At 34.1% G+C, this 69829-nt stretch overlaps 8 protein-coding genes and 1 long non-coding RNA gene across 15 annotated transcripts in view; 5 read left to right on the forward strand and 4 right to left on the reverse strand.

Moving 5' to 3' along the window:
- LOC145632315 (two-component response regulator ARR17-like) overlaps nucleotides 1-1620 on the forward strand; it is a 2738-nt gene extending 1118 nt beyond the window's left edge. Inside the window, exons 4-5 of the mRNA XM_081684660.1 lie at nucleotides 702-772; nucleotides 945-1620. Coding sequence (XP_081540786.1) covers nucleotides 702-772; nucleotides 945-1338 — 465 coding nt within the window. The 3' untranslated portion in view covers nucleotides 1339-1620. The remainder of the gene's footprint in view (nucleotides 1-701; nucleotides 773-944) is intronic.
- A 1329-nt stretch (nucleotides 1621-2949) lies between these two features.
- Nucleotides 2950-5176, reverse strand: LOC145631086 (acetylajmalan esterase 2-like). The gene is made up of 5 exons (XM_081683185.1): nucleotides 4906-5176; nucleotides 4044-4259; nucleotides 3792-3937; nucleotides 3356-3629; nucleotides 2950-3232 (listed from the first exon to the last, which is right to left on the reverse strand). The coding sequence occupies exons 1-5, from the start codon at nucleotides 5174-5176 to the stop codon at nucleotides 3009-3011; spliced, it is 1131 nt and encodes a 376-aa protein (XP_081539311.1). The 3' UTR covers nucleotides 2950-3008.
- Nucleotides 5177-8251: 3075 nt separating this feature from the next.
- LOC145632314 (uncharacterized) lies at nucleotides 8252-20739 on the forward strand. Of its 4 annotated transcripts, none has more exons than XM_081684658.1 (8): nucleotides 8252-8435; nucleotides 9459-9562; nucleotides 9977-10082; nucleotides 12257-12439; nucleotides 12719-13171; nucleotides 13391-13477; nucleotides 13560-13634; nucleotides 20237-20739. In XM_081684658.1, exons 2-7 carry the CDS (start codon nucleotides 9515-9517, stop codon nucleotides 13619-13621), a joined length of 939 nt encoding a protein of 312 aa, XP_081540784.1. In that variant the 5' UTR covers nucleotides 8252-8435; nucleotides 9459-9514; the 3' UTR covers nucleotides 13622-13634; nucleotides 20237-20739. The 4 variants fall into 4 exon arrangements, with proteins under 4 accessions (XP_081540784.1, XP_081540785.1, XP_081540781.1 ...); XM_081684659.1 differs by having other exon boundaries at nucleotides 13560-13613; nucleotides 20232-20739; XM_081684655.1 differs by having other exon boundaries at nucleotides 8255-8435; nucleotides 20232-20739.
- A 701-nt stretch (nucleotides 20740-21440) lies between these two features.
- On the reverse strand, nucleotides 21441-27523 carry LOC145632313 (cystathionine beta-lyase, chloroplastic-like). Its single transcript, XM_081684654.1, has 13 exons — nucleotides 27333-27523; nucleotides 27078-27231; nucleotides 26696-26808; nucleotides 25806-25876; nucleotides 25590-25681; nucleotides 25223-25310; nucleotides 25034-25145; nucleotides 24746-24842; nucleotides 24555-24636; nucleotides 23397-23514; nucleotides 22333-22440; nucleotides 22100-22202; nucleotides 21441-21729 (listed from the first exon to the last, which is right to left on the reverse strand). The coding sequence occupies exons 1-13, from the start codon at nucleotides 27393-27395 to the stop codon at nucleotides 21554-21556; spliced, it is 1377 nt and encodes a 458-aa protein (XP_081540780.1). The 5' UTR covers nucleotides 27396-27523; the 3' UTR covers nucleotides 21441-21553.
- A 1525-nt stretch (nucleotides 27524-29048) lies between these two features.
- Nucleotides 29049-37700, reverse strand: LOC145632316 (pyruvate kinase 1, cytosolic-like). 2 transcript variants are annotated; one of them, XM_081684662.1, is made up of 17 exons: nucleotides 37630-37700; nucleotides 37219-37292; nucleotides 35501-35597; nucleotides 35305-35402; nucleotides 35053-35208; nucleotides 34449-34526; nucleotides 34232-34363; nucleotides 33689-33769; nucleotides 33247-33315; nucleotides 33020-33109; nucleotides 31557-31701; nucleotides 31380-31468; nucleotides 30873-30968; nucleotides 30605-30672; nucleotides 30362-30461; nucleotides 30173-30229; nucleotides 29049-29581 (listed from the first exon to the last, which is right to left on the reverse strand). In XM_081684662.1, exons 2-17 carry the CDS (start codon nucleotides 37285-37287, stop codon nucleotides 29429-29431), a joined length of 1578 nt encoding a protein of 525 aa, XP_081540788.1. In that variant the 5' UTR covers nucleotides 37288-37292; nucleotides 37630-37700; the 3' UTR covers nucleotides 29049-29428. The 2 variants fall into 2 exon arrangements, with proteins under 2 accessions (XP_081540788.1, XP_081540787.1); XM_081684661.1 differs by lacking the exon at nucleotides 37630-37700 and having other exon boundaries at nucleotides 37219-37607.
- Nucleotides 37701-39842: 2142 nt separating this feature from the next.
- On the reverse strand, nucleotides 39843-48309 carry LOC145631087 (condensin-1 complex subunit CAP-D2-like). Its single transcript, XM_081683186.1, has 18 exons — nucleotides 48147-48309; nucleotides 47692-48059; nucleotides 47080-47240; nucleotides 45814-47002; nucleotides 45499-45690; nucleotides 44468-45118; nucleotides 44157-44333; nucleotides 43846-43913; nucleotides 43536-43758; nucleotides 43364-43463; nucleotides 43108-43223; nucleotides 42969-43026; nucleotides 42484-42635; nucleotides 42202-42403; nucleotides 40791-40850; nucleotides 40599-40685; nucleotides 40382-40478; nucleotides 39843-40055 (listed from the first exon to the last, which is right to left on the reverse strand). Exons 1-18 carry the CDS (start codon nucleotides 48277-48279, stop codon nucleotides 40052-40054), a joined length of 4038 nt encoding a protein of 1345 aa, XP_081539312.1. The 5' UTR covers nucleotides 48280-48309; the 3' UTR covers nucleotides 39843-40051.
- An 8435-nt stretch (nucleotides 48310-56744) lies between these two features.
- On the forward strand, nucleotides 56745-59232 carry LOC145631088 (uncharacterized). Its single transcript, XR_014112337.1, has 2 exons — nucleotides 56745-57158; nucleotides 58440-59232. It is a non-coding gene; the product is annotated as an uncharacterized LOC145631088 (long non-coding RNA).
- Nucleotides 59233-61567: 2335 nt separating this feature from the next.
- On the forward strand, nucleotides 61568-64150 carry LOC145631089 (uncharacterized). 3 transcript variants are annotated; one of them, XR_014112338.1, is made up of 3 exons: nucleotides 61568-62862; nucleotides 62965-63043; nucleotides 63420-64150. XR_014112338.1 is itself a non-coding variant. In XM_081683187.1 (2 exons), exon 1 carries the CDS (start codon nucleotides 61820-61822, stop codon nucleotides 62840-62842), a length of 1023 nt encoding a protein of 340 aa, XP_081539313.1. In that variant the 5' UTR covers nucleotides 61568-61819; the 3' UTR covers nucleotides 62843-62862; nucleotides 62965-63297. The 3 variants fall into 3 exon arrangements, 2 of the variants coding, with proteins under 2 accessions (XP_081539313.1, XP_081539314.1); XM_081683187.1 differs by lacking the exon at nucleotides 63420-64150 and having other exon boundaries at nucleotides 62965-63297; XM_081683188.1 differs by lacking the exon at nucleotides 63420-64150 and having other exon boundaries at nucleotides 62970-63297.
- A 1248-nt stretch (nucleotides 64151-65398) lies between these two features.
- On the forward strand, nucleotides 65399-67329 carry LOC145631091 (uncharacterized protein At5g39865-like). The gene has a single exon (XM_081683189.1). It carries the CDS (start codon nucleotides 65757-65759, stop codon nucleotides 67038-67040), a length of 1284 nt encoding a protein of 427 aa, XP_081539315.1. The 5' UTR covers nucleotides 65399-65756; the 3' UTR covers nucleotides 67041-67329.
- The last annotated feature ends 2500 nt before the right edge of the window (nucleotides 67330-69829 follow it).

Below are 69829 nucleotides of genomic sequence, written 5' to 3' on the forward strand. Positions count from 1 at the left end.
TTTGCATCCACACAAAATTTGATTTTGGATATTTTAAAATGTTTTTTTTTTTTTTTTTTTGGGTTAGAATTATTCAGTCCACTTCTCTAACGTTGTCCTGCTGTTTTTGAATTGGTGGTGCTGCTAATAATGAATTTCCTTGGATTTTGTAATTCCAAAAAAAAAATTGATCAAGAAAAAATAAAAAAGAAAGAAAATTTTGGGGGGTAGAATTGAAGGGTTGAATTTTGGAAATTATAAAATCAACTAAATAAGGTACAGTAAATTAGTACTCTATGATGGATTTCTTTTGTTCTTGTGGGTGAAAATTTATGCAGCTGATTTGCTAATTACAGTAGCTTTTTTAACTTTTGAAGAAAATGAGGTAATATGGATGTACTCACATTACTATGACTAATAACATAATGAAGATTTTTATGACCAATTTACACTCATTCATTTTTATATGTGTTTTTTTATGACCACTTACCAAATGGACTGTAAAGGTGTAAATAAAAGGAATTGGCTGAACTGTTGGTTTAATGTTTTTTGTATGAATTATTAATGACATAACGAATCATAGCTAAGTGATAACTCTAATGAGCGAGTATTGCAAAATGCCGCGTTGGTGAATTGTGTAGTACATTATGGTTTAAATGAAATTTTCAAATGAGCTCGGGTGTATGGTCCAGAAATCTGACATTCAGTGTTCATTTCTGCAGGAATCCTCTTCACTGAGAAACATACCTGTAGTTATAATGTCATCTGAGAATGTTCCTTCTAGAATTACCAGGTAAAAACCAACAAATGACATAAAGTTGTAAGAACATTGCCTAGTTTTGACATTCCATTAAAGGAAATTGTGCTGTTACTCTTTGTTTGGAAATTGTTGCGACAATGTCACTATATTTACTCTGTTGGAAATAGAAATATTGACCAAATAGGAATTATATCTAATGTATCAGATGTTTAGAGGAAGGAGCGGAAGAATTTTTCCTTAAACCAGTGCGATTGTCGGATGTAAATAGGCTTAAACCCCATATGTTAAGAGCCAAATATGGGCAACAACAGCAAGACATGCTTGAAGTTGAAGCCTGTCAAATACCCGAGATAAAATCTATTCATCAACCACACCACGAACAACGAACACAAGATCCGCAACCACAGCCACAATCACAACTGCAACAAGGGCAAGAAACAGAACAAAAAACTGAAGAACAACAACAACAACAATCACAGCAACAAGTACATCAACAACAGAACAATAATAGCAAGAGAAAGTCCATTGAACTGATGGAAGATGGACTTTCACAAGATAGAACAAGACCTAGATTCAGTGGTCTGACTACTGTGATCTGATTAGTAAAACTTTCCCTTTATTTTTTTCTTGGGTAGTTTAATCAAATTAGATCTTGGTTAATTTTTTTACATTTACCCCGTAATTTTTTTTTTTTTTATAATCGCCTTTTCGTTTCTTTTTCCTTATATACCCTTAGAGGGTTTGTAGAGATGATAAGGAAGATGTATATTATGAAGGGTTGGGGGGACAGAAAGAGAGTTTTAATTAATTAATCTCATGGTTAAACCTGTATACATCATCTTACACTGAACATAAATGTAATTTTCCAATTTTGTTTTACATATTAATAGAAGAATTATTGACAGGATTAACAGGGTTATAACAGTTAATTCACACTTAATCCAAGAATTTGTTGTTATCTATAGGAGACAATTAGCATAAACCCACCTGGATTAATGTTATTATATAGTGCTAATATGAATACTTATTTTATAATTTAGAGTGCAGATTTCTGACACTTTTTATGAGTTGGATAGAAGTCATGTTTTAGGTTGTCAAAAACTATGTTAAACAAAATCAAATCTTCTAATATTTTCACAACCTGGAAATTGCAAACTTTGCTCCTAAAGTTATGGTTATATGAAAATCATGCCATGTTTGTGGCAAAGCACAATTTTAACATCTGAAAATCACATAAATTAATTTTTTTATAAGAATATTCTCATGTTACTTGCTGATGCCCTTGTCCTTTTTCCACCTAATTGAGATTTTGCTATGATCTACAACTAATGAACTTCTGTATTTAGTCAATGTTGCAATTTTGAACTTTTCATACTTCCAGAGGGCATATTTAGAGTTATAGACACCCTAATTATACAGTGTAGCCGGTTGGATATACTCGTAATAGTTTACGTGGTGTAACCAACCGGATAATATTGATTTCAAAAATATTTTATATTTCAAGGGTTGTGACAAGGTTGCATTGCTGACGTGGTGTCAATTGTTATTTTGAAAATCCCGGAATATGGACTAAGACGTTCAAATAGGTATCTTTGTAGGATTGGTTTGCAGACTTTAGTGGCCAATAACAAAACTAATCAAATCCAATTTGTGAAGTAAATTGGTCATTGGGCTTGAGTGTATAGTAATTCAAGAATAATATCAGATTTTGTTATTTCTTTAACCCTCTCATTTTGACCTTGCCACCTTGTTTGAAATATTATTGGCTGTTACAATTATTTATAGAGTAATTACTTTTATGATACAAAACATTAAGATTAGTACAATTTGCAGTTCTTTAACATCTGTTATTTATAGTCAATGAAACAATGAGAGCAACAAGCTATTTTAATTTTCAGCAAATGCATTACTTGTATATGTCAAATCTTCATGTTACTCTGAATTTTGAGATCAATTTCTACAAAATTTTAAATAAGACCGGATTAACTGTATATGTTTTGCAAAATCACATTAGTTAGATAATTAAGACTCCATAATAACTTAATGCTTTAATTTCAAATATAAGAGGAAAATGTTAAAGGATTTGCTTTAAACTTCAATAGTAGTTTAACACCTATAAATAATCCAAAAGCTATTTTAAAGTAATTTAATCATACTTAACAAACAATATTTGATAAAGAACGTACAACAAGAAAAAGTGTTACTTAAGAAAAATTAAAAGCATTATACATCCTACACGACACAACTCTGTTTCCTTGGTATGAAATAATTAAGTCCTTGCTTTGGTGATGCTAGGAACAATATTGTGGTTCAATAACCAGTTTGCCATAACACTGTAAGCATGTTGAGTCATATGAATTCCGTCCCAACTTACACTCTTGTCGGGCTGCTCACACACGGGAACTCCTGTTCCACACATTCGAGTTCCATCGTAGTTGTACACATTATTACCCATCCCACAACAAGCCCTTTGCGTTTCATGCCTATCGAATCCTGTAAAAACATCGACAATAATGATTTATTTAGTAATTTGTACATACTTGGTATATTTCTTGATTGAAATTAAAACATTTAACAAACACTACGACGAATAATGAATCAAATCTATATACTAACCAAGAGAGACGGCGTTTTGAAGGAGTTCTCTAAGGGCCGTGAAGTAGTCTCCATAGATGATTGTGACCGTCGGATTTTCCCTTTGAAGTTCTCTAATAGTTTGTTGTAGGAAATTGTTTTGGTACGTGGCAAACTCGTTCATTTCTCTTAGACAATGGAGTTCATCATACATACTTGCGTTGTTTGTTTGATAAGTTGTAAGATATATTGGCAAGCATCCGATTGGGAAATTTCCAGGAATCACTACTCGTGTGGCACCCAAACTAATTAATTGCTGCATAATTAAACGATACATGTTCGTTAGTATATACGTACTCTATAAATTGTAACATATTGTTTATATATGAAAAACAAACGAGTTCTTCATTAAAATCATGTAATTAATACAGTAACCCTTAGCTAAAAAAAAAAAAAAAAAAAAAACACGACGACTCACCTCCACGGCTCTTCTAATAGTCCGAATAACATCGGGCACCATCCCTTGTACTTCTTTCATACTTTTCCCTCCGAAGAAAGCATAATTGAAGTCATTGCCACCAGATTCGACGATAAAGAGTGCATTGGCAAATTTACGCTTGCAATCTACAAACATAAATTACACAAGTTAGTGTACAAGTTTAATCAATAACACTTAACAAGAAATGTTTGATACATTAAATAGGTAGAAGTTATGTTTTAGATAACTTACCTGATGGATTGTGACATATAGAACGAATATGAGACCTAAACCATGATAGTTGCACGGGTAATAAAGAACTACGGGTGGTCCGTGACTGGATTCTTCTTGCAGCTAATTCGTATGTGCTAAGCGCTGTTGAGCCAGCAACCGCGAAGTTCACTCCATGATTGAAATTTCCATTCCGGTTAAGGTATGCGTCAAGGTATGGCAAATTGAAGTGTTCAGCTGAAATTTAAGAAGAAAACGTACATGAAGAACAGGTTAGTGTATACGTTATTTTTTCAATGGATCGATAAAATTAATTCTATTGAAACATTTTAGATACTCCTAATTTCATTCTCTCATAAAATATTCATTTCAGCTCGATCTATTCAGTCTAGTTCAAGTAACTGTTAATTTATAGTCTATATATAGTAGTCCGTATATAGATATAACAAAATAATGTTATACACCATTATTTTGATAATTAAACTTTTAGGTTATAGAAAGATTTTTTTTGTAAAATTATTAAACTCAAGAGTCAAGATGAACATAAAAATAAGAAGAAAAAAAAAATATAAACCCTAAATAATACTTTCGCCTAAGAAAAACTTCAAATAACAACTTTTTTTCTTTACTTTTAGATTTAGCACGTTAATGTTTGTATTATTGCTCTACATATACTCTACGACCTCTATATTTCCATATAGTCAAATCTTGTTAAAATTTCTTAACGATTATTTTTTGAAAATATCAATTTTTAAGTGTAAAAAGTACTCCGTATATTTATAAGTGTGATGTAATATGAGATATTCGTACTAGTAATATTAGAATTCTAACAATTAATAACCTCAAAATAACAAATAAAAGAATTATTAGACGAAGTGCATACCAAAAAAATCGACCATAAGACGTCCATTAGAGCAACGTCCAGTAGGACGTCCAAGGAAGAAGTTTTGTCCATAAGGAAATCTACCGCAGCCTAAACGTGCTCCAATTGGATTTTCGCGTATTAGATTACCAGTATCAGAGATCGAGTCTCCAAATTGATAGATAGCATCAACTCGGGGACGAATTTGATCATGGCGTGCATGGATTATTGGTAAGGCAATAGTAAAGAGAAAGGCAAGAACTAAGAAAATAGGTTTTGTATTGTAAGCCATTGCGATGATGGATGAAACTAACAACTTTAATTGAGTTATTTTGTCATGAATTACCAATATTTATAGCAATGTAAGTATCCTTAATCATGTATGTACGTGTACTAATTGGATTAGGATATTTAGAGTTATGGAATTATTACTGTTACGTATGCAACAAGAAGTAGTATTTTAGGAAACTCCTTAAATTTTGGAGACTCAAGTTATTAATCTAATTTAATTTAAGACAAGTTATTAGTATAAAGATTGTAATATAATTATCGTTTTGTTAGATATAGTACAATAGATTTTTTTTTTAAAAAAAATATTTGTTTAACTATTTAAGTGAATAAATGTATTGGATAACTAAATTACTCTTAACTTGTGTGTCACTCTTGGACTCATTGTTACAATATTTGAATTTTCTTTTCCTCTGTATATTGTTGTAGATAATCAATAATTAAATTTTATTTTCTTTCAAAAAAAATAATTAAATTTTATTTATTTTTTTAATTTCATATTTTTGCTAATTTTTTTTAAGGATTCCCCTTGCCCTTTTCAACCTGTATGATGTTAAACACTAAACAATCATGATTTATTGTTCTATCAACTCATTGGGTTTGGACTTTAGAGTTATGTAATCAAAATAATGAGCTTTTCTTTTCCATGGGCTTGACTTACTTTGTATTTTGGGCCGTGTAATACCACCACTGGTGTTGCTTGGCTATTTGCCTATTATATTACTGACAGCTATTTGGTGGGCACTACTGAGAGCTATTAGTTGGGCCACAATGCTAAAGAAGACTTTTTACCTAGACATGAGTCAAATGGCTAAAGAATGCTCCTTATAGAGACATGGGTCACATGGAAAAATATAACCCAAATTAATGACCTAATTTAGAGTCTGTTTTGATTTTATAAACGGAGCTGAACTGAACTGATTAGAGCTAAATTGAACTGAACTAAAATTAAGCTGAAGAGAACATGTTCTTATGCCAAACTATAGTTGAAATTGTGAAGTTGTAGGACACACCCCTAAGGCCCTCACACTCAAAATGATCCTGCCTAAACATTAATATTTTTGTTGACACCCCTAAGGCCCTCACACTCAAAATGATCCTGCCTAAACATTAATATTTTTGTTGTAGAGAGTAGGGGTGATGGGATTTCCAACTATCCACTATAAAGTTGCCGCCTTAGAAAAAAAAAATGGGATTGAAGAAAGAAAATAACCCCAAAGATTAGATTACTCCAAAAAAAATCCAAAGTTGGGATTATTAAAAAAAATCCAGGCAAAGTTGAGATTATTAAAACCAATTTTTCCATTATACTTGTATTATTAGTCACATTGATAACCAATTTATTATTATTATATTCCTATCCATTTTGCTTAACTACATTCATCTATGTCATATCCTAGAAATTAGGCACGTAGATTATGAAGTTATCCATGAATAACTGTGCATCAAATTTTGTATGTTGTTCTACACTTCTACATATTATCATCACATGCAAGCATATTATAGTTGATACAGTATCGCCTATATTCTTGATTCATTGCATTATTAAACTTTATAAGTGAAACTATTTGAGAGAATGAAATTATTTTTTATAATAACTTCATAACCGTAATCCAAGCAAGCAATCAATTAAAGTGTTAAAAACTTTCACAAAAAGAGAACAAACCCAGCAACACATGGATGGGAGAAAACATCTCATAAAAAAGGAGAAAAACAGGTTTTTTTTTAAAGTAAAAAAGTAATAGAAATTGAGGCTCACCATCCTGATAATGCTGGATGGTAGCTCTTGAAGGAATCCAACTATAGAGTTTTATTGAGAGTCGGGTTGGAATATTCTTTTTGTTAATCACTAATATTTGATTCATGAGCACCCTGATTGATATGTATTTTTTTTTTTTTTTGAATTAGTATATTATAAATGAATTAATCAATTATCTAAATTTGATCCAAACATGCATGCATCCTAGGGTTTTTGCCAAAGCTAAGGCGTCGTAATGGATATTAATAGTCGCCTGAGTTTGTTTGGCATCACTGTGGTATTCTGTTTTTTGTTTTTTAAAATCATATGATATATGTCATATAATGAATTAAAAATTAATCAAACTTATTAAAATCATGATAATTTTGAAAACTGACAAAAAAAAAGTGGAAACACCTTTTTCTTGTTTCATGTTTTTGGTTTTCAAAAAAACGGAAAACTAAAAACAAAAAACGATGCCAAACACTCCTTCAATTAATGATATTGATATCCGTATCTCTATCATGTAACATTCAACTATGCCATATCCTACAAATGATACACATTAATTATGAAATTATCCATGGATATCTAAGCATCAAAATCCTTATATTGCTCCGATCCATTATCATCACAAGCAAGAAATCTTCTTCATCAAATGCCGAATCTCAAGATATTAACAGTTGATATAATGTCGTCTATATTCAATTTAGAATATAATAGTCAATATCCATTTCCTTTATGAAACGTCACATAAATCTTCAAATCAAATCCAATTTAGTTCAATGTATTTGCTTTCTTAATTATAGACCCGAATATCTATTAAAACCAAGTAATTCATACCACTATATGTAAAACAAGCTAGAGACAAAATATTTCAAGTAACTTTGAATTCAAATCATACCAAGTCAAACCCACGACATTTCAATTACCTTCAACAATTAGCACAACGTAAGTTTATACGAAAACACCAATAATTCAAGATCGAGACGGATAGAATCCGGCAAAGGTGAATACAAGCCACAAAAAACCTAGCCACAAAACTTGGATGCAACTCATTGAAGATCCCAAGAAAAAAAACCAAAACCAACCAACCAAAAAAAATCCCCTTTCACATCATCATAATTCATTCATTCATTGATTCATTCTATTGAATTTGACTCTCTTCTACCCCCAACTCCAACTCCAAGCAAAAACAAAGCAAAGACTTGACTCCCAAGTGTTATGCCCTCTTACCCCAACCCCAAAAATTAAGGGGTTGGGTCCCACACCACAGACATTTGTGGGCCCCACCAAACCACGCACAATAAAATAAGGCCTTCCACACGTTAGCGCAGCCAAAACCATCAACAACAAAAAGGCAAACACATTCTCTCTCTCTCTCTTCTTTCTCTCTCTTCGCCCATCATCATCCATCATCTTAGCATAATCAGCAGAATCTCTACTTTCTCTCTCTACTTTCTCTCTCCTCAAGTTCCTATCATCTTCGTCTCTTTCCTCGCCACTCAACGCTACCTTCTCTCAGGTTTTCCCTCTTTCTCTCTCCTCTTTTTTTTTTTTGGATTTTTGTTGAATTCTTCCTTCTTTAAATTTCGCCGTTTTTTTCATGATTTTATTGATTTTTTTTTGCATTTGTGTAATTGATCTGGAATTTGTGCGTAGTTTCGGAAATTTATACAAATTTATGTTAATTTTGTGTTTTTATTGATGATATGATGAAATTGATGATGATGATGATGATGATGATGGATTTTTGATGATTTGGATATGAAACCCTAGAGTAGAGTCTAATTTGTGAATTTGTGTGATTTTTGAGGTTTAAGAGTGATAATTGAAGGGTGATCATGTTGTTTTTGTGTCAGTACAATTGCCACGGGTTGTCGTTTTCGAGTTCTGATTATGATTTGGACAATTTTGTTTGTTATACGAGAAAGAAATTAATTAATGAAGTTGTACGGATTTGTAATTATTAACTTTTTTTACGCGAAAATTTTGACTATGCATTTAATCACCAAGATTTAGAAATTTTCCGTATTATTTCTTCAATCCACACTCGAGCGTATTTGAAACTAAATTTTAGTTTGTAATTGAAATATATATGAAGAATTTAAGGTAAATTTTTGAATGAAAGCTGAAGATTCAATTGAATTGAATTAGGGAAAGTTTTGTGCTAGATTATGCTGAAATTCAGTTTTCTGAGCAAAAGATCCCTAATGAATGTTTGCTGTCTGATGTGATTTACGCTCTTACGACTAATGATTGTTTTAAGCTGGTTCCATTGATTTGTGTCTCAAGCATGCCGGTGCTTTCTTTTGTGAAGAGCTCCTATGATGTGTGAAGCTATTTTGCATAAGCTTATTGGCACAAGTCTAGAAAATTTACTGTCGATTTCCTCAGATGAAATTGTTGCTTGAGATAAAGTTTTTCTCTTCTGTAATGTCTGATTCCTTTCTGCACTGCATTTTGTTTTTCTTTTGTAATGATATTCAGGGAGCTACAACTGTTATACAAGCTATTTTGTAATGTTTTTCTTTCTGCTTGTTGACAGGAGCTACAACTGTTATGCGAGTGTCTTCTGTCTGGATTTCTTAAAGTCCTCTAATCATGTCAGGTGGGGACGTCAGAGGCCCCTCTGGTGAAGAATTACAATGGGTATGAACGGATGCATTATATTAAGGTTTTTGCTTCATGATCTTGTTTGTTATAATGTTGGACTTTGAGGGATATTGTTTTCAAATATAGGCAAGATCTTTGACTAGGTGTCTTTAGGAGTCATTAGAATTTTCTTTTTTCTATTGCTATATCATCTAATAGTTTTGAATTAACCTGTTTTAGGAAACATATCTGTTTGTGCTTTGTTTACCATTCATCTCGAATTCTTCATAATTATTACTTTTTTTTTTGGAGAGGGTTTTAAACTTCCTGGCTGGAGTAGCTCTGAAATTAATCATTGAGTTTCTCTTTTTCACTCTCCAACACCCCCAGGATGTTATGTTGATTACGATCTCCTTATTGAATACTATAGTGATAGCAATATCTAGGGTTGACCCATTTTCACAATGGCAGGTAAAAAATCTTATAGAGCGATGCATTCTACTGTACATGAGTAAGAAAGAAGCTGTGGCCACGATCACGCGTGAAGCAAATGTGATGCCTACTGTTATCGAAATTTGTAAGTTTATGTAATTATAATACATACCCTTTCAGCCCTTTTCTGTTATATGGTACAAGTAACATGTATGCATGAGAAAGGAGGATCAACATTGCAGGAAGATATAAGCGTGTTTAATAATAGTAGCTATACTTTTTTAGAGGAGAAAGTTGGAATTATATGTTGCAAGTATGAAACACTACTTAATATGAGCCCCCATAAATCTGAATACTACTTCAAAGGGGATGCATAGAGTATATAAATATGCTTTATTTAGCAAAGTTTTAATAATTTTGGTGAAACTCTCATTAACTTGCCATCCAATTACATACGATGCTTCTCTCTCTCTCGTATTCTAGAGATGTAATGAGTACACCTTGCAATTTGCTATTTCCGGAAGGTAATACTTCAGAAAATGGGAGAAATTAGGCTCTTTTCTACCCCTATTTTTCACCTGTTGCTGGGTGTTGTACGCTCAAATGTAAACTATAAACATCACTAGTGAACAGTAGTTGTGTGATCTTTTGTCATTTTAGAGCCAATACTCAAGAGCCTTTTCAATTCATTTGAATTACATCAATTTTGTGGAAGTGTCTTGTCCCTTTTTCTGCAGAAATAATTTGTGCATAGGAATCTTTGGCCTTTACTAAGGATTAAAGTCGGTTAAAGGAAAAGAAAAGCTTGGAATTTGTTGGAGCATTCGATAATAGGTTGTTGTTACAGCTATATAGGTGTTTTAAGGGGTGGGGATCCTGCTTTGAATGTTGCTTCCTTTTTCACATTTCCTTTCATGTAGGACTTAAAGTTTGGAACCAGGGCTCTTTTTGCTTTGCAAATGTAAATTTTGAGGTGTATCAATTATTATTTCTTATCCTAGGTCAAGATAGTGTCTCTTAGTTCTATCTTTAAGCTGCTTGAAGCAAACTTGTTAAGGGTAGGTAAGTACTGGCAGCGTAGTTTTTTGTCAGTGACTTAAAAAGTGGGTATAAAATTGTGGACGTTGGGGAGTAGAACTTAGAAATTGGGAATACATTTAATAGTTTGCACTCCCTTGTTTGGTGTGTGGTAAGGAAGTGAGAATAACTTGAGAATTGTTATCTCATTTGTTTTGGTTCAAGTATCCTTTATTACACTTGTGATGTTTCTAGCTATATGTGATAATCAAACCGGAACTAGGGGAACACAAACAAGGTTGTGCACTTAAAGAAATTTTTGTAAAAAATTATACCAAAAATAAAAATAGAAGATGAATAAAAAATCCGAAATAATGAAATCTACCTCCCTCATTTATTCATTCACTAGGTGAGCTCCTATACGGTGCAACTGCTAACAAAATTAAGTATAACAATATTCTTAGTTTTATTGCTAGCCTACTTACGGAGAAGTATGGTTCTTTGACATAAACATGATTAATTATTACAATAATTTATGCAAACCTTACATAAAGGAAGCCCCAAAAAACTAATACAAGTTTTCAATTACATGAAATTAATTAAAGCTGCCAGGCATAACACTCTTTTTGTAGAGTATCATTACTTTGCACCCAAGCCACCGGTCCACACCATTGACAGCATTTTGCTTTACACCTAATGTACTCATGCACAATTAAGATCGTTAAAACACCCACTTATTAGAGTAGCAAAACTTAGAAAGTTACTCTGGTAATTTAATAATACCATCACAGAGCTACATTAATTGAATAAAGGAATCAGACACTTCATTAACTCAAAACGGAATAAATTAAATTGAAGAATAAAAGGAATAATTGAATAATACCTTTACATGTCTCTCTCTCTCTTTTTTATTTTTTCATATTACCACAACCAAATATTAGGTCTCAATAGCCAGAAACAATCCACATTATTTCACAGTTTGTGACTGTACCCAATGTTTAAAACCATGGGTGGCATGGTCTTTTTTTTTTTTTTTTTTTTTTTTTTTTTTTTTTTTTTCCTGATTTTCTAAGCTCTGGCACTTTTACCTGGCCACCTGGGTAACGTAATAATTGAATTGAGGCCCATTTATTTTATTTAATTATTTTAATTGTTAATGTTGTGAAATCATAAACGAACACCAACTTTTTGTCATAATAATAGAGATTCCAAATTGCAATCTGGATTCCCTATTCCCACTAAAGATCAGCTGTTTCGTTTTTATGTTTGTTAACTTTACTAGTTATTATATTTTTTTTGTAGTATGGAATCGACTTGAAGCAGAGAATCAAGAATTTTTTGAGGCTTATCATATACGATTGGCATTGAAGGATCAAATACATCGGTTTAATGAACTGTTGAAGCGGCAGGGGGAGCTGATGGGAAAGATCAAATCTTCTGGAGTTGCTCCTATGCCAGCTACAAATGGAGCGCACATGGCACAATGTAAGACTGAAACTAGGGACATTTTTTTATCATGGAAAAAAATATGCCTTGTGTTTTACCAGTTTTACCAGTGTGTGTGTGTGTGTGTGCGCGCGCGCGTGCGTAAATTGATTATACAAAATAAACTGCAGTTTCTGTTATAAGTCTTCTATGATTGCAAAGTTTGAGTTCTATCATTTAAGTTGTCTTAATGGGTGATTACTTGATGTGTTTCTTATGCCTCTTTTATTTGTAGCCCCACTGAGTATTATATTAATATGTTTGTGCATCTCTTAACAGTCCAACAAAATGCTGGCTGCTATGGTACTGTTGATCAGACTGGACCATCTTTAACACCAGAGAGCTTACAACCTCATATTGCTCCAAGTTTACCCAATTCCTTCACTAATGGTGTATCATCCTTGCAAATTCCTTCACCTTTTCCGTCCAGAACAATTGATTATCAGCCTAACTCACTTCATATTCAGAACTCTAGTTCCTTGAGATTGATGCAAGGTTTGAATGGAGGGATTGTTAAATCAGAAAGTAGCTATCCTTCCAATTCCTCAATTTTTTATGAAGCTGATCCACATCTTGGTGAAGCGCATGGCTCCATGGAAGATCCATCTATTGCAGCGTTTGGTGGTTTGGAAGCAAGCTCACAACCGTTAAATGAGACACTGTTGGGCATCAATGGCTCTTTTGAGCAGCTGGGACCCAAATACTATGGTCTTCCCAATTTAGTTTATCCTAGTATGTTTTTACTTTGCCCCTCTTATTGATTACTTCAGGACACTTTTGACTTCCTTGAAATTCTGTAATTGGTCATAATATTTGCCAATTGTGCTTCATTTGATCACCGTATTGTCTTTATTGTACAACTAGGATGAAGTTAAAAAGTTATGTTGTCTGAAATGATGATCTAGGATTTCATTGTTCCCGTCTAATGTTTGACTATGTTGTCTTGGACAGATGGATTAGAAAATTACACAAATTCAGCTCTTATGTCTACAGAGACGGAGAACATCCTTGCTGCCCGAGACACGGGTGAATTAGCAGGTGAGATGCTTTAACTAATGTTCATACTTTGTTAGTTTGCAGATACTTCTGTGGGTCTCTAATATATGCTGTGGGCTAACAGAAGGAAACAAGGGGCCATTGACACAGAACTATCATACTTATGAAGATTTTGGAAGTGAGTGATTTAATTATATTGGTAAGATGTTCCTTGATTATTGACTTAAATTGCAGCAGTCATTTTTCTGTTGAACGACATGTTTGCATTTTCATATACTTTACTCAGTTATTGTATATTTGCAAAATGGAAAGTGAGTGTGTGTATATAAGGCTAAGCACAGGTCAACCTGGCTTCTATGTTGGTTTTTGATGGTTTATGTCGATAGATCAATTGTATGATTATGTGATCAAATAGAGCATACGAAGTATTTTTTTGATAAGGGAGGAATTTTATGAATACATAAATTTAGTACTGATGGAGGACAAGTTTAAACATAGAATTACAAATTTATTTACAAATTAGCCTATTTCCATTGCCTATATGCCCTATAGAATTGTTTTTGAAAACCCAAGCCTTGGCTTTTAAAGATGCAGTCAGCAATATCACTTTATTTCTATAATCTATCTCAAGAGGTAGCAATTTTGTAAAACATTTAGTGCTTTGCCCACAATAACTTCTTGTCTACTTTTCCTTTGCCCCACAAAACCCCACGAATTGAATCAATCCATCTTTTATCGAAGGGTGGGTCCTTGATATGGTTGTTAAAAGCAAACTTCATAGATTATTTGCCAACATATTTTGAAAGAAGACATGTGAGCAAAGCCTTTGTTTCCACAACATATCACTATTAAATAAGAAATTAGTGCCTTAATTATACTCCCTCCATTTTCTTATAGTTTACTCACTTTTGACTTCCTTTTTTGGATGTTTCTTTTTAATTTACACACTTGTATCTTTTTATCTTTGAAATTGGGACACACCACTTTTGCTCTCACAAACAATGTTTTTAAGTGTCACATTAACATTTTATTTTTTTCTGTCTCCTAAATTAAATGTAATTCTTGGTTTTCGTGAAAAGAGTTACTCTGTAATTTTTAATAAAATAAACAAAAATAAATAAATAAAGGGAGTATGTATATCAAAATTTCTAAGGGAAATTCTTAATGGTAAATTGGTAATACTTAATTATTACTTCCTCCGTTTCTATTTAGTTGACGCGTTTAATTTAGGCACATATATTAAGGAGAGGAGAGAGAGTGAAAGAGAATGAAAAAACAAGTGGGGTAGCTTGTAAATGCAAGGTAAAAGATTTACCCCAAAAGGAAACGTGTCAACTAAAAAAAACTTCCTAAAAAGGAATACGTGTCAACTGAAAAGAAATGAAGGTAGTATTTATGTATTTGGTCAGCTAGAAAAATCTTAAAACATCACAAACAGCCCTTTATTTTCAGTTATAAACTAGGCATTACACTAATGATTTTAATGATAAATATGTAAAATAATTAATCAACCATGGTTAATCTATTTATTTATATTTTTTGAAAATCATCCCACCATTGTTGAAAACAACCCCATCCTTTCTATATTTGAACACCATTTTTCTAAAACACCAGCTTAATATAGATAAAAAGCTGTTAGGCATGAGATGGCTATGAGCCTTGGAGTTGCTCTTGGACAAAAAGCAACGATTATGGCGGATTACTCTTGAATTTGCTTAAAATTGGAAATTGTATTGTAATGTAAGTAAAAAATAAAGAAATAAATGCATTTGGTGTTTAAATTTTCTGTGAGTGTTAGGGGGGTGTTAAGGAGTTGAGCCTATACCGATCAAGCTCGACATCTGTGAGCTTAGGCCTAGCTCGAGTTTGATATTTCTAGACGTGAGTTCGACCTGAGTTTTGTTCCTCATATGTTGTTTCTAGTCTCAAATTTTTATTTTAATCAAGTCCTCTCTTTTTCCAACCTGCATAAACTATTAATTGGCCTTTAGAATTGTAAAATACAACTTTTTAGTACACCCACAATCATAACAATTATATCAAAATTTGCATGTTAGGTTGCTTGCAGCCTTGCAGACCTTGTATCATATCAATTCATCAATTAATTAACATAAGTTGTAATTTAATCTTTCCCAAAAATAAAAACGTGAATAAATGCTATTTCTTAGAAGACATTGAGCGGTGGTTAGTTTTAGGAGATACAGGGCCCATCGACCGGTGTTCCTTTCACAGTAGGAGAGTGAAAGTCTCTGAAGGGATATGAAATAGGAAAAAGGCTAGTTTTATGTAGTTGTATTTTGTTTGTTGTAACTTTGTAAATGTTATCGATAATAGAATAACGAATAAGGGCCAATTTGGGAAATGTCTAAATAAAAACAATGATACCCAAAGCTTAATTTTTGATAAAAACTGTATTTTTGGTAACAACTTAGCTTTTAATTAAATTTTAATAAGAGAAATTTTTTTTCGAGCTTGTTACTTATGAGAGGCTAGGCTTATTAACACCTCTTAGTGAGAGACTGAGAGTAGACAATTTTAGTGAATTTTGTTTAAAATTAGGGTGTATATGTTTGAGTGTGAGCATGTGTTTTCTTTCTCGAAGGGAAGGAACAAAAAACAAGTAGGAGTTTGTTGTTTGATGGATTGAATTCAGATTTAAGATTAGGGGTTATCAATCATTTGTTCTTACATTTTTTCAAAGAGAGAGAGAAGTGGGTTTAATTATCATGAAATATATTGTTAAATAAGTATTAATATAAAGTTTCATAATATCTACTTTTCTATAATTTTCACTTATAGTTAATTCTATATACTTCCTACGTTTTTTTTAGTTGCTACACTTTTATTTTCACGGTCTCCTAGACAATTTTTTAAGAGTACAGAGATAGAGAGAAAAAATAAGAGGGACCCATGTGTGTAGGAGAGAGATAGAGAGAAAGATATGTAAAAAATGGAAAGTGTTGCAACTAATTTACAATTTCCAAAATAAGAAAGTGTAGCAACTAAAAAGAAACGGTGGAAGTATTTAAAGTCAAAATAGTACATTGGCATGTGTGTCATGTTTGACTATATCAATTTTTCTAGGACGGAGAGACTATCATTATAGTGGGCAATTCATTTTGCGATTTCTGTAATTTTTCGCCAATATATTACATACTCAGTCTGCAAATAAAAATCCCATTTTACCTGAAAAACTTTTCCCTAAATAAAAGTCCCATTCACCTTTATTTATTTTTTGCTCATTTATCAACCAAATCCCACCATCTTATTTTTCATATTCACTTTAAACCATTCATACCCTATATTTATTTATTTATTTTTTAAAAAAAAAAATCACCTACCTAAAACTGTCTGTTAAAGGCAATTGAAACTTTATTTGGGGCTGAGGTAGTATTACAAATTTAGATTTAATGGCATACATTAATTACCCTTGTGTATTTTCTAAGGCTTAAGTTCTAGGCTTTGCTATGGTCGTATGACTTCTCTTCTCTCAATGGTTGGGATTGCTCCATGAAATTGATATGCCTGAGAAAGAGTGGGACATGGTGTGAGGGGAAAGCTAGAACGATGAAGTTGGTAGGGATTGAATTAATGAAGTTGTAAAAGAGGAGAAAATGGAGGAATTCAGTGAAGAGGAAATTGAGTTAAGAGGTAAAATGATGAAAAATTAGCAATAAAGTTGAGTGAAGAAGTAAATGATATCAGTTAAAGAGGAAGTAAGACAGAATTTAGTGGAATGGAAAGTGTAAGTAATGTCATGTCAGTCTTGAGATGGATTAGGTAGGGTATTTCAGGTTATGTGACCAAATCCAGGTAGCAACATATGTGGTTTAGTGACCAAAACCAGGTAGCAACTTATGCTTAAAAGTTATCAGGTAGTCTTAAACACTTTTTTTTTATAAGGTATCTAATTGGAAATAAGTGTTAATTAAATTGGTTTTTACGTTCTTAAGCACATGTAAGTTGGCGTCTAGATATCTACTTAATGGAAGATATCATTGTCCAGAACTTACTTTGGCTGTATATACTGTCAGCCAGGTTTGATTAACTGTAATTCAATGGTTATGAACCTTAATGTTGTTGCTGCTGCATGTCATATGTAATATGTCGTGTTCTTACACCAATATCCTGATTGTGCATTGTTCCTGGGATTTATTGTTTGGATGTGAGAAGTGTGAGAAGACTTAGAAATTTGTGCACTTTATGGATATTTTAGATCTATGATATCATATGTTTGGATGATGAGTGTAGCCCGTTAGGCTGTTATTTAGTAATTTTTTTATCTACTACCTTGGCAGGGAATTCCCACCAGACACTTATCGCACTATTTTTTTTGGTTGAACTTTTTTAGGCTTGAAGTTTGCTTATTTTGAACACTAGTTAAAACTGAGAAGGCATTTCCTGGTCTTAAACTTATCTAAACTTATTAGCCTTGTGCTAACTTATCTAAACTGATATGCACTGAACTTCACCTATCACTTTTTATTGATTTCCCGAAGAACAAAGCCTGAAGATGGTGTTCTGTGAGTATCTCATGAGGGAACCAGCTTTTATGGTTTACTTGGGGGGGGGGGGGGGGAGGGGGAGTGGGGATGTTGATTTTTTTTTTTAATGATAGTAATCTTCTTATACATTACTAAGGACGTTTTGGGGCTGTACTTGGACTAACATATAGGGTGATGTCCATGATAGTAATCTTCTTATACATTACTAAGGAGGCACGACCTTTGTGATTAATTGGGGCCCAAAATGGCAGTGAATGGTTGCTTACATTATTATTAAATCATGATGCTGCAACTCAAGTGTAGTGAACCTAAAACCAAGGATTCATGTTGGTAGGCTTGAGAGCCCTATATATTTGCTGGCTGGTCTTTTGTTCCCAGTTTTGATTAAATTCTGGGCACACTTTACTCGGTGGATGAGCGGCTTCCCAACTGAACTTTGCCATTGTGATGCTACTACATTATGTATGATGGAATAAGGTTTGACCTTTTAGAAGTTTTTCGTTTTACTTGAGGTTCACAAAGAAGGCATGAACAAATGAGATAGCCAAAAATGAGTGTTTCGCTTAGTGTCGTCATGAGATTTTCTTTTTATTTTTTAAGGGCTTAGGTGATCAGTGATTATCTGTCATTTGTCTGTTCATAATGTTATATATTTTCAATTTCTGGGAAGAGCTTATCTTTTTGGCTGCTCCTTTTATTCTTCTTGATTTTACAAAAGAAGTGCAAAGTGAAATACAGGTCAAGCAGGGTCAGTTGTATGACAACTTAGTTTCTGTGAAGGGTAGGCTTTGTTTGTTGTGTACTGCTCTTGTGATTCACACTATTGGCAGATGGCATGGGAATGCTGCAACCTTAATGGACTAAGCTGATCTTATATGATAAAAGACTGCCAACAATCTCAACATTACTATTTTGTTAATCTTTATAGGAATGCTGCAACCTTAATGGACTAAGCTGATCTTATATGATAAAAGACTGCCAACAATCTCAACATTACTATTTTGTTAATCTTTATAGGATTTGCTTATCTTTGTTTTCAGTACATTTCTCTCTTTTTTTTTGGGTGGGGTGGGGGTGTGCTTACAATTGGCACTGTAAAATTTTCTGTTGGGGAGAGTGCTGAGAAATCACTCAAGTCGATGGCAAGATTCAGAGGATGTGAGAAAGAACAAATTTACGAATGCAAAACAAATAAATAACACACAGATTTAAGTGGTTTACCGATAGTGTGTTGGCTAAGTCCACGAGCAAGGGAGAGGAGCTTTATTGATCTTGAGGAATACCATATTACATAGTGATAATGTCAATTATCACCAGTCTAAGCTATGAATAAACCCTAACTAGACTTATATATAGCTATCCTGAAATTAGGCGAAAAAAGAATTAAACACGCTAATTGCCTCAAACCGCGTGCAACTTCCAAGCTCTTGCTTGACCCGGTCACACCCACTGCTCCGTGAGCTATAGCTCCAATCCGTCGCAACTCCAAATGCTTCCTAAACTAGATTCAAGGCATATTTCAACAAGTAGCAATGGGATATGTAAGGACTAGGGAGTCGGGAAGAAACTAATAGTCAGATGATATGCATGAGATGTGAGCTCTTTGAAAGAAGGGGGGGGGGGGGGGGGGAATCATCAAACAAGTGCATCAATACTGGGATGCATTAATACTTGGTGTGTATCCTATAAACCTAATGGATAATGGGAGGATTGTGGTAATAGAGATTTATGAGAAGTGAGCAAGGTTGCCTGTTACGAAAGATATTTTGTTGTAATGAAGACATTACATTGGGTGTTGTACAACTAGTTAAGATGCAAAATTTTCCTTGAGTCCTCCCTCTGTTTTGGATTGATCGGTACACTAGGTTTGGCACATAGTTTAAAAAAAAAATAGAGAGTGGGGACTGGGGACCAAAGTGAGGATTTTATAATGTAAAGTATAACTGGTTGGAATATATTTAGTCGGTAGGGAGAGAAATAATATAAAAGTAGTGTTAGTGGGGTTAGAGGGAGAGAGGAATAATAAATAAGTAATACTGAGCTTTTACCAATTAAAGAAGAATTGCAATTTAAAAACTGATGAAAAAGAAAATGTTACTAGTTGAAACAATGTGATAGGTTTTTTTTTTTTTTTTTTTTTTTTTTTTTTTTTTTTTTGGGTGTGGGGCGGGGAGCTGGGGGGAAAGGATTTAAGCATTCCAAGTAGTTTAGTTGATTTAAGTGTTAAAGATTCTTCTGTGAATAGGATATATACTGCTATGTATTTAACTTCTTTTTTCTTCTGTGGGCAGGTTAGTTTGTCAGTCAAGGCAACATTTATATGTACATATGATTTAGGGACAGACCGAGTCTTTGCAGAGTTAAATACTTTTTTGCAGAGGTACATAAATTGGTGTGCGTACTCCCAACATTTGTTGTTGCTTCCATGATGAGAAGGGTGGCACTTCAAGTCTAGAAGACAAAGTGTTGTGGAGATGTGTAGCAACTTTTGGTTTAGTGTTTGGTTAGTCGTACAAAGTAAAATTTTAGGAAAAGCTTAATGGGCGAGTAATGAACGTCTTATTGTGACTTATAATCTGGATTTTGTAAGATGAAATTGATAACATAGCCTTTTCTTTTTTTTGTTTGATTGAAAACTGGAACTTTATTCACCATATAGGTTGTGATTTTAGGCTACAGTTCCCTTCATGCTATAATGTTTTATGATTTCAGGGGGAAGAGGAGGCGGTATACAGGATTAGGTTGTTACTGAATTTTTCATTACCCCTTAATTTCTACAGTTCTCAAATCCTAGAATCAGTTTATATTGATGCAAACTCGGATTCTCTGTCTAATTTGTTGTTTGAAGATTCATAAAGCTACAAACAATTTTATTTTATTTATTTATTATTATTTTTTTTCCAAAGGATGCATGAACCATGTCATTTGGATAAAAGGCCTCCTTTATTTGGGAAAAATGTAACTATCACAAAAAGTTTTAGGGAGTACGGAGTAACTTTTTATATCGACCATACAACATTCACTATAGCTTGTAATATTTCTATTCGTTTTTCTAACTAGCAAGGAAGGATATATTATCAGCTCTAAAGTTGATGTCTGTAAACTAAAAAAAAAAAAAAGAATAGTTTGATGTCTGTAATAATCTTCTTAATCTCTCATTCTAGTTCACTCGCTCTTATTGAGATGTGGATTAAATTAATTGAATCAGGGAAGATAGCAACATTTTTCCGCTTGAGGTTTTAGCTTTTCAGAGCCAGAAGTCAGCTGTTGCTTCTGCCTGAAGAGGAGATACAGCAAATATAGGCTTGCTTCCTGCAAGACCTTGCTCCCATGTTGAAAGACCCACCCAGCCGGCTCCAGGCTCCTGCATCCCATCTCTGTCCACTTGAGCTAATAGGAGGAAGTCACTGTTTTCCTAGTATAAGCAATAATCTAGGGATGCAGAAATGGCCCAATGGATTTCACTGCCAGGCCAATTTTAAACTCCAACAAACTGGGACTGAAAAATTAAAATCTTACTTCGTATGACTTCATAATCAATGGAGAAGTTTATAATTAAATTTAAATATTCACAATTAAGATTTTTTTTTTTTTAACAAAAAAATTTGTTTTGCTAAACAGGTCCTGTTTTAAAGGCATGATCCAGATCAGCAATTAAATCATCCACATCCTCGATGCCCACTGAAATGCGGACAAGATCTTCAGTTAAACCTCTGGCTTCACGAACTGCAGCTGGTATGGAGGCATGTGACATGAAGCATGGCAAACTTATAAGTGATTTCACACTCCCTGAAAACCAGAAAACATTCAAAGTTAAGGAACCAACATAAATTAGCTTAATCATTTCCATCTCCTCAAGCATTATTTATTCTCTACTAGGTACAAACCATGGCATATAACTCCCATTGATAGAAAACATAAATCTTTTTTTACACATGGAATTGGATTTTAAAAAAATACAAATAGAAAGGAAGGAAAAAAAAAAGGCTAGTGTAGTGTGGGCAAACAAACAAATGATAGATGAGCTGAAATCTATTGCATATACACAAGTCCTCATTTTCGAACATCTCAACCCAAAGATGCTTAAATACACAGAGGGATTCAAGAAGGTTAAAGCACTTTTAGAATACTTGGTGATTGTAAGAGTGAGAGTATTTACCAAAACTGACAGTAATGCTGAAATACTTGGTTGTCTCCACAATATGTTTTGAGAGAGCAACAGAACCAGTAAGGAAACTAAGCACAGATCCTGCACCTTTGGCCTGCAACAAGTATGCAATCTTTTTATTTGGAGGCAGAAATATAAATTGCCGGCAAGTATTGAGTAGCCAGAAGGAAATATTTAAAAGATATGCACATAATATAGTTTAAGGAGTAATAAGTATAAATTACCTGAGAATAATGCAAAGACCGTCCGGGATGATCAGGAAGTCCAGCATAGTTGACCTTCTTAACTCTTGGATGAGAAGAGAGAAATTCAGCAATCCTCTGTGCATTATCCTGTCGCAAGTATGAAGTAGCGCATATGAGTGTCACGAGGAAAATTAATTTCTTCAAACCAACAATTCAACAAATATGCTGATGATCCACAAGAGCGTGAGTTGAAAGTAAACAGTTTTCATCCAAGAAAAGAGTGTCACAAGTAAACAATTGCATAGGTAGGTTGTCCATCTTTCAGTCCATACACACATACAAGCTGTAAGAGATCCACAAGCAAGCAAAGATATATGCTATTCTCAATGAAAGATGACCATGAGAAGAACATGTTCATAAATCCTCTCCAACTACAAAAATAGGAGATTTAGGTAACAGTGGTTCCACATAAAAGATGATTGGAGAACATAATAAGAAAATGGATCTTATCCAACTACATAATTTCTATTGAGTACCAAGCAATTAGAAGGTAAAGCAATCTTGTGTGCTTAGCAAGTTAGCAGTATTTTTCATTCCATCAAACTGAAATCAAGTGTGGAAGTTTTTCTTATGTTTTCTTCTATCAAACAGCATTGACGTGACCCATTTGTGCAGAGTCTGCAGAGTCACCAAGACTCGCCAAAGATTGGGACAGATCACTTTGTGTTAAAATTCAACTGTGACACATTGCCCATATCCAACATAGTTAAAAATTAATGAAAATTACTTTAACAAAATCCATGATGATAGTGAAATAGAACATATACTAATTCATATCAAGCCAATTTCACAGCAAACAAACCAGGATACTATATCTCCATTAATCAGGTAATAGGAAATTAGATATGTAATGGTTCAGCCATCAAGTCCACATCATTTGTGCACATCCACCTCAAATTTCGACCTAGGAGCATCTACCATGATAACAGAATAGCAATGCTCACAAATACACAATGCTGTCAACTGCATATTCATTTTAAAAAAGGATATAGCTTAATTGCACATGTAACTTTTCTGGCGATAATATAAATATATTGAAGCACCTGTTGCTTTTCAACACGGAGAGCCATGGTCTTGATGCCTCGCAAACAAACCCAACAGTCAAATGGAGCCAATCCAGAGCCTTCAGAATTTTGTAGGAAATACACTTCTTTTGCCAGACTGCTCCAGGAAAAAAAATGACATTTAGCTTAAGCATTTTAATACTGATTACTGAATAACTTATTATAGACAGCTAATTATCCATAAATAAATAAGCATAATGAAGCTACATGGTTTTATAATGTATGTGTCAGAAACCAAGAATTTGAGACATAAAATACATAGGCAGAAGTTCTGCTACAAACTGTAAAAAGGCACCATTACTCAACTTCATTTTTTACTAATAACCCAGAATGTAGCCCCTTGATAAGAGATGCATCAAAAATATGTTAAGGACAAATTTGCTTCTACATGACTACATCCAAGCATCTTCAATAATACTCCCTCGGTTTTTTTATTATTTGCATCATTTTGACTTAAGCACTAATCACATACTCTCTTTGACTTAATTTTTTTACTATTTTAAAATGAATAAATGTTACTATTATGTAATAGTACCTCCGTTTTTTTTTAGTTGACACGTTTTGACTTTAGCACTATTCATTCACTCCCCTTTGACCGTGTTTTGTACTATATACATAATGAAAATTATAATCATGTGGGATCTTGTTAGCTTTGTCACAATTTATATTTTCAAAATATCAAATTTTTATAATTTTTGTTTATTGGTAATCAAAGATAATAATAGTTGAAGTTGTGCATTGGCAAACGTGACTAAAGAAACATGTCAACTAAAAAGAAACGGAGGAAGTATATCATTAGATTAGTAATAATGTCTATTTTCATAATTTTTTATTATTTTTTTTACAATATTTACTAATAGACAATAAAAGATATTAATGGTCAAAATTACGTCTTAGCAAATGTGCTAGTCAAAGTGATGCAAATAATAAAAAATGGAGGAAGTAATAAGATCAAATATGTAAATTGCTCAAATCATTTTTCATCATCTCCCAACTAAAATCTTACAGAACTTTTATAGTGACACTGAGTGGGACACAGGGCACATTAATTGCAAAACCAGAAAGAGAAGCATCTTTAAGGCTTAAACATTGGATTCAGACAAAAGGGGTGGTGTATAGTCTCACAGGTTAAATTACCTTTCCCCTTTCACAGCAAGAACGCCAGCCATAATATCACTGTGCCCAGCTATAAATTTAGTAGCTGAATGCATCACAATATCTGCCATCACCAAGCAAAAGTATATAAAAAAGGTAGAAAAGAAAAAGCTCTAAAAATTCTACCTTATAGACATTATAGGAAAAGTCAGCTATCATCACTTAGAGAGTACCTGCACCAAGTTCCAATGGCTGGGATAAAACCGGAGACATGATGCTGTTATCAACCAGTACAAGAGCACCATGTGCATGAGCTAACTCTGAAATTTTCTAAATTGGAGTAAAGAAAAAAAACGTTCAAATGTTTCTCAATAAAATCTGAAATATGTTCATCACAATTCTATTATCACAGTAATATATAAACCCATAAACCCATCTTTAAGACAAGCATATCTCATCCCCAAACATTTCCATGATTTCTTTCAAAAGGAAAGAGACACTTTTAAAGCCATGTAACTTACACGAATATCACATATTTGTTGTCGAGGATTGGTTGGACTCTCAAGCCAGACAAGCTTTGTCCAAGGTCCAATTGCTGATGCTACTTCCTCTAAATCAGATGTGTTCACTCGTCTGCAAATCTTTAGACCATCAGAATGTCACATAACATTAATACACTAAACATGATAAGAACAGGAAGAATCACTAACTTCACCACAATTCCTGTTTTTGGAAGAACTTGTGATAGTAATCGATCAGATCCACCATATATATCATCTCCAGCAACAATTTCCTGGCCTAGATCAGAATAAAAAGTAAGAGTGTGGATGCATTAACACAAGTAGAATCAACCTATCACCAGGGGCAGAGTAATGAACAAGCTACCAGCAGCACATGTAATCACAAACAAACATTAATATATTGCACAAATGTAGAAAATTAGAGGTCAATACAGTTTGGCTAGTAAATCCTGAGCACAAATTGTTCATAACAATAATAAGCAACAGTGCATACTGTACCAGGATTTCATTGCTGACAAGAAGAATATGAATCTGAAGAGGCAAAAGATAGCAATACCAGTTCCAATAAGACGAGTGACAGCAGCAAGAGCAGCCATTCCACTAGTAAAGCAAAACGCTCGATCAGCCTTATCCAGCTGTGCCAGGAGTCTGCAACATACAAATAGTAAAAAGTGGGGGAAATGAGTATAATTTCACAAAGATTATGGTTTGTACATGAAAACAAAAGATACGAGCCAATGTTAAATGAAATGTTGAACTAGTGAAATATTACCTTTCTAGGACATCACGTGTAGGATTCCCACTCCGTGTATAATCATAAGGACCATTCTCTGTTGCTGATGGCTAGATATGAGAAAATTAAGCATGCAATAATATCAGATTAAGGTAGCAGAAACGGATAATGACAATGGAAAAAGAATTCAGTCATCCAAGTCAGAACTTATAGGATAGTTGAGGTAGTTAATTTCATGTAGCAAGGCACAGCATATTGAAACAAATAAAAGTTACATATACATTTAAACCCAATTTAATACAGTAGAGATGTATATACATGCCCAAAATCACATACTCCAACCATTAATGCTTAGATTCTAATCTATGCATTTTCAGATTCATACTCTGTGATAAGTACACAATTATCAGTGTAATTGGAGCAAGAGCATCTCCATGGCCAATGGGGGGCTAAAATAAGAGATTTAAAAGAGGGATCCCATTGGATGGGTTAGCAAAATTGAGAACTTTTCCAACAACTCATTTTTTAAAAACTTTCAGTTTTAAAATATAAATAAATAAAAAATCTCCGTTGCGCTGATGGATAGAAAGTAATTACGTAGTATATTCAAGACTCATTGATGGGTCTCACCAACAGACATACAAGTCTTTAAAGATTAAATAAAATTAGAGACCTTGACATTGGAGATTAATAAGTACAAGTAGTTACAAGTTACAAAAGGTAATGAAACCCGAAATGAGTCACGCCATTGAAGATGATCTAATATCACATTGCTTATCTACATTTGCAGAATATACTCTCATTCATCCAAAATAATTGTCATCTAATCAAAATCATAGATTATTAACATTACCTACTTTCTTATGCATTGACCAAATCATCCTAAAACATCAAAAAGAATGGATTAATGTGAGTAATTCATAGCTTGCCTGCTTAAAAGTGGCTGTCTGATACAATGGTGTGCTCATCGAACCATAAGGATCAAAACTGCTGTCGAAATTCATCAACATTGTCGCAACACTTGGCTCCTTAACCTCCATTTCTACAGTTTATATTCAAATCCCAATTATAAAATCAAATTGATTACTTAATTAATCAAAGAATCAACAATACCAAAAACCACTCGTCGATAAGTGTTATTAATACTCGGAAAATGCTTAATGTTTCTATTTTGCAGCTAAAATACTAACAATTGATACAAAAATACAACTTATTTCACGAAACGGTATAACTCAGAACAACATTTAGAGATAAAGGGAGTACGAAATTAGCTCAAAAAAAAGGAGGGAATAAAGTATAAAAGTAGCTCACCATTCAAACACTCTGCAACACCATCAACCAAAGCTCCAGTTTTAACATCCATGGATTTATCTTTCATACACTTGAGCTCAAATGTGCGATTTTTGGCGCCGAAAATCGGCGAATTGAATCCGATTCTCACCGGATAAACCCCAAATGCGTATTTCTGAAAAAAAAAAAAAAATCCAATGAAATCAATACAATTAGAGTAAGAATTAATCTAATTAGGGCAAACAAATTGGAAATTGGGGAAGAAAAATAGCATACATGAGAGTCAAAATCAGAGGAAATTGAAGGAGATGAAGGTGGGATAGAAAGAGAAGCCGCCATTTTTGAAGGTGAGGAAAAAATTGTAGGGTTTAAAAGAGGATTAATGAGCTAAATTAAGTAAAAATGTTGAAGAAAATTACAGTTAAAGTTGAACTGCTAGATTTTTTGAGGAGAGAGAAAGAATGTAAGCGAGAAATGCAGTCGGATTCAAAAACACCGCTGATAATTTAATAATATCTGGTTACTATTACAGAATCTGAAAGTGGGTATCAACATCAAGTCATCAATATTACTGCATATAAAGTTTTTTTACACTCGAGATTATGAGTGCATTTTTAGATACAAAATTATCTAATCAGATAAAAGAATTAAAAATTTATATACCATTAAAAAAATTTACTTGTAGATTGAATTAGCCATTTAGCCACTAACATTTTATGATACTGAGTAGTCGTTTTAAATATTTGCAACACTTTGGGCCTGTTTTCATTGATTGAACTGAGCTGAACTGAACTGAACTTATTAATTAGTGATTTTTAACTACGGATTAGTGATCTTTGATTATTTATTATTATACATATGTGTATATACAAATATACATATTAAAATATTTAAGAAAAATATACTACTACTACTACTACTACTACTACTACTACTACTACTACTACTACTACTATTATTATTATTATTATTATTATTATTATTATTATTATTATTATTATTATTATTATTATTATTATTATCATCGTTGTAATAAGAGCTTAAAAGAATGAAATTTGGCTTTATGTCATTAGCAATATCATTACACATGAGCTGAACTGAACTGAACTGAATTGAACTAAATTGAGCTGAACTGGACTGAACTGAGCTGAACTGAACTGAACTAAACTGAACTGAATTTCAACGTATGAGAACAAACTCTTACTTCTTTTATTTGCATTTGCAATTTTACGGCATTTACTTTTTATAAATGAGATCATTGTACCTTGTTGTTTATACAATAAAGTACTCCGTAATACAATGTGCTTTGTATTTGTACATCATTAATTCTCTTACTTATTTGTCCATTCATTTTTATGTACTACCTACAAGGCCACAATTAAGGGTTTGTTCTGATTTATTGAACTGAATGTAGCTGAATTGAACTGAACTGAATTGAACTGAACTGAATTGAATTATTTATGAGAGAAATAAATTAGGAGTTGAACTGAATAGAGCTAAAATGAATTGTTTATGAGAAAATGAAATTAGGATTTGAACTGAATTGAATTGAACTAAACTAATTAAAGCTGAGCTTAACTAAAATTAAGCTGAAGAGAACATACCTTAAAATCACTTGCAAACGCAAGAGTTGCGAGTATCTAAAAACGAAAACAAGTGTGATCTTGATTTATTGCTTTCTCAAGGACTTTGTGAGGCAACCATGCATCAATTTGCTTCTCTAAAACAATGCATAAAAAGTACAACTCAATCTAGAGGTCTGATCAAACTTTCACTAAAATTAACAAAAGCAATCATTCACTCCTATGATTAGCACATTTGAAAATCCCAACAAAAGTCTCATTATGCATCTACACCACAAATTGTTTCATTCACATCCTAGTCAACACCATTATTTTTACATGAAGTGCCGAGAATATGACAAAATAAACAATTCATCCCATCAATATACTAGGAAATAGGTAGGTATATGTTTTTAATCCGTAAAAATAATTTAAGAATAGCAAAAATTATTTCGTTACAATAAAATTATAAATAAGCTCCGAAAATATTACACCAACACAGACCAACTAGAACAAACAGCACAGCAAACAGCAAACAGCAGCAAAAGATACCAACTCCTTATTATTGATTGTGAAAAGAACACAAATATATATAAGCTAAACAATGTGGTAGCTTTACATTTTAAACAAACACGTTCTTTTCCTAACTATCTAAGCTTGATTATCCTTATACTTGAATGTCAAAGCACAAGCTATCAACCTTAAAATTTAAATTCAAATGCTTGGGTTGTAGTTTGTCTAATGAACAACCCAAGCAGTCACGAGATGAAAACTGAAATCTAAGAACAGCGCGGCATAAGGCTGTAGCTATTAGTCATCAAACTCGACAATCTCAACAACTGACGAATCCCCAATCTTCTGAAAGACAACCACTTTATCCTTGGGTCTCAGTAGTCCCATGGTTTTGCCGTGATGAAAAACGAGCTTCATCACTGACTCTGCATTGACAACCCCTATGTTGGCCTGGAGAAAATAACATACAAAGCATATACCAATGGAAAAAAAATTAGTTAATATGTCTAATTGTCTATAAATCAACTTAGGTCAGACAAAATACTAGGAAAAAAAAACCAAAAAACTGAGGTCTAACAAAATTGTTATACTGACAAGATTTTTAGAGATAACATAACAAATAGCTTATGAGAAACAACATATGAAACATATGAGCAACTATTTAAGTTTTTGAACAATTTAAAGACCAAAATTATCAGAATATTCAGAAAAATTCCTTGGATTCAAGTCCTATTTTTTCACTATTTTATATGCTTCTGCACAATAAGCCGCAAGCCGCAGAGTTTAATGCATAAAAACTAGAAGAAGATTATAGAATGTGATGAGATCAAACTTCAAACTTCGATCTTATCTAGCTAACTTCAGTTGCCACTCTATTTCCACATATTATCAGAGTCCAACATAGAGTATTGATGACATCCATTCACAAATATACTACTGTATATTTTTTACTTTTGAGAAATGATTTTATACAATTACTTGGAAAGAGATAAGTTGAAAATTCTTTATCAAAAAAAAAAAGATAAGTTGAAAATTTCTTACAGCTTCAGCGCTTGCTAGGAGAGGAAAAACTCCACGTACACCAAGCAACTGTCGTGCCTGAACAACGAAAATAAACATTTAGGAATCAGGAAGACAGGAAGCAAAATGATGAATAATTACCCTGATAAAACGGCCAAAAAAGATAAGGAGTAGAGTCTAGTGCATATGATCTATGAGAAGAAATGCTACCTGCATTGAACCAGTGACACTCCATTTTATAGTATTTGACTTCACAAGAGGAGTGACAATTGCAAAGATAGGAATAGATGGTCTATATTTAGAAATCAACCTATTCAAAGAAAAAAAAAAAAAAAAGAGATTAAATTGAGCTAAAAATGTATCGTCATCAGAAATTTATAACAAAATATAATGATAGTAATAAAAAAAAGCAGGCAACTACAAAACTTTCAATATCATAAAATGAAAATACACCTTGCTGCTGCCCCAGATGAGGTGAACACAGCAATCATAGCTGCATGGACTTTGATAGCAACCCGTACCTATATAATGGGTAGCCTCAATATGTTATTTTTACCATTAGATATTCAGAAAACTTAAGTGACCAATAGATTACTGATCAAGGAGAGAAGGTTGAAACTTCATTACTGACTAGTGAATACATTATATCCATAGTTATTGCATATGCATCTAATATAAAGCACAAGTGACTTGTAATAAATAGAGTGGCCAGAGATAGTACCGCTGAAGAAGCAACAGATTCAGCATGAGACAGAGGTTCTCCAGCGTAGTTGACAATACGCTTGAAATTTAATTCTTGGTTGTATACATATTCAGCCTACACGAAGCAGCATCCCAAGTCAATAGCCATCATCATGGATTAGTCAGTAATTTTTCAGCTTTTTATAACAGTGGACTGAAATAATAGTAAAGCCCTATTCTCTTCACCTTATTTCTGCTAATTATTTATCGCTTAGCTTAAATTATTACTGATTAAAAATTAATTATACTGATTTTCTATTAATTTTTTCTTCTTTAAAGTTACTGATTTTTACTGATTAAATCTTATTTTTTACTGAACTGAATTTTATTTAAATAAAGTGAAGAGTATAGGGCCTAAGTAAAAATGTTGTACTTAGTAGTCATTATTTGCTTGCTTTTCATAGAGGGGTAGCTCAATTCCTGCTTTTCGTGAACCCTTGAAAAAGAAACTATGAAACCTAACAGTTTTAGTTGATAGAAAACTCACTTCAGAACAAATTTTCCTAACAGTTTTTATAGCTTCAATTGGATACAAGCCACCAAAAGTCTCTCCTCCTAACAAAATGCCATCAGCACCTGTAGATAAAACCCAGAAAACAAAAAAATGAATCTTCTGAAGTAATTATGATCAGGAAATAGCTTTAAACAAGAAGAGTTTACAAACCATCTAACACAGCATTGGCAACATCTGTTGCTTCTGCTCGAGTTGGTCTCAGATTTCCGAACATACTATCCACTACTCTTGTGATAATAAGAGGCTTCCCAGCCATGTTACACCTATATGCAGCAGATTTTTGAAACAAAAAAACCTAGAGAAAAAAACCCGAGCATTAATTAGTATTTATCAAAGTAAACTGAGGAACAAATCCTTTCTATAACGTATGAAATCCACCCCATAAAATATGCAGTTGTACAAAAGTGACAGACACAACTAGGAAACTTAAGATGTACCATCAGGATATACTTAAATTCAACTTATTTGGCTTCCAAGAAAAGGAGAGGGAAACAAAGGAGAAAGTAATGCCTGAGGTGATTGATTTTCAAGCAAAGGAGAAAGAAAAACAAAGAATGGCAATTTATATACAACAGAATCGCAAGGCTCCCTCCATCCCTTTTTGCTTGTTTCATTTATTTTAATGGGGTCTCCCAATTTATTTGCCCCATTTTCATTTTAGAAAACTCTCTCTCTACTTTATCTCTTGAGTTGGGTCCCACACTTATCCACCCATATTTTTCTCTCTACTTTTTCACTTACATAAATCTTGTGCAAATCACTACTGGGCAAGTAGACAAGGACGGTGAGAGTATATTGAAAAAACAAAAGATTTGATATTTTTGAGCAGAATAGACCTGCTTTAATGCTAAAATGTTCAAGAATGAAGGATAAAGGGAAGAATGTAATCACCCAGCAGAGGGGTGGAAAGATTATAGGGGAAGTAGTGGCATTTTTGTAGCTCGTTAGGCCCTTGAGTATTGTGCAAGGCAGAAGGTTTTCATGAAAGGAGAAGAATTGATCAGTAGAGGATTATTTAGAGAAGTTGTAATTGACGGAGCTTGAGACAGTGCCAACCTCTCAAAAGTTGGAGATGGGATTGCACGTGTTTTGGTGATTCTCACCCTGATTATTGCAATATCTTGCCGATCTCCCCAAATTAATTAGCAATTCCTTTTAATATTATCTTTATCATTTTACATTCTTCTGTGTTAGAGTGAGTGAGGCTAAAAATCAAATTTATTCTTACCATTCTGATACATATATACGCATGATCAAGCTAATTATGCACTCATTTGTGCAGCTTACAATTCTTTTGAATCACATGTAAAAATGAAAGTTCTCTATACTAGCTTAGATCGTTTATTCATTTTACCCTTTTCTCTATCCCAGCTAAGCAAACAAATTAAAGTTCTCATGGAAGATTTGACCACTAGGTCATGTTCTGCTCACCCTAACATAAAAAGTCCAGATAAGTTCCAAACAAGGTTAACTCAAGTTCAATTCACAACAGCATGTTATAATAAGTTTTGATAAGTTCTAACTAGCTCAGATAAGCAAGTTTCAGGGAAAAGGTACACAAGTAAACCAGAACTTATTTATTTTTTTAATAGCACAGAGAAAAATAAGCTGACCTTCTCTGGAGGAAGGTCAACTCCTAAATTTCCCCGAGCAAGGATCACACCATCTGATTCTTTCAGGATCTCATCAAAATGCTTCAATCCCTGTAAAAAATTGCACATAAGAAAAATAAATAGGGCTAAACTACTGAAGGATTAGATTTATATATTTAATCACAGACAAGATCAAAACATTATCGATCCTTCTGAATGGTCATTGCATACAGTTCATAGAAGCTCACCTCTACTGTTTCAACTTTAGCATATATTTGGGTCTCTTGAAGATTATGAGCTGCAAGGAATGCTCTGACCTAACAGAGAGACAGGCAGAAGAATATAAGGATGACGAGGACCCATTATATTGTTAACAAGGTGCTTCTAGATTACATCAGCAAAAAAGAGGGGGGGGGGGGATTCTAAGAAAACACTTAGATCCTTCCTAAATGGGATCTTAAACATAAAAAGTGTATGAGCATATCTCGGCTTATATATTTACTGCATCTCCTATATATCACTATTTTTCAGTTTTTAAGACATGCCTTTTATTAGTGATCCCTAACAATTAAACGTTTTTTGCTCAAGTCAGCATCTCAAAATTCACCATCACTATGAAAGATGACAATATGAGACACAGGGAGAGTAATCAATAAAACACAGCAGTAGAGAACTGAAAAAGAAACTGACCTCTCGGACATCATCCGCATGGCGGGTATAGTGCAAGGAAATAATATCAACCTTATTGTGAGAGCCCCAAGTGGAAATAATCTGTTATAACAACAATATCCCAATGAATTAAAGCAATAGAAATAGCATATTTAAAAAAAAATGTCCACAAGAACTCATGAAGTGAAAGCAACACACAGAGTGACAAAGAGTGACATTCCAGCCAAATTAGTTTCTGACGAAAATAAAAACAGGCAACAAGCTTGATCCTTCAACTTTTCAGAAAGTGTATGCAAAATTGACTCAACTTAACATAAAATGCACATTAAATATTGATCCTTGAGGATATGTCGTGTAAATAAGTTTGAGGATGAGATAGGGGCAGAATACAACGATGTTACTAGGAGTAAATCCCTTCTTCAATAAAAATCATACTTCTGTACCTCAACAAAGACAACAATGGTGGAAATGAATCCACATACGAACCTACACATTAATATTGCTAGCTCCGCAACTGGGATAAAGGTGAGCTCAATGTAAGCATTCATGAAAAGAGATGATTACCTGTTTATCGATATCAGTCAGAGTAGATGAATCGGCCTGAACACCCGAAATGTGCAAGTTGAAGTTTAATCCTGTCAATGTTGCACTATTTTTGATTTGACAGATGATGTCTGCACCCTTTGTCTCTGATACCTAATAAAATAATAAAGATACCGAAGAAAATTATAAGGAATGCATTAGAGAAAGAATCAAAAGAATGCCTGGATGCAGTGTTCACCTCTAGCCATACGGATGAGGTTTCACTTCCCGTGAAGAGATATTGCCCAAGAAAAACAGTATCACCTTTCTTCACTTCCTGCAATCAGAGAAAACTGTTCAGAGATCGTTTAGAAACAGAAGCAGCAGCTATTGTGATAGCCTGATAGGTTTAATACATTCGTTCAGAACTTCAGATCCATTTAGTACACAAAAGGCATCCGGTCGGCAATATTCATACAGGCACTGTAATAGCCTCATCATTTTCTTAAATTAATCTTTGATGCTAAAAAAATAAAAAATAAAAAATAAAAATAATAATAATAATAATAATAATAATAATAATAATAATAATAATAATAATAATAAAGAAATTTTAAAAATTAAAATTAAATAAAAAAAAAAAAAAAAAAGCACCCTTTCAGGGGAAAATTTGTTCTTGAAATGATATTCCAAAAGAAACAGAAGATGAGAACAGCTATATTGATAACATAGGCAATTATGAAAGAGTGCAAATCTTACATAGGATACAGGAGCATCTGGTAGCTATTTAAATTGTTAATTACAGCAAAGGGAATTGCCTCATGGAAACTTATGCACAGCCGAGGAAATAAAAAATGCCATACCTTTGCAAATCCCACATAGTTGATTGGCAAAACTTCTGATGATGGCTCTTTAGTGGTATCCGGAGTGATCGTCACAAAATTATCAGCTTTCAGCTCAATAGGATTACCAGTTTTATTAGAAACTAGGATTTCAGGACCCACGGTATCTAGCATAACCTACAAGGCGTTTTTTTGAGTGTCATTCCTGTACGAAAATCACTTAGCCAAGTATATCTATCCAGTATCATGAACTACAATTGAAGATTAACTTACAGCACACAGCTTATTAGCTTTTCTAGTACCAGCCCTCAAATTGTCAATAGTCTCTTGGTGGTAATCAGAGTCAAAGCAAGAGAAGTCAAATCGTGCAACTGCAGGTATAGAAAAGAAGATGGTAAGCAGAACTACCTTTACAAATATGCTCAGCTAACATGTTTGAAGCATACAGATATACCACATCAAACTTTACCTGACATTCCTGCGTTTAGACAAGCCTCAATAGTCTCGACAGAACGTGACTTTGGTCCTAAAGTCACCATAATTTTTGTCAACGATGGAGAAAAATCCTGCACACAAATTTATTGGAGATCATTAGATAATACATTTCTATTCATTGCTTGAGATGAGAATAATTAAGAGAGCATCAAGCATACAAGAATTAAGAAAAATAACAGATTGATGGAGCATAAACTACTGCATAAAATCTTGTTAGAAGCATATTCACCAACGTTTTACCCTCCTGTTAAGCGATCAAGAATCTCACGGAATGATGGAAACTTAACAGTAGAAAAACATTAGAAACAAAAGTAATAATGACTGACATTGATCGGCATCATTAACCATTTTTAGGCCTCCCAAATCCCTCAGGCCCGCCCCTCGTTCCCTGTAAGGCTGTGAGAATAGGGTCTGGAGAATGGAGATCAGGAAAAGTTGAAACAGACATCTGGACAATTATACAGGTTAGCTTTTGACTTCGATCAGTTGAATAACTTTTCCATGGAGACCACCAGTTGATGATGTTTTGGCACATCGTATTAAAAATAGAGCAGGCACTATTCCTAACTTATGTCAGAATTAAAATTTGATAAACAAGTAAATCCAGACTATCATCCAAGAACTCTCCTACAAATTCGTAATTCTATTCTTTTAAAAAAAATGCAGTAGTTATCAATGGAGCAGGCACAATTGTTCCAACATCATAAATAATCCAATTAAGCACTTTCCATACAAAATACATCAATCATACAAGATTGACAGGAGAAGGACCTTAAAGTCAAAGTGAAGTGTAAATCAATATTTTCTTAACACCAAAAACAACTACAGTGTAAGATTTCTAACAAATTACAGGTCTAAATTAACTTCAGCAATATTAAGGGCCTGTTCTCATTGACTGAACTGGAACTGAGCTGAGATGAATATTTTATAAGAGAAGAAAATTAGGAGCTGAACTGAACTGAGCTGAGCTAAACTGAATTTCAACGTAAGAGAACAGGCCCTAAGTTTGGTTCATCAATTCACCAAAAATGATTTGAAGAGATTACAGCCTCAGCCATTAACCCAAATAATCACATATTCTAAAATTGTAAAAACAGTCACTTTCACTGACACATTATGATTCAATTGCCAAAATTACTCCACTCAAACTAAGGGACAAAAGAAATTAAAATTATTACTTATTGATAGAGTATAAAACATATTCCTGGGCCTCAACCATCAGCTTAAGCTTTTGGTTGAGTTGGTCCTCTAACACTTATATTTCAATGATTTTTTTTAACAATAACATTGTTATTACTCTGATTATTTGCTCACAATAGAATTATTTTATTCTTTATAGGTGCAAATGAAATGAAGCTAACACTTAAAACTGTTAAAAGCTTACAACTTTTCTCTTATCATCAACTTTTCTCTTTTCTCATCCTACAATATTTACACATTTTCCCTTACTTTTTCATAAATTCATCATCTTTTATTATATTCATCTACTTTTATCAAACTTTAATAAAAACAAGAATCTACCATAAGTGGGTAGATCAAGAAAATAGAGGGAATAATACAGATTGCAGATATTACACATCTCAACAAACATACCCAACTCAAGTGCAGCAAAATAACCACATAATTAATTAATTATACATTTACATACAATATTTATTCAAGAGTATTAAAAGATGAAATTCAAAGTAGTACCGATTTAGTGGGAGTAAGAACAGAGGAGAGACGAACAGGCTCTTCAAGCATCATTTGACCACCCTGCATTTTTTCTGGATTTTTTTTTTAAATTCTACAGTTTTAAAAAAAAAATCAAGAATTTTTCAAAATCTGGGTTTAAACCAAAACTAAAGTCAGAATTGTTTTCCTAAATCTGGGTTTAATCAAGATTTTTTTTTGTAAAATCTGGGTTTAATTAGTTGAAATTGGGTGCTGTACTAAAAAGATTTGACTCACTCACTAGCAGTGTGCTACTATAAATATGGAAAGTTGTCTGAAAATGAAGAAAATAATTTCCAAATATCTAAAAATAGTGAGATCCAAATTCCAATAAATTCCAATAAAAACACATTTTTAGTAGGTGGAAAAACAATAAAAATGTGAAATTACGAAAATAGACCTCCTAATTTGTAGTGACTCTAGTGAGTGGTTCTTCCTTTTAGCACATGAGCAAGCTCGTGTAAGGCAAGGGGCATAAACGCATAGCATACCCACTTAAACGACAAAACCAGCTACATGACCGACATGAACTTATCATTTATCATTTATCATTTTCTGATGATATAAGTTTGATTTTGCATCTTTGATTTTGATATTCGTTTCAGAAAATTTATAATAGGACCACAAACGTACATTGTATTGAAATATGATTGAATTTTAAGTAGTTGTGTGTTAAATCGGGGTATGTGTCGAATAGTTTGATAGCAGTCTAAAGATAAGTGGTATTTTGGTAATTTTCTTTTTCTTTTGGTACTCTTCTCTTGTATATTATTGAGCTTGTTCGGTATAGTCTTTTTCTTTTGCCGTTTTGTGTGTGTTTATACAGTTGATATTGTTTACCAAACTAACCTTAGTCTAGTAGTGAAAAAGAAAGCACTCATTAGTGACAATTTAGAAGAGTATCTTCCAACCTTGAGGGTTAGAAGTTCAATCCCCATTCGTTACAATTTAGGGGATAGAATTTCATGACCTTCTTCCCACTCTTCTAAATTGTATAGCTCGCTAACCTAAGCCGGGTTTATCCCATGAGGGGTTTCGACTCGGACCACTCAATAGGGCCCCCTTCATCTTAACTTTTTTTTTTTTTTTTTAAAAATGATGGTGTTTAAATTTAATCCATAGAAAATTAACTAGATGTTGAAATGGCTTGATTCTTAAAAAAATAAATAAATAAAATAATTAATTAATTAATTAATTAATATGCTTCATAATCCTTTTATAAGTAGATATCATTCCACTATTTAAACAAAACAAAGGATAATATTAATATGCTTAATAATCCTTTTTTAAGACTTTGAGTGAAATGAAAGGCCAATCTTGTCATTGAATTAATAACAACTCAACAAGCAACTCAATGGGACACTTGTAGCCAAACAACACAATATGTACCCTCCATTGTCTTTCTCTCTATCATTGTCTTTCTCTCTATTATGTCATTCATTAGTTAACAACTACTTCGGTGAATTTAACTAACACTATATAATGAGATTAATGACATCAAAGAACAACTTGATATTGTAATTTTTTGTTCATATTTTATCCTAGTCAACATTGTAGTACAACATTCATCATAATTATATCTCACGTAATCATTATTATTTTATTAAGGTACTTTTTGTAATGACAAAGTTATGATATCTAATTATGGTTTTAGTGATAGAGTTTTTAAAAGGCATTTTAATAAGTTTAATGTTTTATCTTTCAAAGATGAAAATTATGCGTTTGTTTTAATTAATGCACCAAATTTCTTTGGAAACTCAAAGTTAGAGATGATAAATGGATAAAATTTCACAATTTCTACACCACACTTATTTCATATCCATATAGTATGACTTTAGTGGTTAAATAGAGTAATATGAATGTCATAAAGTATAGTAAATATTTGTTTTCACATATACATACCTCCTTCATATCCTGCGAGTAAATGAATTACATGCGTATAAAATGAACATTATAATATTATATAGGCAACAAATATTCTCTTTTTTTTTTTTTTTTTTTTTGAAGAAATAGTGAATATTTTGTGTGAATTTATGTTTATAGTTACTCAATTAGATATAAATTTGTTTAAACTAACATTACATGCCATGATAGATTGATAGTACTTGACATATCTTAATGAATTTTGGCCCTAGATATTCATTACATATGGTAAACGTAAACTACCACCTCCGGTCCAATTTACTCGCAACAAAGGAATATTTTATGTCTCACAAATAATACCCCTTTGTTGCGAGTAAATTGGACCGGAGATAGTATATAGAAAGGAGATTTTATTTTATGTATTTTTCATTTCTTTTTTTACGGTCCATCCATGAATTAGGAAGATCATTAGATCTGTATGCATTTTTTCTATTTTTTTTATTTTTTTTTATTTTTTATTATATATATATACATTTAAGTTTCAAATATTGCATGTGCATCATAATTTAATGTATATCTTCCACAAAAGGTTATGTGACGCGAAAACATCCCATAAGAACGTGTTCCAAATATGAGAATTTGCCCAAGTAGTATTGATATTTGGATTACATTTCATTGTACACATACATTATACAAAAAAATTATTTCCCCCCCTTGCATTTTAGTCCCCTATTTCACCCCTTATATTGAATATGGACTAGTGGAGATCTCCAAGTCTCCAACCTCAATCATCTTAGATTGTTACAACTTACTTGCAAATGAACTATTTACAACAAAAAAATACAAGCCAACAGCAGCAGATAGACATATGCAGGGCCTCTTCCTTCTATTAGCCAAAAGAGGTTTTCAATTAGTCGTCAGCAAGTTAGACAGTAAATCATCTGCTTCCTCACCTGCAGAAACATAGTTTAAAAGTTCATTTTAAGATGCCCGTCATAAATCCTTGTGTAAGATGTAATTCGACACAATCACTAGTTTCTAAGATTAGAAAAAACAGGCAACTGGATGTGTTTCTTCAGGTTCTCAAGTCATAAACTCATTAATGGTATTTTACAAATTTGATTAGCAATATGAAAGACAAACAGAAAGAAATATGAAGTAATAGCACATACTAGAAGAGGAACAGAAAATTCTTCTCAATCACTATACTTAAACAGCATCCAACTGTCCAAGGGCAAGGCAAAAGAAACATACATCTGCATTAAGATGAATAGGTTACCTTTGCTTTGATCTTGTGCTCCTAGTCCTAACTGATGCGTTGCTTAAAACCTTCTGATCTTTTGACTTTGATTTACGAGCTCTAGAATTCGACACATCTGAACATAACAAAACTGTTAAACTTGTATGAAATACACAGTGTAGCCGGCAGTTTAGAGAAAAACTGTTGCTGCCAGAAATGATTTAATATTCAATCCTATAACCCTATAGAGATATACCTCTTTGATTAACTATTGGAGACAGTACTTCACCACTATCCTCTGCCTCTGTTGCTTCACTGGTAATAGCGGAACAATCTTCATCTAGTCCATTAGCATCTGGTGTTACAACATCATTCAAAAGTGGTCCTGCAGAAGCCTTTGTTTTTGTTGCTTCACTGGCAGCAGAGGAACAAACTTCTTCTAGTCCATCAGTGTTTGTTGTAACATCATTAGAACAGGGCCCTGTAGAAGGGTTAATGACCTCATCATCTGTTCCATATACAAGAAAAAAGAAATGTTAGAGAACAACACCAAGTAGGGACATGTATAAAGCAGTAAAAGCATGCAAGATAGTAAAACAAACAAAGATCTAGGTGGATAAATTCAGGTAAATTACTTGTGATAATTACCTTTATTTGACTTTCCAGGGAGAGGGGGGAAGTTGTGTATGTACAGATCACAAACATCAACAGACCATAAGTTTTGCAGTTTCTAACTTACTTAAGCATTCTATAATCAAGGACATTCCTCAACTTCCTTCCTTGAAAAGACTATTATTTGTCCCCAGTAAGATGGCATTTGAGCAAATAGTCATGTTATTGCTAGGCAGTTTAATATAGGGTTCAGGGGCTGCCAGATCCGTAGATGGAATCATGGACTGAGGCAGTCATGGTGTAAAGAGGGATGGAAGGGAGATTATACCCTCATTTTAAAGGCAATTTATCTTGGGGGGTATGAGGAACTATGACTGTCAATGAATGTAGTAATTCCTCCATCCATCCCTCCACCTTACAAAATCACTACCTAATCCATCTACCACCACCTCCACCTCCCACCCATCTCCATTTTCTTTATATAGTCTCCAAAAATTCCCTTAACTCGTTACGCCTGACTCAAACAAGCCCTTAGAATTAAACAAGGGTAAGGTTGCATCCATTTTTGGCCTCAACACCCACCCTTGTTGACATCCAAGATAGTTGAGTTGACACCATACATAACAATTAATACAGAGAGATAACTGGCCATCAATTTATACAGTGTCCTTTTACACAGTCTTTAGTTGTGATGTTTATAAAACATAAAGGAAAGGGGATGGGAGGGAAAAGGAGGAGGGGGAAAGGAAGTTTTCCAAAACTTTTGAACATTACTACATTAGAAAGATATTGTTTTACTAGGAGATAAGAAATGGAACCTACCCATCCCCATTCCTTCTAACCCTTTTTAATAAAGAGGTTACAGTTATAAAACAACAAACCCAAGTCCAATATCCCTGTGATCTTTGCTCCTCAGAAAAGAATTAAGCAAGCATTCCAATATAAATTATGGGAACAAAAGAAAGATACACCTAAGATGGTAACAGATTTGCTGTGCCATATGGTTCTGAACAACATAAGTAAGGCATGAAACCATTGCTTATAAGTTATAACCACATAAGCACAATGTTTCATCACAGTCATCTCTTATGTTGTTGGCAACGGCAATTTTATTGTATAGGAAAGCTTGTGTTCATATCAGCGTAAACATAGCCAAATACGTCTCATATTGAACATAATGAGCAGCATTACAGCAGATTTCAACAGGCACAAACAGAAAAGCATGGAGTATATATGGAAACATCTACCTTCAGTTACAGAAACATCTTCATTTTCTTGTTTGGCCTTACTAGCAACTGCAAGGCTTTCAAAGTTGTCAATTCTGTCTTTGTGGGCTTTTGCATTTCGTGCTGTGACCTCCTGCTCCTTCTTCTCTAAATGAAACTTGTTGAGCTTTTCTTCAAACTCGTCAATAGATGATTTCAATTCTGGTTTTGCAAATTTCTTCCCCTGGTTTATACGATAAAATGTAACCATGACATTAGTTAAACATAGAAACACAGAAAATGAAGGTTAAACAATGATGTTACCTTGTTAATTATGCTTCTGAAATGGCCCAGAACAGAATCTTCAGATAATGCATGTTCATATGTCTTAAAGGACTCTATAAGCTTTTTCATTCCCTTATCAGTAAAGTTCAACTGAGAAAGGCAGTATGCAAGGCATTCCAAGTGACTACCATCTGCCAAAAAAAATAAAAATGTTTACCCAAACGATGCAAAATAATTGAAAGAAAACAAACACTAATGGGATTATTTGGAAAATGCTTAATTGAAAAGCACTTATTCAAATTTAGTAAAATAATCAAGGAAGTTTTCCAATTTAGTAAGAAGCACAGAACTACAACATTAAGCTTCACCAAAAACATTTATAGCAGAACTTTTCAACTTTCTCTCAAAGCTCTAATTATTAACAACTGACGAAATGACAGTGCAACACTGCAATCTGCAAATTTGCTATAAGACTATATGTAAAATAAAGATACCAGAATGAGCCAACAGTATTCACACCATACCTGTAACCCCATTAAAGCGGTTGCAAAGCTTCTCAATTAAGCCTTCCATTTGTTTATCCTAGAGAATTCGAGGAAGAATATAAAAATACGATTCAGAGAAATAATCAATATGTAAGATTCAATAAGAGTTATCTTTTACCTTTTTAATGGAAGCAATCAAGAATTGCATAATGTTGCAGAATGATTCTGTCTTTAGATTCTGTTGGGAAAGCTTGCCAAGTATATCAGGTAGTAGATTATATATTGGATTTGATCCTGAGGATAGAAAAAAGAAAAACAAAAACAAAAAAAATCCTTTCAGGCTATGATCAGATCATGATATTATATAGAATATTACCTACATTTGAGCTATTTCATTAGTTTTTCCTAGTGCACATGTAATCACTTGTATGTACCTTTCTTTGCTAACTCAGTAAAGAAGAGTTTGGCCAGGTTTGCAATTCTTTCATCTTCATCCTCCAATCTCACAGCCATTTCGTATATGTAGCCCTTGACCTAATTACACACTGGCCATTATCAGAATCAATTTGATATATGAAAGTAAGTCAAGTAGTTGCTCGTCCATACCTTCATCATCTCGTTCAAGATAAGATGTGAAAGCACCAAAACAGCATTTTTCCTGACAGAAACTGACTGATCACGCAACCTGGCATACATGTGCTCAGTCCAAGGTTCAAGTAAATTAGGAAAACGGACAGCCAAATCTCCAAGAGCTATGGTGCAATTTGATCGGACAGTTTCTGATGATGTACTATCCACAACTGTGAACAGTAACCTGAGATTTGTTTCACTGGATTTCATTGAAAGTAAAATTCACTTAGAACTGTCAACTCAGTCATAAATTACACCAAGAGAAATGAAAAGGGAATATTCTCACCAAAAAGCTGCATCGACGATCATAAAACGACACAGAGCAAGCATAGCAGCTGCTTGCAACTCCGGATTCTAGAAAGAACAGAAAACCAAAACATATATGATTATGAAGATCATGAAAGGCTTAAGTTTTCCTACTTCAAATCATCAGTATTTTAATTCCATGAAGAGCCAAAGAACAAAAAATGAAGAGCAACATCTTCTAGATCTAAACAAAACAATTTTGTTCAGAATTCTTTGCTATTTGGGGTGTTATTTTATTTTTACTTGAAGATTTTTAGCTCTGAGAACAGACCACAAAAATAAAGAGCTTGCCTTCTGCATCAAACTTAAGTTTCTGCAGAGCTTTGAAAGAAAAAGTGCACAGTATCCTAGCAAGTTCTTTTCATTTGAACCACCAGCTACAATTTCTCTCTCTGCCTTGTCAGCTAATGAGTCAAGTATTGCATCATCAGAGGCTGCAACACCTAATTCAGCATTTATACCACTCTCCTGTAAATTACCAGCAGAACATTAAATAATTTGCAAACTAATTCATTTCAAAGAACATTCAAGATGTCATCAGCTTGACATAAAGAAATGAGTTTCAAGTGTTATTTATTTATATGCAAAACTAGCCAAGTCACCTTGGAAGCATCAGGTGTTAAACCGCTACCGTCAACATTCTCCCTCTCCTTCTTTGCCTTCTGTTTCTGAATCTTTCTAACACAAGATTCTATAAACATTAACTGATGCATGGCAACGTGGCTTATAACAAACAAAAATCTACTGAGTTTTCCAGCTTGAACAGTGATGGGGGCATTAACAGTTCCATTTTCATTCTCCGTACCATGCTGCAAAGGACCAGAATCACCAAAATTGAACACAAAAGTCTGAGATTTTTTTACCATCCTGGCAGCAATAATATCTGGAGCTGGATGAAGTGTATATATTGCACCTATTGCTTTATCAGCAGCGCTGTACCAGATGTTTTCTGGAAGCCAAGAACCAGTTACTAGACTCTCTAATGTACCAAAGATTCGACCCCCGTTATTTGCCAGAAGCTTTTTCCTATCTTCTTCAGATAACCTTTGAAGAGTATGACAAGCAGTTCTTGCAAGCAAGGGATCCACCTTTGCCCATCGGCCAAATCCAATATCAACAATGTCCTGTAAGTGAGAACCTAGAATTTCGCTTGATGATTTTGCAGCCATACAGAGAACAGTTAAGGCACCACGACACTGCTCCGCGGTAGTTCTTGGTAAATTAAAGCAAAAGAAGTCCCACAAAGCAGAAATCTGGAGGGGGGGAAAAAAAACAGTTTTTAAAGTATAATTCCATTGAGGAAACAGAAAAACGAGGATCAGAAAAAACTAGGAGAATAATACTAAATTAAAACATTATTGGCAAACATTTATAGCGTGCTAGAATGAATTCTGAACCACGCAGAGATAGAGGGTGAGAGAGGTGAAGTAGCTTGTTGCAGAACCAAGGATGTACCTTACCATCACGTTGTCATATTTACATGCCGTATATTAAAGGAAGCATCAAGCTTTTAAGTCATCATATTATGTGCTCAAAATAGACCTCTATAGATTTTCTCTACAACAATAATTGTACTCACATAGCCATCAAGTAAATTACAAAAATAAAAGTTTGAAGACAAAAATTTATTTACCGTTCCAGAAGATATATCCCCTTTATACACTAAAGCACCCATTATGGACTCCAAAGCCGCAAGATCTCCAATATTTGAATCTATCGCAAGATTTAGAAGATTCTTAGCAGTTTCCAGAGAGTTCTTTGTAATATAAATGGTGATGAAAGCATTCTCTACAGCCTCACATATGGCTTTGTCCTGAGAAAAAACCTATTGGAAAAAAAGCAAGAACAAAGACGCTTAGTATATTATGAGACAGATAACCTTGCGAGTGTAAATCATAGTCATACATAGAATGTGCAGCAGTTGAGGTGTGAAAAGACAAATAAGTACCAGAGGCAACATCTTGCGAAGGCAGGCTTCTGATCCATCAATCTGAAACTGTCTACACCTCATGAGCAAGAGTATAGTGTTCTCCACATCTGTTGCAGAGGATGAAGCCATTAGTTGAACAAGGGTTGGCATCGTAGCAGATAGACACTTCGAAAAACTCAGGCCAGCCTCAAGAGAAGCAACCAGAGCCCTGGTCTGCTCCACATTTCCAACATCAGGAACAGAATTGTCTTTCAGAACAGTCTGTTCTTCAACTTGGGACAAATAGCTATCTGTTACACTACTCGGCAGCTCATCAGATCTAGGTTCAGCGTTAACATTATCAATATCACCATCCCCATTACAGTCATCTTTATCAGATGGCACTCCGTCAGTATCAGCTTTTTCATTCTCCTCTGGCTGAAGAGCACTTAACTTACTCTTGTATTTGTTCAGTGTTGCTTCAAACGATGATATACGAAGTTGAGGCCCAAATGGATTATGCTGCAGCATTATAATGAGTAAATTCAAAGCAGATTTTCTGACAATAGCACTTTTGTCTTCCAATCTCCCAGCAGCCACTGTGGCCACCTCATTCCATAGACCAATTGAAACAGAATGTTCTTCACACAATTCAGACCAAACTTGAAGCACCCTGCTTCTAGTATAGGCTGAAACATCACGACATCGCTCTAGCAAAATTTCTAGCATAGCCTGCTTAGTTCGTAACCGGACTGACTTTGAGCTCACCTCACCTTCGTCGTCTTTAAAAGCTTTAGAAACCAACTTTCCAAGCACCCCTACAAGTGCATTCCTGATCTTATAAGATTCTCCACCAAAATGTGGGACTAAAATGCCAATATTTGTTGACACCAACTTTGGCAATCTCTCAGAGAGCTCAACAAGATAGCGCCCAATATTTTCTGCACCAGCCGTATCCTTGGCAAAACTCTTTGGGTTTGCCCTACCAATTTCTCTAATAATAGAGGTAGCCAAGCTTCCATCAGCATACTTCTTTTCAGCCCCGGCCACAGCATCAGCCATTGCAGTGACAACAAAATCATACTTGTGTAGCAAATGAATAATAGAGGCAGATATTTGTGCCAAGTAGTGGTACTTGGTAGCACAACTCCCAATAATGCGACACAAAGCATCTTTAGCATCAGAATCCTTCAGCAGTAGAGGATTCTCAAACAAGAGAAATGCATTCCTAAAAAATCGAACAATGTCATCGTTTAATTAGATATGATAAAACCAAGTTCAACAAAAGTTTCAATAGCAACTTACTTTGCAATGAACGAAAGGTAATTCTCATCAGGATCTGAGGATCCAAAGAGCATCGATAGGTTAATCTCAAGTGAATTGGCAATCAAAGTTAGTATCCGCCCTCGTTGTCCTTCCCACTTCCATGCATTAATTGGCAATTTCTTCCGGCTGCTAGCTGCTGTCTAAAACCACACAAAAAATATATTGCTTTAACAGGTGAGAAGCATATATTTCTGACTTAAACATAAGAAATCGAACAAACACAGACGCAAAAGGAGAGCTAGTTCTCCTGGCTCCTTCACATTGTGGATCACTCTACATCCAATGGAGACTATTCTCAGGCTCCCGTCATTTCAAAGTGAAGTCCCGTCTTTAAAATGTGAAATAATAGAAACTTCACAATGGAATACTACATCCGTTTCATATTATTTGCAACGATTTGACATAAAGTAGAGAGGAAAGGGGGATTATAATTCAATACTTGATTTCGAAGTTTATAGTACCAAAAAAGGGTCAATCTACGGAAAACAGTGAATAAACAATTAAATTTAGCATCCGTAAACTAACCAAAATCCATACATTAGGCTAAATTACACAAATAAAGACAGCTAAATTCTGAATAAGAAGACTTACTTTGGAGGTATTATTACTAGAAGCATTACTCGATTCCTCGGCATGAATAATTTGCACAAGGAAGAACGTATAGATTTTGAAAGCATTTCGATGCGAAGCGATTCGATCGTGCACCACAGAACCATCCTCACCACCACCACCACCATCTTCATCTTCATCATTATCATTCTGAGGAGAATGCGACACTCTAGATAGCAAATCGATATTCGGAAGAAGAACAGTGAAATTCGACCTTAAACTTTCGACGATAGTTAGCTTACTCGGCGGAGTAAGAGCAGAAAAACCCTTCACCAAAGAATAAACTCGATCAAAAACATCTTGATCTTCAATACAGAACAACTCCTTATCTGATAGATCAAACGAAACGCCTGAAACAGCAAAATTGAGGGAATTTCATGAGTGAAATGTGAAATTAGGGTTTTGAAATTGGGGGTTTTAGAGAGAGAGAAAATTACCTTTGACGAATTCTTCGAGATCGGAAGAACGGAGTGAGGCGATGTTGGTAGGGTTTTGAACGGAGAGATGATTTTGTTCGTTTTCTTCTTCGAGGGAGTGGAGATTTGGGGGGAAGATGAAGATGGGAGCCATTGTTGAGTTGAGGAGGAGAGAGAAAATGGAGAAAAGGCTCCTGAAACTTGTTTTTTTTTGTGCCGTTATGTGTTTCAGTAGTGATGGGTTTGAATTTGAATTTATTTGGGGATTCAAATGGGCGGGAATTTAACGTTTATTGGATCTTTAACTCTTTGAGTACTTTATCATTCAAAGAATCAAAGTTGAAAGAAGAAATAAACATTTGACTCTTAATATTAGGCTTATTTAGTTCACCTTATTTTTACTTTTTTCAAAAAAAAAAAAATTCAGATTAGATCTGATCAGAAAAAATAAGTTCAGATCAAATCATCGTTTAATGTGCAATTTTTTATCGCTAAATATCTTTAATTTCGTAATGAAAAAAATTATGAAGTTCGCATATTAATAAAATCACATTATTACGAATCTAACAAGACCACTTGATATATTTTTTCCATATAGATTATCGTATATTTAAGGTCAAAGTTTGGTCAAATCCGACATTCAAATCAAACCACACCACATCAGTCCAGATCAAATAAGTTCAGATAAGCAAAATTAAGGCGAACCAAACAAGACCTTAGTTTAACTTGCACCACAATATCAGGTAAGTTCTAGTTCATTACTCGTGATATACGAGTAACAGTTAACAAAGCATAAGATAATGAATTTAATGTCGAAACCTTAGGAATATGATATTAAGGGCATGTTTTGATTTACTGAATTGGGCTAAATTGAAATGAATTGTTTATGACAGAAGGAAATTAGGAACTGAAATGAATTGAAATTAAGCTGAAGAGAACATATCTCAGTCTTAAATGGGCTGTTTATAAAGTTGTTTACAACGTTGCTCAAAGCCTCAAACTAGTTTTGGTTTTCATGTTGAAGAAAGGTTAGTGAATATTCTCTTAATTTTTAAAGTAAATACACCAAGAAAATTTAAAAAGTTTATTTCTTAAAAATCTAATCTTTTTTTTTTATATATATATATATATCATTGATAGCTAAATAACTATGAGTGAGGATACTACCTAACTGACTATCACATCTACTATTAAAAAAAAATATATATGTAGCCTTAAAATACATTGACAAGCCTACTTGAGCTCGTGGCATATCGAGCTAACTTCATACCGAAATAACTAAACCCATATTTAATTCTAATCTCTATTACTACCTCTGTTTTCAAAAGAAGGTCAAGTTTGGTGGTTTTATATAGTTAATAAAAATAAAATAAAAGTAGAAGCATTGAATAGATGCTATGTCTATCAAGTAAACATTAAATTAATTTTGAAAAAAGAATATTTGTATTTGTGTTAAAAGTAGGTAAATATTTTAGAAATAGGAATAATTGCATTGAGTGTATAGGTATGTAAAATAAATGTAATTATTTTTATTTAGATTTAAAATTAAAATGTAATCATTAAAAGAGATTAGAGGCTTGGCGGAAAAAAAAAAAAAAAAAAAAAAAAAAAAAAAAAAAAAAAGGTAAGAATACAATTAAAATGATGAACGTGTGATGGAAACCTAAGAAGTGGGTAGCCCCGCCAAGTGATGTGGTAAAAGTCATTTGTAATGCTTTGATTAATGAATCTGGTTGGGTGGGTCAAGGGGTAATAGCAAGAGATGCTTCAAGGTTCGTCCTGTTTGCAGCCGCGAGAAAGATCATAGCTTATTGGGACCCTATTGTTGCTGAAGGGAATTGAAGACACTAACTATGGTAGTGAGGCCAGCTTGCAGGTTTGAGCACAAGAAAGTTATTATTGAATCAGACAATGCTTCGCTCATCTCACGACTCACAAAGGCGGCGATTTATTTATCAGAACTTGATGGCATCCTCAAATATATATTTTTTTTTCGCTTTCTTGTTATTTTGAGTTAGTGCATTGGTCTCATGTTAAAAGGGATGAAAACTTTGTACCTCATCACTTTACAAGATTAATTCATTTCAATGTCAAACAAGTTTGGGTGAATCATGGTCCTTGTGAGATTTCACCCTATGTTTTCCACGGACTCCATGTTCTTGAGTTAATTGATTAATTTAAATTAAATGTTTTAAGCTTCTTCAATTTTATTTATTTATTTTTTTTAAGGAACGAACTAGTTAGTGACCCGGGCGATGCCCCGGATTATATTTTTTAGATGATTGTGGAAATAGATGATTGACACTTGTAGCTTATAATATTATTACTCCGTATTACACAAATTAAAAGAATCAATAAATTGAATTGACCACTGTTGGACTTAATGATTTTGATGATGACACAACCTCACTTACTTACAAACTAATAAGTGTTTGATTGTTTAAGTGTGTACTCAGTTGCAAAGACCAGGAGAATTAAGTGTCATGCAAAAATACCATGAGGAACAAGAAGGCTAGAAGCAGAGCTATCCATAAAGAAGAGTTCCTTTACATGAACTAGTGCTTCAGAAAAGAAGACTGGAGAAGAGAAGGTTCCCCTCAGGGAACAAAAGCTTCAGAGAAGAAGCCTCATCAGAGAAGAGAAGTTCCTTTCAAGGAACAAGAAGCCTCGGAGTAGAAGCTTCATCAGAGAACATGAAGACTAAAATATATTTTATATTCTAGGATTTATGTAAGTATAAGAAGTTAGAAACACTCGAAAATTATGTGTGGAATTGGTCCAAAAGATAAAATTTGTGCATGCTAGTTTTTAGGAAAACTGTTACTTTCTAAAAACGTTTATCTTTTTAAGGGATTTTATTTTATTCTGATTTTCGAAAATATCTTAAGGAAAAGGATTTAATTTATTTATCTTATTTTCGAAAATATCTTCTGAAAATAAAATCTCCCACGTTTTCTAAAAGCTTGCGGCCTACTCCTCCATGATCTTCTTCAAGTCATGGTCTTGCACATTGAGGAGTTCATGTTTCTTTAATTTTAGGAACATGATCATCTTAGTGGGTTGGAGTAGTGGCGTAATGGATTTGCTGCACAAAGAAGTTTTTCCAATATGTTTATTGCTCTATAATTAGTCTTTGAAATCTGTTGGAAAAATTCACCCTTGCTCACATAAGTTTTCAAGCTTTAAATCGAGTTAAGAGTCCAATTCCACACAAGTTTATGAGAGTGTTCTAAATGTTCTTATACTAGAGTTTGTTTATCTTTCGAGTTGTAATTTGGGGAATGGCACTACTACATTTTTTATCTAATGCAACCCCTGAATCCGTTGTGTTAGACATCAAAAACCGTGGTATCAGGCCTAATGCAACGCCCCTGTACCGTGGCTTCTGCTGGCGTGGCGTTAGGCCTAATGCAACGGCATTTGGTATCTAATGCGACGGCAGCTCTAATCCGTTGTATTAGATTGTACCTAATGCAACGACCTCCTTTATCCGTTGCATTAGAGTATTTTATAAAAAACGTCATGAAAGTGAGACCTGATACAACGGAAAGGCTAACACAACGGTATATATTGCATTTAAATTAGCATCTAATACAACGACTATATATAATAATAATAATAATAATAATAATAATAATAATAATAATAATAATAATCATTAGCTATTTATTATTAATTAACACCTAATAATTAGTAGTTCAATAATATTAATTAGATGTTTAGTTAGTTAAATCTTAAAAGTAATACTAAATATAAAATTTCATTAAATTTATAACAATCTCCTAAGTACGTATGTTAAATACATTACAAAATATTGTTTTCATATGACACTACCGCGCGATATTGATACATAAATGTTTACTAATTAATTTAACAACTGTGCAAAATACAATAGATCTATATATAGGCAAACAGTTCCAAATCTTCAGAAGCTCATCGGACTAAATCAACAACTGTCGCCAACAACATTTACGCACTATTTGTTGGATGCCTAGTCAATGTACTTCATCTCCATCTAGCTCGTCATGCACCTACACGTTAAAAGAAATAAAATTAAAAAAATAGAAATTTTGATTAGTATAGGTTATAACCACCTCCTCGCACTTAATATATGGTTATATTATAATTACACTAAGAATTTAGTAATCATTAAATCAAAAAAAAAAATAACACATGTAAATTTTTTGACATGTACATGGCCATCATTCAAGTTTGGCTAATTCTTTAAGGTAGGCAGTGAAGGTGACATGGCCAAAATTCCTTTAGATTTCGTGGCCAAAATTCTATCAAATTTCATATTTTTGATCCATAATAATGCCATATACTCAGCCATGGTCAGTGGGCAAAACTTACTTTAGATACTCTCCCTAGAGATAAAACTGACCAGATTTGTGTTCACTAATCAGTTATGCTCACTACCACAAGTGTCTTAAATCAACAACACAAGGAACATAAGCAGCATACACAAGCATGAGAAAGTAAAAGTTGTTACCTGATTAACTGTTGCACCAGATTTGGATTGTCCATTCTGGTTAGTCTGGTTAGTGAGCTGATGTGGTGCACTAGATGCATCATTTCGAACTAATGGCATCACAAAATCAAGAACTACAAGATTAATCTCCGGGTTAGCTTCCTGAAGTTGAGTCAAAACTGCAGTTGTAACGCTTGGTGCAAGTTGTTGTACTAATTGTGCTTGCATACTTGCTAAGAATTCCTCTGGGAATATAAAATCTGACTTTTTAGCTTTTTCCTTCAAATCTGCCTTTTTCACACCTTTTCCATGAAGGCGCACACGGCTTTTGCGCTTAGGATCTGGAATCACTTCGGAGTAAGGGTACTTAGAGTTGTTACCATCTTCATGTTGGGAAGACTCTAAAGCTTCCATTTTGGCCTATATGGGAAAATAAAGTAATATGTACCATTTATGAAAAGTAAAGAAAATATAAATTATATCTAAGATGTTAACTCACGATATTCTCTTTTGCTTTTTCATAGTTGGTAAGGTATGTCCTTCCGGCAACTCTCTTTCTTGATTCCTTATAAACCTTTGCTTGGGAAGGTTCTTGCTTATCCGGATCTTGTTGTTGCTATAAAACATGATATATTGAAATGATTATATATTATTAAAATAAAGAAAAGGGTAAAAGCCTCATGTACAACAAGTAATGATTATAAAATTGATCATGGAATAGCTTAAAATTAGATAAAGTATTTACCAACTCATGGCGTAAAATGGCAAATGACTTACGACCCAAATTGTGCATATCATCTAACATTAGACGATTGTTTTTGTTGGTTTTACTAATTTCCTATGGAATAAAACAATCCAATAAGAATTCAGAATTTAAGGGCATATTTGATAAAATAAACAAGAATAATAAACTCGAATCATGTGTGTTATTGTTAAAGCAGTTAGCGAAAGAAATTCTGAATTAAGGTTTTGAAATTTTTTCACTAGTAAGACGATCAAATTCGTATGTATAATACCTCAGCCTCTTTGGTATGCCAATATTGCAAAAGATCTCTAAATTGAGGTTCTGAAATTGTGTCTGGTTTATGTTCCCATCTTAAATCATCAGTTGGATATGCATAGAAGTACAACTTCTTAGTTTTGCATTTATGAGCTTTCCAACATGCATTGATAGCACCCATCACCCAATTAAATCCATCTTGAGGAACCATATACTTGTCCTGCACAATTATGAAAATAATACAACAGTAACATATGTAGGTTTAAGTATGAGTAAAATTGAATAGATTAATGCAAAAGAGTAATATCACTACATACTAGGACATATTCCCATATCTTATCAAGTGTGGGTAGACTTGGAAATTTGATATAATTAAGAGGTGCAAGTTCAGAATCCCTTGCCACAGTTCCCCAAAAAAACTTAAACTCTGTGACGATCTCCTTTGTAGGTCCAACTGGTTGACCAAATTTGTTTAAAACAATGGCTGGACGCTCCTCTCTTGTACGTGCATGAACCTTTGGTAGCATTGTCGGACCTCGAAGCTTTTTCGTTTTTGAAGCTAATTCAGTTTCTGTTTTCAATAATAAAATCAGTTTTATGACAAACCAGATTAGTATGTATCAGAAACAATGCCCACATATTACAATTATATTTTTCATGTTCAAATTAATACCATACCTTCCCTGGCAAATTGTGCTATAACCTTGTCTTCCAATTCTTGATCGCTCTCAAAATCAGTCCCAACAGCATTAGCATTCTCATTTAGTCCATTATCATCATCACTCGCATTTAGTACATCATTACTGTTATTCTCATTGAATGCATCATCGTCATTTTGTATTAGTGCTGTAGTAGAATTGTACAAAGAGTGATTACTTTCTACAAGCACTTCATTGTTTTCTTTTTGCCTTTTTCGAAACTCGAGGAATGCTGACATGGAACCAGGAGTACAGAATGATCTTTTTTTCCCCTTCTTTTGTACCATAACTTGCTGGTCTTGTTGCTTCCCTTGGATGCACGAATGCTTTTTCTGGTTATTCATCTCCACAACACCCATATTTTGTGGGCGAACTGATGAATAATATAGTTTCTTTGAGACCTATAAACATAAGGCTTTTGCTAATTAATTACAAGCCAAAAACACCGTGTTCAGCCAGTCTCTAGTATAGCTACTTTTGATGTTCAATCAGTCTCCAAATATAAGCTACTATTGTTCTAGTAGTACAACTCAATGAAAATCACATATTTATGTCATCATTGGTGATAATAACATGAATGATAAATTAAAGAAATAAAGGGTAAAAGATACTAGCCTAACAATTATAGAGAGTGAAACAACAACATAATTACAGTAGATATATAACTAGATTTATCAAAGGAAAAAAAGTGACAAAAGAACAAACCTGTTTACAAACTTTTCTTTTTCCAGAAACGAGATTGTCAACTTCCATAGTTTCGACTTCATTTTCACCATCATAATCTGATGTGGATTCATCATCTCTATCTTCTGACATATTATTCTGCCTTGCACTTGGAGTAAATAAGGCTTTCGTTTTTTCTTCAAGTATCTTATTTGCTAACGATCCGGATCCTTGGGCTTTCATCCTTTCTGCATTCGACTTTAATTTTTGAATCCTTTGTAGTTCATAATCTGTAAGCTGACTTTGGGAAGCAGAAACTTTGGGTTTATTCCCTTTCATCTGCAGAAACAATAAATGAAAACGCGTTTAGTTGCCAGAAAAAAAAAAGATTAATAATATGAAACAAATTGCAATGAAATATAAGCTAGTTATAAAATGTAGTGAATATTTAAAAATGTGGATCAATACCATCCGAAAGCTCTCTAGGAGGGAGTTGCATAGCATAATGCTAACCCTCTCTATTCAAATCTTCTACATAAAACACTTGATGTGCTTGAGATGCCAAGATAAATGGCTCTTCTTTAAAAATGGTCTTATTCATGTTAATCGTAATCAGCCCATCATCATCATCCTTTTCCGAATGAAACCAGACACACTTAAATAAGACAACACTGAAATTACCATGATAAGATATGTCAATGATTTCTGTTATTGCACCATAATAATTAACAATTCCCTCGATAGGATTTTGATCTTTGGAACTCGCAAAGTTATGTGTCATGGCTTTTAGAGTTACTCCGCTGTTTTGAGTGACGCAATTTGCATCACCCAACTAGAGTTTGTTTATCTTTCGAGTTGTAATTTGGGGAATGGCTGGGAAAGTTTGAGTGAACTTTTGTGTATGAGAAAGAGAAGTGAGAAAGAGAAGAGAGAACAGAGAAGTGAGAAGAGAGAAAGAGAAGAGAAGAGTAACATGTTGGGTGACTTGTTCCTCGGGGTTTCAGGTTCGTAGAGGAACTTGAGTTTAAGTCTTTAGTTTGTAATAGGACCATTTGCCCTATTATAGTGAAGATTCTTTTCCTAAAATCCCAAGTGGTCGTGGTTTTTCTCCTTGTTAAGGCCAAGAAGTTTTCCACGTAAAAATCTCTCTTGCATTCTTTAGTTCCTTTAGTTAATCTTTCTGTTCCTTTAGCTTACTTAATCTTAATTCCGCAAAAAGTTTGGCTAAAGTCTCATACTACAATTCAACCCCCTCTTCTTGTAGTATTCATTGAAACAACAATCACAAATATCAATTCCACAATATTTTTCTCTAGATCATTTGATAGTTTAAAAAGTCAATAATTAAGTCATTAAATATTTAATAGTTATAATATGAGGCAATTCAACATGACAGATTGACACTCTTTACCTTCGAAATTTAATAATAATATCTATATCTATATACTATATATCTATATACTATATATTAAAAGGCAATTGAACTCGGGTCATTAGAGAATAAATAAGAAGGCATACCATCGTTGCTATTTAACACTTTTGTTTATTTATTCTTCTTCAATATACTTAATGTATGGCACGAGTTTTTTTTGTTGCTCAAATTATTTTCTTCAACTAAATAGTAAACCTATAATAAAAGTATTTAAGATTATTTTTTCAATAAAAGTATTTAATATTAGTATAATACATAAAAATTATAATATTCTGTACAAAGCAGAGAATATTTAACGTATAGACCCGGGGCATCACCCGAGCTATACACTACACTACTATAGTTGATAATTGATATTGATGGAATACAAGATATAGTCAAGAATAGCACGGAGTACCAAAGTTTGCCATTATCCTGAATTCCGATTAGTAAGAATAAAAGTGACGTTATTGGTTAGAGTATCCTTAAATCAACTACTCCAAAGTCAACTACCCCGACAATCCAACTCAGAAGCTAACTATTCTGTCTTTCAAATCAACCACCCTTCATTCTTAAACTACTCCTTCAAATTCCATCAAAATCAAATACTCAAATATGGCGATGCCTTGGAGTATGACGTTCTGGATATCAAAGATGATATGGTTGGCACTTGCTGGTTGGATTTCTTCTTGTTTAATCGTTGCCGATGAAATTGCCAGCTCTATTCGTACTGGTGATATTGGTGCCTTTCATGTCGGTTGATTTCTTCCCTTTTTATAATAATTTTTTGGTGAGTTTTTCAATCATACTATATATTTTCTTCATCAATTTTATGTGTTTTGACTTTTTAAATTTTGGATTTTGATAGTTATGTATTAGCAAAAATTGATTTTTTCTATTTGGGTTTATTTCAATTTGTTTGATTCAATTTGTATTGTTCAATTTGATTGGAGTATTTTGTTCTATGCCGGTTAGAGTAGAGGGCACTTAGGGTTTAAATTTGAAAGTTTGGTAAAAAAAAGAACTTGGAGATGCTATGGAAAGAATTTGTAACTTAGAGGGTGATGTCCATCATGCTCCCGAGTGTAGGATCTAAGCGTTACTTTTCGAATCGGTTATTTGTTTCTTGTTTCGTAGGAGTAACACATAGACAAGGGATTTTTTTTTTTTTTTGGTCAAACTATGGTGAGATTGGAGACATGTGATGAGAAGCTAGTTGTATAAGATATAATTAGTGATTTATGCATGAGATTATGGGATTTGTATGAGGATTGTACCTATGCTCATAATTGGGAGATCATTTACATTGCTTAAATTATAGGTGTGGATATGTTAGGCTAGAAGAGGCATGTTGTTGCGTTGGTTGGAGTTGGCGTGGTTGGACTAAAGATGAAGTTTCATTGTTTGGTGTAAGAGCTAGCTACAAGTTAGGTCACACTTTGCAAAACCCTGGCCTATGTAGTGAAGGAATTGCCAAGTTGGCAAGTTATGTACCATTAGGCCTTGATCGTATTGGTATGTTGGGATTTCTTCTTTCTCGACTTTTCTGTGTTTTCTATCTATCGGGTTTGAGATTTCAATGGGATTAGCCCGTCAACTGTCAATGAATGGAGCTGTAGAAATTACAGTATAAACTGTGGCTTTTGTAGAGAACTTGTCTAGCCTGGTAAAGGGGAACTTGGGATGTAAACCTCTATTTAGGAGTATTGGAGTACTTTATTTATGATGACAGGGTTTTCATTTTTTAATCAATTATGCAGGTAATATGCTCTATTCTCAGGTAAATAGGGTGTTGGAGTTTGTTTTTTTCTTTAGTATCATGTTCTATTTAGATGAATACATTTTTTTCATTGTAGAGTCGATGGTCTTTGTTTGAGTTGGATAATATATCGTACCTTCTGTCAAACCTTGTGAGAAACTGAGAGGTCGATACTTGATTATGATAATAATTTCTGTAGGGGGTATATTCATGCTTATTATTCTGGCTATATGGTTGATACTCTGAACCTTGGACTTGCTATACAAGTATGTAAGTATTACATCTCAGCTGATGAGCTATCTTATTTGACAGAATGAAAGAGCATCGTAAGCTGCCAGAATCTGTCTTGGATTCTTGGGTGCTTGGAGGTGATCTCGTGTTATTCTGTATATTCTGTTCCTAGAACTTTGGTCCGTAGCAGCAAGAATTGTTTTGAGTACTTCTTGAGCATTAGGATTATCTGGTACTGAGGCCATGTATCGGTGATTCCAGTGGCAGTGACATGCTTCTGCTATCCTTATGTCAGATTGCTAGGATAAAGTAGCATTCCCAACTCCCAAGCCCCCAATGCCCAGGCCAAGTCAAAGGCGAGCCCTGAGGTTGCTGTGGCTTAGGCCAAGCAGCTCATTCTCACTGCTTCCATTTTCAGAGATGCACGTGAGCATATAGGCCTATGAAGCAATTTAGGTTAATTTTTTTTTTAACTGATACACGAGGTTTCTTATGAGAAGTTCAATGGGCTGCTCAGTCAACTCCGACGTTCTCAAGGCATGGTGCTGCCCTTACTTTGGATGAGATCATTTCTCTGATATTGTTGTATGGATCATTGTGCAAATATTAGGAAAATATGGAATTAGATGTGGCTATGTTTCATGAAATTTTTGAATGAACATGTAATTTCTGTGTGATCAATGTGTCTAACTTTGTATCTGATTGAGGCATCCTGTAATGTTTTCAGAACATTTTTGCAGGAAGCATTAGTCTTCCACCACATTTGTAATCCCTACAAAGAAAATGAGGATTTTGTATATATATCCGTATTAGAAACGGAGAGGATGCATTTTAAACCACATAAAATCACAATACACCACAAATTCAAAATGCATCGAGGGAGGGAATTTTATTTGAAGTGGTAAGCCTCAAATCGTTGCTCACTTGTAGAAGCTGGTAATACAGGTTTCTGTCAAATACATGATACATTGCATACATACAGTTTACTTGTAAATTAACATCATCTCAATCTTGCTTCTAAATGCTGTCAAGTAAAGATCAAATTACAACACCATGTGTAGTTTAAAGACAAAGTCAACTAAATTTTTATAAGATCAAGCTTCCTTTTCTGATGTGTTCTGCATTCTTAAAGGAGTTAAGCAGGCAACAGAACATGGCATTTGCGCTTATAATTCGGATGGTCCTGCTACATGTTTAGAGCCAAAGTCAGCTAAGTTTTTGTAAGATCAAGCTTCTTTTTGTGCCCTATAATTTTCATAAAACTTTGTGCCCTCCCTACTGTAGCAATTATTACAAAATGGAGGGAGTATCAAACAAGACTGTAGTAAGGTCCCGTTCACTTCACCTTTTTTTTATGAACTGAAATTATTTTTATTGAAACAAAATTATATTTGCTGAACTTAAATTATTTTTATTGAACTTAAATTAATTTTACTGAACTGAAATTATTTTTGCTGAACTGAAATTATTTTTACTGATTTTCTATTATAATTCTTCTTCAAGATAACTAAATTTTACCGAACTGAACTTATTTTTATCGAACGGAAATCAATTATATTGAACCGAACTTATTTTTACTGAACTGATATTATTTTTACTTAATACTCCCTTCGTTTTTAAATACTTGCTCCATTTCTCCTTGCGCGGAGTTTTAGGAGAAATTGGAGAAAGTAATAAAATATGAAGGTAGTGAGGTAGGTGAAAGAATAAAAAAAAATGTAAAAAGCAGTAGTGGAGAGAATTAGAAGAGAGAGAATATGAAATTAATAAAATATGGTTTATGGTAGGTCCACTAGATAAGAGAAACTAATTAAATATTATTAAAGCTTTTCAAATAAGGAAATGAAACAAGTATTTAAAAACGGCCGAAAAAAAAAGTGGAGCAAGTTTTTTTTTTTTTTTTTTTTTTTTTTTTTTAAAGACAAGTGGAGCAAGGATTTAAAAACAAAAAGAGTATTATTTTTTTAAAGTGAAGTAAACATGGCCTAAAACAGATTTTTGTAGGGGAGTGATATTGGACCCAAAATTTAACCAACCAAGGTGGCTGACAGTCTGCATCAACAAGCATGATGCAATGAAAAGGAGGAGAGCACAATGTTGAATTTGCAAGGGTATGATAGTATGACAAATGTAGCAATTTAGTCCATATCGTCCACTCCATTTTGTCAAAGTGTTCAGACTAGTCTTTTTTATATGGTTGATTACTTGATTTAATGCCAAAAATACTCCCAATTTATCAGAATTATGTAACTAATCAATCAAATACTCGGGATAGTAATGTCGTAATTTGAGGGGTTCGTTTCATAAAATGTGTCCATATGGGGAACAAAGTTCTTTTGATAACACAAATTGCATGAAGGACATATTTGTCCATTCAAGTCAAAGTAGAAGCGTTAGTATGTAAAATGGGAGCGACAAATAGCAGTTCCTTTATGATAAATAAAGATGGTTTTATACTCCACATAACTAAACTTGGTAAGATTTGAACCACAAAATTTTTGGGGTACGGAAATGTGAGGATTGTTACCATTTAAAAAAAAACTAAACTTCAAGCACAACCACCGCCCATCTTCTTCTTCCCCACAACCAACCCAAAACTCAAAACCCCAATGATTGTAATACCAAAGAAACCCAAACCTTCATAATTTTTCTCGATCTCCTCATTTAGAAATGATGATGTTATTGATTTGATTTTGGTCATGGAAAAAAAAAAAAACTTGCAAGACTTGGCGAGTAAACTTTCTGCCATTTGTGCTCTTCTTGAAGATGCAGAACGGAGGCAGTACGCTAATGAGTCCATTAAAATTTGGCTAAGGGATCTCAAGGATGTTGTTTATGACATTAATCATCTTATCGATGAAGTTTCGACTTATGCTTTGCAGCGTACTGCCAATGAAGGTAATTTGCTAATTCAGTTGAGGTACTATTTTTCCACTAATCCTGTTATTTTTCGTTTTGAGTTGAGCAACAAAGTAAAAGGACTCCGTAAAAAATTGGATGATAGAAAAATGATTTCTCCAGTTGAAATCACACCTGTAGAGCGGAACCCTTTAGATAAATGTGCTTATGTGAATATGTCAGACATTATTGGAAGAGATGAGGCTAGACAGGATGTTGTAAATATATTGTCAGCTATTGGTGGTGCTCGTAATCATCCGTCCGTGCTTCCTATAGTAGGATTGGGAAAACTGCATTAGCGAAGTTGGTGTACCATGATGATTGGGTTGTACGTGCATTTGGGCATGTATCTCGCATACATTTGACATTCAGAAAATCATGGAGGATATCATTAAATCCGCTGTTGATGATAATTTGTCCAATCTAGGCTTAGGTCGAGTTGTAGAGAAACTTCGAGATTTGCTGAGGGGGAAGAAATATTTTCTTGTGCTAGATGATATATGGTTACATGACATTGCACTGTGGACGGAGTTGTGACATGTAATGAGCTCAAAGTTTCCGAAATGTGTAGGCATTTAGTGTGGGGATACGAGGCACGAGATGAGTTATTGGATAAGAAATTCCCCAAGGATCTAGTGAAAGCAAGAAAAGTTTTAACATTCAGATTCGGTTATAAGATGGGTCAGATAAGCAAATCATTTCTTAGAGGCCTCATAACCAGTTTAGAACGACTGCGAATCTTGGATCTTGGGAATAGTTATTTTGAGGAGTTGCCTAAAATAATTGGGAATTTGAAGCACTTAAGGTATCTTGACTTGGGGAATAATTATATGCTTAAGAAGATCCCTAGTACAATTTGCCAGTTGCTAAATCTGCAAACTTTGAATCTTTATGGTTGTAAGCAGTTGAAAGAGCTACCCAAAGATATGAACAAGCTGTTAAGCCTAAGAGATTTGACTGTGACTACCAACCAAATGTGTTTAGCTGACTCAAAAATTAACGGTCTGAGTTCGTTACAACGTTTGGTGCTCTATTCTTGTAAGGAACTGACATCCTTGTGGGATGGCGGCGTTGCTAGTGGAAGCCTCACATCTCTCCGAGAGCTGGAGATAAAAAGCTGTTCTAGACTGACTAGTCTTCCAAACAGCATGAAGTGTCTCGTTTTTCTCGAGAGGTTAGTTATATCTTATTGTCAAGAGTTGGATTTGGAGGTTGGGGAGGGCCTGAATGGTCTTAAAAACCTTCAAATATTAGAGATAGTAGGGGTTCCAAAATTGGTTTCTTTGCCGGATGGTCTCCAATCTGCTGCGACCTCTCTTCTAAGTCTCTCAATCGGATGCTGCATAAGTAGTACTCAGCTTCCTAATTGGCTGCAGGATTTCATACATCTTCGAAGACTTCACATTTACGATTGCCCAAATTTGCTGGCTTTGCCCAAGGGATTTCGACATCTCCATTCTTTAGAGACTTTGAGGATCCGAAATTGCTCCCATCTGACAACTAGATGCGCTAAACCTTATGGAGAAGACTTCTCTAACATACAGCATATCCGCGAATTTTTTCTTGACCATCAACTAGTCACATGACTCCAAACTCTATCTAGCAGGTTTAAATTTCTAACCTTATTTGACTTTAAATACATGCTAAGTGAATTTTTTTTTATTTTCATTTTTTGGGGCTTTCAACTGATAAATTATTCTTTTTGCAGATCAGCCTTGGCAGAACTTGAGCTGGAGCTGGATACTGAAATAAGAGTTGAGCTAGTCATAGCTAGTTGCTTGGCCGTGGTATGGTAAATTGCTGAGTCTCATACCATAAGTAGTTGCTTGGTTGCAATTTCTTTTTGCAAGCTCTGTTGTATTTAACGCGAAGTATAGCCTAAAGGCCCTAAACTAACAGAGATAAAATTATGTGGGGTGGTTTGAGATTGTCCAATATGCAGTACCTACTCTTTGCTGAACTAAAATCAGACAATTTTGTACTAACTCAGCTCCTTGGCTTGCTATTGTGAAATGAAATCTAGTCTTTCTTGCTTGTGCCATTGATGCATCTTTTGGATGCATTTAAAGATTCATTTGTTTCTGTCCGATAACTTTTTGTACATAGGCCTGATAACTTTTTGTAAGTATTACATCTCAGCTGTTGAGATATCATATTTGACAGAATGAAAGAGCATAGTTAGCTGCCAGAATTTGTCTTGGACTCTTGGGTGCTTGGAGGTGATTGTGTGTTACTCTATATTTTGTTCCTAGCACTTCGGTCCGTAGCACAAGAATTGTTTTGAGTACTTCTTGAGCAGTAGGAACTTTGGTACTGGGGCCATGGATCGGTGATTCCAGTGGCAGTGACATGCATCTGCTATCCCTATGTCAGATTGCTAGGTAAAGTAGCATTCCCAACTCCCAAGCCCCCAATGCCCAGGCCAGATCAAAGGCGAGCCCTGAGGTCGCTGTAGCTTAGGTCAAGCAGCTTATTCACAGTGCTTCCAATTTCAGAGATGCACGTGATCATATAGGCCTATGTTATGCACTTTGGGTTAGTTTTGAACTGATACATGAGGTTTCTTATGAGAAATTCAGTATAGTGGGCTACTAAGTTTACTCTGATGTTCTCAAGGCACGGTGCTGCTCTTACTTTCGACGAGAATGTTTCTCTAATATAGTTTTATGGATCATTCTGCATGTATTTGGAAAACATGGAACATAATGTGGCTTGTGTTTCATGAATTTTTTTTAATGAACATGTATTTCTGTGTGATCAATGTGTCTAACTTTGTATCTGATTGAGGCAACCTGCAATATTTTCAGAACATTTTTGCAGGAAGCATCAGTCTTTCCACCACATTTGTATTTCATACAAAGAAAATGAGGTTTATTTTGTATATATATTCATATTAGAAATGGAGAGGATGCATATTAAACCACATAAATTCACCATACACCACAATGCATCAAGGGAGAGAATTTTCATTTGAAGTTCCTCGAATCATTGCTCACTCGTAGGAGCTGGTAATACAGATTCTGTCACATACATTATACATTGCCATGATTGCATATACATACAGTTTACTTGTAAATTTAACATCAACTCTCCCTTTGCTGCAAAATGCTGTCAAGTAAAGATCAAATTACAATACGATTTGTAGTTTAGAGACAGTCAACTAAGTTTTTGTAAGATCAAGCTTCTTTTTCTGATGTATTCTGTATTAAAGGAGTTCAACAGGCAACAGAACATGGCATTTGCCTTATCATTCGGATGGTCCAGCTACATGTCAGGAAACTTCGGTATCTTGGTTCTCGTCACCCAAGAGGTTGTGTAGAAATGTAAACCACCTTAAGTCCTTAATTATTCTTCAATGACTATTAAATGAACTTATAAATAGTGTATTGTATATGTAAGATCTAGTTTGATTTATCTCAACAAGTATTTCAATAAAATTAAATTTTAAATGACTGGTAATAACTTCTCATTGATTGATTGATTGATCGGTAATTACCATTCATTAATGGTTGAATTACTTAGATCTGTGAATTGAAGAGTGCGAAAAAGTAAGTAATATGTATAAATCTATGACCATTTTAGTGAAACGAAAAACTAGTTAAAGTGAAATACTCCATATATGAATAGTGTAAAAATCAAACTGTTGTAACTTGTAAGTATATAAGAGCAAAGCGCTTAAACTTTTCTGAATAATGTAAAAGTCAAACTATGTTGCAAGTATAGCTACAATACTTGTTATCTACTTGAAAAAATTCAATATTTTGAATTGCATAAAACGTCATATGCTAATCCAAAAAAACCAATTGATAATAATTAATCAATAGAGTACATTACATGTGTTTTTCAAACTTGAAACAGTCAATTTCAAAATGAGGAAAAACTGTAGTATTCAAATCCATGTCTCACTTATCTAAATCACCATAAAAAGTCAATAATGTCGTTAATCATGTAAAAGAAGCACGGCAGTTCGTGCAATTTGTACTTTAATTAATTAACTTGTCTTGTTAGAAAACACAACCAAACTTCGAAAACAAGGAATAATTACTTAATTAGATACCTTCAATTATTACTCAATTTAATTTGACACAAGTTTCCGTTTATTTGAAGCAAAATTCCAAATTTCTATATTCATTAATTACTCCAAACTTCCATAATAATCTCATTCATTGTATATTTCCTTTTCAAACTCTCTTTATCTTTCTCTGATACTCCCTTCTCACCTTCCTGACTAATACAAGCAATCCACCTGCCAAAATCCTCTGTCGGCCCTGACTCGAGGTTAAATTAGTCGGAGTCTAATAAAGTCTAAAATCCCGACTCATATAAGAACCTGTTGAAATTCCTTCTCGGGTCCTATCTTGACTCAAATTCAGATTAGTAATACAGAGTAATCCTTGAAACGAAATCCACCCAAAATACTCATAATCTATCAAAAGTAACAACTTTTTTTATAAGATACCCAGAAATCTGAAAAACTGAGAGTCAATTCAATCAATTTCAATGGGGTGTTCAGCTTCAAGACTTGATACCCTTCTAGCAAAAGCCATTGAAGATCCTTCATTTTCTCTCTCCTCTCATCACTCGTCGTTTTCTTCTTCTTCAGCAACTGCTGCTACTTCTTCTTCTTCATCATCATCTTCTTCTTCTACTTCTTCTGTAATTCCAAAACCTCGTTCTCTTTCAACCCCTTTAGTTCATCATCCTGCGATTCGAAAAGGCGATACTCATCACCTTGTTTCTCTCACCTCTACTACTTATGGGTCTCTTATTGTCGTCGACAACAACGCTTCCGCCGTTGACGGCGGCGATTTCTCCGGCCAATCATCGCCGGATTCTGTGATCAACACATGGGAGCTTATGGAAGGGCTTGAGGAAGAGGCGGAAGAAGAGTCTAATCATGAATTTGGTAACGACTTTAAGCTTAAATCTTTGAATTCATGTGATTTTGATGATAACCAGAAAAAACCCACCTTGAGATTAAGCTTAAATTTTACTGATTCTGTGAAAAAATTGAGTGACTCCTATGTGTTTGTTGAAATGCCTCAACCAAAAGTTGAGGAAGGGGAGTTGGATTCTAACCTAAATTCGAAACCCTTGTGGCAACTTTTGTCTGAGGAGTCATTGTTATCTAAGATGGACCCTAATGTTGCTTCTAGCTATCAAAAGGCGCTATCAGCTAAAAATTTGGGGTGTAATACATCTATGAGGATGAATAATCCAGTGGGTTCGAGTCCATTTGCCCCTAAATTTACCAAGAGTGTGGATTCCGGTGCTGTGGTCTCGAATTTATGTGGTGATGATAATGATGTTGGTAAGGTTAAGGTGGGTGGTTGTAAGGACAAGATTGTGCTATATTTTACTAGTGTGAGAGGGATTAGGAAGACTTATGAGGATTGTAGCGCGGTTCGATTGATACTCAGAGGGTGTAGGGTGATGGTGGATGAGAAAGATATTTCTATGGATTCAACTTATAAGAAGGAATTGCAAAGTGCACTTGGTGGAAAAGCATTCAGTTTGCCCCAACTGTTTATTGGAGGGAAGCATATAGGAGGTGCTGATGAGATCAAACAGTTGCATGAAAATGGAGAGTTGGAGAGGCTGTTGGATGGATTTCCTATTCAGGATTGCGGGTTTGCATGTGAGAGTTGTGGTGATGCGAGGTTTGTTCCTTGCTCGAATTGTTATGGAAGCCGGAAGGTTTTCCTAGAAGAGGAAGGACGAACAAGTAGGTGCCCTGACTGCAATGAGAACGGGTTAGTTCGTTGTCCAGGCTGTTGCTCATGAATGTACTTTTGTTTCATTCATTCATTTTACTACGAAACTTCATCGGTTTCTTGGTAGTAATTAATTCTTCCTGTATGTTTATGCCTAGGTCTGGATCAGTTTAATGTGTCCTTTATTCTTATATATCAATATCTTTTGCCATTGGATGCATCGCCAAATTGTTCATTTTTCTCTTAGGATCTTGGACAAATAAATACTGAACTTGATTGCGTGTATCCAAAATTGGTATAATGTAAAGTTGTAGTGAAGGTTGATGAATTCTCTAAGATGCTCTAATCTTTTATCTGGATCTGTCTGTTTCAATAAGTTTAAAGGTCAAATTTCCATATATTTAAGTGCTTGCTGTTGACTATATGATACCCTGAACCTCCTTGTTCTTAATTTCTTAAATACTTGTTTAAGATTTGCACACAAATAAGGAGTATGCTAGCTGCTGCGCCAACATTATGAAACATCACATTAAGTATGTGAAATAGTAAGTATTTGGTAATGGAGACTGAGGGATTAAGTTAGTTTACCTGGTAAAAGGTTACTTAATTTTTTCTCCGTAATAGGCAGGGAGAGAATAGTTTCTTCTCGTATTAATTTTGTGGTCCTAATCCTGCCTAGAGAGTAGAGATTAATGCTTGATGGGTCACTTCATGCCTGCCTGTTACTCATGATTTCGTACTGTGGACTTTGGTGGTGCATACTAGCGTGGCCCGTGGCCCTTGCATTAGTTTTGGTGGTACCGCATATTTGTCAAGCTGAGCCTGTAAATTGGGTCATTAATTTTATTTACTACTATTCCTTAACTATACTTGTGCATACTTGGCTGGCTCACTGCTATTCCCCTTTTATTCGGTTTCTACTTTCTATTCTGGTTATTTGAAATGACAAGCGCCAGGCTTGATTTTTAACTGGAAGTCTTATCACACCTGCCTGAAGGCCCTGAACTGCATAATGTGCACATTGCAACAGCAAACTACATAGATTTGAAAGGCTGGCAACTCATCCCTGATAACATGGGTTGAATTAGCCTTTATACTTTGTATTTTCTAGCATGAAGTGCACTACTATTAGTGCTTGTTAGAAATGATTCCATCTCAGAGATGGCTTAGAAAGATTTAAATCTTGGAAATCTCTTTTATTTTTCTGGTATATACAAAATTTTTGGGGGTGTGTGACTAAATAGAAGTAGTTTTGGAAGAAAATACTCTTGGATTGGATGATTTTGCCTGTATATGATATGGGGTCATTGTGACAACGTCAACAGTGCTTATCATTATTAGCATTTTTTCTCTTTGGTATCAAGTTGTTGAAGCTAATTAAGTTATATCTATTGCATTTGTAAGTTGTAACTATATTTGAAAACCCGCACTTGAAGATCTGGATATCACAATGATGTTGTGATTAAGTTTGAAAGGGTCTGAGATTTTGCCATGAGGGTAGCTGGTAATTATTATGTCTTGCATAGTCATAGGCAATGGTAGGGTATTTTTCTGGAAAAAAGGGGCTTATTGTCTACTCTTTATTTGATGGGAAGTCAGCCTTATAGTGTGCTTAGAGGCATAACCTTCTCCATTTTGAATTGTGTGGTCCTTTTTTTTGCCTAAAGATAGATCGCTTTTGCTGATGCATTATCTCATTCGCCTTGTTGAATAGTCGGACAATTAACACGAGGTGAAATGTCGGTAGTTCTCATAATGGCATAATCAAAGTCTAACTGCACTTTCTCATTAAGAGAATTTATGACATTTCGCTCCTTGTTAGTTCCATAGCTTTCAAGGAAAATAGAGATTTGCTCTATGCTACAGCTGCGTAGGCCATTATGTTACATCAACCGTGATACCTGCCTGGGATGGATTATATTACCACAGCCCTTGGATAAGTCTTGGAGAAGTTTACACTGTACAGTAAGGAATTTTTTCGGTTGATGCAAATAAGAATGTAAATTTTGTCATTTACTATTCCTCAACTAGATTTGCTGCATATTTAAGTGCTTTGTCCTACATTCATCATTTTCGGTGGTTTAAATGAACTTGCTAAAGCTGTAATGCTAGGTATATACTACTATAATATGGAGTAAGAGTTAATGCGCAAAGTTAGTTTGTAACAACTCTGAACAGCACGCTTGCAGAGCAGGCTGCAAAGGCTTGTGAGGCTAGCAGTTAAAATCCTAATTTGCTGCAAGATTCAAATGGGTTGGGTCTATTTTATCTTGAATATTGTCAGATTGGCATATAATAATTACTTTCTCAGGGCCATATTGGACTGGAGTCACTAGACCAAATGAATGGATGAACCCTACTAGGGAGGGCACTCAAAAGTAAAATATTTGGTGTGACGCGACTACAAAGCTCATACAGTTCCATCGTACACCCGAGTGTAATTTTTACCCTGATGCGCTCAGCTGCTCATGGGCAAAGAATATAAGAGGGTGTAATATTACATCTCGGTATAGGATAGACATCATGCAACACCCACGCTTCTCGGAATAGCTGTAAGTTGTTTGTAGAAGCAGATTATAGGTTAGCTTGAAAAGGTTAATAACTTTGCTCACAGGAAGAATAAATATGGTCCCTAGTTTTTTCATGCGCATGGACACTTGAGTAGTTCTTGGTGATTGTATAGATAGATGGGTGGTGGGGGCAGTAAAATTTTACACTACGACAATACCATCATCCAATTTACAGTGATTTAGATACCTCATACGTGCAAATTTAAGGACAAGGTCAAAACTCAAAAAAGCCGCATAATCAACCTATTCACCACTAAAAAGAAGGGGGAATTTCAAACCATGAAAAGAT

This window comes from Chenopodium album, chromosome 5, assembly GCF_948465745.1.
Source record: "Chenopodium album chromosome 5, dcCheAlbu1.1, whole genome shotgun sequence".
NCBI classification, from domain to species: domain Eukaryota; kingdom Viridiplantae; phylum Streptophyta; class Magnoliopsida; order Caryophyllales; family Amaranthaceae; genus Chenopodium; species Chenopodium album.

What these genes read in the sequence shown, in the direction of transcription:
- LOC145632316 (XM_081684662.1), bottom strand. Translation starts at nt 37,287, where the DNA reads ATGCAGGGTGGTCAAATGATGCTTGAAGAGCCTGTTCGTCTCTCCTCT. An exon ending in TGACTGATATCGATAAACAG is followed by an intron (nt 33,770 to 34,231) that starts GTAATCATCTCT and finishes TTGTTATAACAG; the next exon opens with ATTATTTCCACTTGGGGCTC. An exon ending in ATGCGGATGATGTCCGAGAG is followed by an intron (nt 33,316 to 33,688) that starts GTCAGTTTCTTT and finishes TCTCTCTGTTAG; the next exon opens with GTCAGAGCATTCCTTGCAGC.
- LOC145631089 (XM_081683187.1), top strand. Translation starts at nt 61,820, where the DNA reads ATGTGTAGGCATTTAGTGTGGGGATACGAGGCACGAGATGAGTTATTG.
- LOC145632313 (XM_081684654.1), bottom strand. Translation starts at nt 27,395, where the DNA reads ATGGCGGCTTCTCTTTCTATCCCACCTTCATCTCCTTCAATTTCCTCT. An exon ending in ACACGTGATGTCCTAGAAAG is followed by an intron (nt 25,682 to 25,805) that starts GTAATATTTCAC and finishes TGTATGTTGCAG; the next exon opens with ACTCCTGGCACAGCTGGATA. An exon ending in CAGCATTACTGTCAGTTTTG is followed by an intron (nt 21,730 to 22,099) that starts GTAAATACTCTC and finishes TCTGGTTTTCAG; the next exon opens with GGAGTGTGAAATCACTTATA.
- LOC145631091 (XM_081683189.1), top strand. Translation starts at nt 65,757, where the DNA reads ATGGGGTGTTCAGCTTCAAGACTTGATACCCTTCTAGCAAAAGCCATT.
- LOC145632314 (XM_081684658.1), top strand. Translation starts at nt 9,515, where the DNA reads ATGTCAGGTGGGGACGTCAGAGGCCCCTCTGGTGAAGAATTACAATGG. An exon ending in GCCTACTGTTATCGAAATTT is followed by an intron (nt 10,083 to 12,256) that starts GTAAGTTTATGT and finishes TTTTTTTTGTAG; the next exon opens with TATGGAATCGACTTGAAGCA. An exon ending in TCCCAATTTAGTTTATCCTA is followed by an intron (nt 13,172 to 13,390) that starts GTATGTTTTTAC and finishes TGTCTTGGACAG; the next exon opens with ATGGATTAGAAAATTACACA.
- LOC145631087 (XM_081683186.1), bottom strand. Translation starts at nt 48,279, where the DNA reads ATGGCTCCCATCTTCATCTTCCCCCCAAATCTCCACTCCCTCGAAGAA. An exon ending in TCTCGAAGAATTCGTCAAAG is followed by an intron (nt 48,060 to 48,146) that starts GTAATTTTCTCT and finishes TTGCTGTTTCAG; the next exon opens with GCGTTTCGTTTGATCTATCA. An exon ending in TACTGAGTTAGCAAAGAAAG is followed by an intron (nt 43,224 to 43,363) that starts GTACATACAAGT and finishes TTCTATCCTCAG; the next exon opens with GATCAAATCCAATATATAAT.
- LOC145631086 (XM_081683185.1), bottom strand. Translation starts at nt 5,176, where the DNA reads ATGGCTTACAATACAAAACCTATTTTCTTAGTTCTTGCCTTTCTCTTT. An exon ending in TCTTATGGTCGATTTTTTTG is followed by an intron (nt 4,260 to 4,905) that starts GTATGCACTTCG and finishes CTTAAATTTCAG; the next exon opens with CTGAACACTTCAATTTGCCA. An exon ending in TATATGTCACAATCCATCAG is followed by an intron (nt 3,938 to 4,043) that starts GTAAGTTATCTA and finishes TTATGTTTGTAG; the next exon opens with ATTGCAAGCGTAAATTTGCC.